At 43.0% G+C, this 71,582-nt stretch overlaps 3 protein-coding genes across 3 annotated transcripts in view; 1 reads left to right on the top strand and 2 right to left on the bottom strand.

The window, feature by feature from the left end:
* Positions 1-751: 751 nt before the first annotated feature.
* Positions 752-14,536, bottom strand: LOC121149897 (myosin regulatory light chain 12B). Its single transcript, XM_040970564.1, has 4 exons — positions 14,446-14,536; positions 2,968-3,166; positions 1,767-1,928; positions 752-1,244 (listed from the first exon to the last, which is right to left on the bottom strand). Exons 2-4 carry the CDS (start codon positions 3,149-3,151, stop codon positions 1,072-1,074), a joined length of 519 nt encoding a protein of 172 aa, XP_040826498.1. The 5' UTR covers positions 3,152-3,166; positions 14,446-14,536; the 3' UTR covers positions 752-1,071.
* A 5,456-nt stretch (positions 14,537-19,992) lies between these two features.
* LOC121149882 (myosin regulatory light polypeptide 9) lies at positions 19,993-29,639 on the bottom strand. Its single transcript, XM_040970539.1, has 4 exons — positions 29,481-29,639; positions 24,883-25,081; positions 24,330-24,491; positions 19,993-20,483 (listed from the first exon to the last, which is right to left on the bottom strand). The coding sequence occupies exons 2-4, from the start codon at positions 25,064-25,066 to the stop codon at positions 20,311-20,313; spliced, it is 519 nt and encodes a 172-aa protein (XP_040826473.1). The 5' UTR covers positions 25,067-25,081; positions 29,481-29,639; the 3' UTR covers positions 19,993-20,310.
* Positions 29,640-42,311: 12,672 nt separating this feature from the next.
* Positions 42,312-71,582, top strand: part of MYOM1 (myomesin 1) — a 123,737-nt gene continuing 94,466 nt past the window's right edge. The window contains exons 1-6 of the mRNA XM_040970565.1: positions 42,312-42,657; positions 46,751-47,095; positions 59,458-59,595; positions 63,356-63,605; positions 64,708-64,865; positions 69,762-69,854. Coding sequence (XP_040826499.1) covers positions 46,779-47,095; positions 59,458-59,595; positions 63,356-63,605; positions 64,708-64,865; positions 69,762-69,854 — 956 coding nt within the window. The 5' untranslated portion in view covers positions 42,312-42,657; positions 46,751-46,778. The remainder of the gene's footprint in view (positions 42,658-46,750; positions 47,096-59,457; positions 59,596-63,355; positions 63,606-64,707; positions 64,866-69,761; positions 69,855-71,582) is intronic.

Consider the following 71,582-nt stretch of genomic DNA (forward strand, 5'->3'; position numbering starts at 1 on the left):
TCCTTCTCTTTCAGATAAAAATAAAATTAAAAAAAAAAAAAAAAGGAAGTCCAAGTTGACAGCAAGTGAACACAGGTTTGCTTACTATACCAAGCTATAAAGAACAAAGATTAAACATAAAAACACCAAGAACATTTTTAGAATGGGCAATAGGTTTTGAATAGTATTTGGAATTTTTGTAAATAAAATTTTTTCAGATTTTTCTGCTCCTACTGCTCACTCGTGGAGCTACTGAATACACTCGTGGCAGCCTTGTCTGCTGGCCCATCCTCTGCAGGCCACACCCCCTACAACAGTCTTGTTTCTCAGATTTTTTCTTCTGTTTTTCAACCTGCCATTGTGATTGGCTCTAACGGTCATTATCAATCTCATTCCTCAGACCTCACGGGGGCTCGCAACCACCTGCCCGCTGAGGCTGCTGGGAGGAGCCTGTTGAAATGACACTCTTGACAAGCTCTGCCAGTCCACATTCAACAGCCATCCTTCAGAATTCTGTTCAAACCGATACAATCTTTAATGTTGTCCCAGATGCATTCTATGGTTTAAGAATTTAAACATCCGAGTTCTGTAAGTACGGACACCAAAGACAGAGCTAGCCCGCAGCGAGGGATGCTAACATGTTACTCAAGGTTCTGAGGCAAACTGTGCCTTACATGACAAACTGACTTCACCACGACATCCCAACTCCGTGAAGCTGGGAGCCCGGGAGAGCGACTTCCCCCTACTACCGCGTAGTTCACTTGCCGTTATATTTCATTTGAGTCAGCATCGTCTTTATTTCAAAATAGCATTTTTATTATGTAAAAAGGTAAAAATCCAGCAAAACCAGAAATACGGATATATTTCCTGGGCTTTCACATTTGCCGATTTTTATTCGCAATCTCTTTTTTGATACAATTTACAGCCTTGTCCCCATTTCCAGTCTGATTATACATGTGCTAATAAGTGGCAGAAAGGTCTGGAATAAATACATCAAAAAGGGGGCAAAGCTGTGAAACTAAGTTGCATGCAACAGGCTCTATGAGGGTGAGGGGAGTATCAGAGTGGAAGAGAAGATGTGGACTGAAGCTCTCAGTCGTCCTTGTCCTTGGCCCCGTGTTTCAGGATGCGCGTGAACTCGATGTAATTGAAATTGCCCTTCTTGTCGATAGGAGCTTCTCTGTAGAGCTCGTCCACTTCCTCGTCTGTAAACCGGTCTCCCATGGTTGTCAGCAGCTCTCGCAGGTAATCCTCCTGAATGGTGCCTGAAGCACAGGAAGAAGGGAGTCATGCACACTTCCTGGTGCTCAAATGATCCAGTCTGAACTCAGATGAGCAAATAAAAATAGGAATAACACAGAATGGAGCTGCAGGACGTCCCTATTGTGTCCTAGCCATTCTTGCTCACAGCCTGTCTCACTTTGCACTATTTCACTATTTTCTTTTGAATTACCTATGGGGCTGGCACTGTGGCCTGGTGGGTAAAGCCATCCCTGCAATGGTAACCTCCCATTCACATGACAGTTCACATCCTAGCTCCACTTCCAGTCCAGGTCCCCAAAGTCAGCTCACATCAGGCCTTGCTACCCACGTGGGAGACCTGGAAGAAGCTCCTGGCTTGGGCCTGTCTCAGCCCTGGCTGTTGAGGCCATCTGGGAAGACGCAGGGGTTAGAAGGTCTCTGTCTCCCTCTCTACATAACTCTGCCTTTCAAACGCATTTAAAAAACCCCCAAATTTCCTATAAAGTTCTCTGTAACGAAGCTGGGCCAAACCCAGCGGCACTGACCTGTGGCTTCTTCATCGAAGCAGGCGAAGGCGTTGCGGATGACGTCCTCGGGGTCTGTGCCGTTCAGCTTCTCCCCAAACATGGTGAGGAACATGGTGAAGTTGATGGGGCCCGGCGCCTCGTTCATCATGGCATCCAGGTAGGCGTCGGTGGGGTTCTTCCCTAGAGGAGCGCAGAGTTTCACATTTAAGGAGAAAGAACTGACCTCAAGAAACAATTATTTTGCTATTGTCCTGCTCCCCAACATACATTTAGAAGCTCCATCACCATTTGAAATAAATTTTTCAATTAACTTTTACTAAGAGCATTTTAAAAACTTTTGCCAACTTAAAATTTTGATGATCACCGAAGATGCATGTCTAATTCCTCTTCACTATTTCTTTTTCTTTTCTTGTTTTTAAAGGATTTATTTATTTTTATTGGAAAGGCAGAAATAGAGAGAGAAGGAAAGATACAACAAGAGAGATCTTCTGCCCGTTGTTCATTCCCTAAGTGGCCACAATGGCCGGAGCTGAACTGATTTGAAGCCAGGAAACCGGAGCCCCCTCCAGATCTCCCACGCAGGTGCAGGGTCCCAAGGTCTTCGGTCATCCTCGACTGCTTTCTTCCAGGCCACAAGCAGGGAGCTGGATGGGAAGTGGAGCAGCTGGGACACAAACTGCTCCATATGGTTCCCAGGGTGTGCAAGGCGAGGATTTAGCCACTAGAATATCACGCCAGGCCCCAATTTATTATTTCATATTCAAAACAAAGCAAAACCAACACCTGGAGCTATGAGCTAAACAGTGTCACATTCCTAGATTCTTAATGTTAATATTTCCATCCGTCAGAGGAATCTTTTCAGTTGCCTAAAAATTGATTAATCTTCAAAATGTTGTTTAAGAATTGTCTCGGGGCCAGGGCTTATGGCATAGAGGATAAAACCACCCAATGAGGCATTGGCATCCAATACTTGCCAAGTCCCAGCTGCTCCGCTTCCAATCCAGCCCCCTCCTAATGGACTGTCAACACAGTGTATGCTGGCTTAAGTCCTTGGGCCGCTGCAAGCACATGGGAGAGCTGAAGATGTCCCTGTCTTCACCCCAGCCCAGCTCCAGCCACTGCAGCCATTTAGGGAGTGAACTAGCAGACAGAAGATCTCTTTCTCTAGTTCTGTGTTTCAATACAAACAGATAAACGCTTTTAAAGAGAGCAAGTCTACCCAGCGAGGCAAGCATATCGTGCAGGTCCTCCTTGTCGATGAAGCCATCTCGATTCTGGTCGATCATGTTGAAGGCCTCTTTGAACTCCTGGATCTGTGACTGGTCAAACATGGCGAACACATTGGACGTGGCGCGCTGAGGGCGCTTCTTGGTGGTCTTGGTCTTGGCCTTTTTGCTCGACATGGTGGCTGTTTATTTCTGTAGTTAAAAAAATACATAAAACAAAAATGCATAAAACATAAAGCAAGAAGAACACAGTATTTAAGGTTAGTGAATAAAAAATATCTTAACACAAAAATATTACTTCAATCGAGTAACGAGCAGTGCACACCTTAACTTTACTTTCAACGTGACAGCAGTGTACAGTTTTGAAGCATTAAGAAATAAGAAATTATTAATGACCCCCCCAATCTCTGCAGATTGATTGGAAATAGGTTGAAATACATTTTTTAAAAGACTAGTATTTACTACGTATTTCTGTGTCAAGAACTGCGATGAAGGCATGGGGTTCCCTCTAACGGAAAGACTCCCAACTGAGCTCTTGTCTTACAAGCATTGTTCATCAATACAGTGGTCTCCAGCAGATTATGTATTAATGTGTGTGTGGGGGGGGAATAAAAGTAAATACAGGATCAAATTGTAACTAACATTTTATGGACACTTAGAAAACCACCCTGGCCCCTCCCTGGCCATGCTCTGACTTTCCAGTTAAGTGTGCCGCGTGCCACAAGCCAGCCAGGCAGCAGACCCAGAGCGCAGAGCCCCACACTGCCATGCCCGACCCACTCCCCACCACGCTTTCCCTTTCAGGGACTCTGTACTTGCTGGCACTCTGCTGCCAATCCACCGTGACCTCTCCCAGCCTGGTTCTCACTGGTAAGTCACAATTCCTACACTTCAATGCAAAGTGGAAACCCAGTATTACAGGCAAGCCAGTGTAGTCAGTAGGTGACAACCCACTCTCTCACCTTGCATTTCTACCCCCACTGACCTTCCCCCAAACTTCCAGAACAGCAGTCTAGTACACAACTTGCTCCCACCTTCCCACGTGCCCAAACACTCCTGGGATTCACCATAATGTGGCTTTGGTGGCAGTCTCTACTGCAATCTCTATTGAAAACCATCAATTACTTCAAGATCTAATCTGTACGCAATTTTAACCCTATTTCTTTGCTGCAGTTTTGAAATCTTAAAAAAAAAAAAAAAAAAAAAAAGCCAGGGCCTGGGAACTCCATCCCAGGCTGCCCTGTACAGTCCTGAGTAAGGATGGGCAGGAACTCCCATCACTTGAGCCACCAGCAGGAAACTGGGATCAGGAGTCAGGACTGAACTCAGACACTGACGTGGGCTGTGAGCATCCTAACCACCAGGCCCAGTGCCTGTCCTCCACCAGGGCCTGTGTTCATCTGTGCCCTTTGCCTCTACAAACTAGAGCTGAGTGTGACAGTTCTCCATCAGTCCTGTGAGTCCGGGAGAATGACCAGACCTCAGCGGGTCGTGGGTACAAGCAAACCTGCAGTTAGTGGTGCTTTTAGGAGTGACGCGCCAGCTGCAGTGCCACCGTGTGTAGCAACCACAGCTGCCTGGGCGCTGCGTGCGGGACCTCACGCCGGCCCCTCTCCTTCCGTGAGGCACGCTGTGGGGATGCCTTCACGTCCCTGCTCTCCACATGCCAGCTCCTGCCCTGACCTCCCTCACTTTTTTCTGAATAAATGTTCATTTTCTTCTCCTTCTTGTAACTTAGCCTGATATTGTGCCTTAGTTGGACTGAAAATTAAATTGCAGAAAGAATGTGATCCACGAGCAAGGCACATGACTATGGTTTCATTCTTCTGACATTGCTGATTCTCACTCGGTGCTGGCATTGCATCTTAAGCCTCTGTCTGCAGGCCCCCAGCATCCCAAATGAGCACCAGCCGGAGTTCCAACTGCTCCATTTCCAATCCAGCTCTCTGCCAATGTGACAGTAAAAGCACCCGAAGACAACCCAAGTGCTTGGTCCCCTGATCCATGTGAGGGTCCCGGATGGGGTTCCAGCCTCCTCCTGCCTTAAGACCACATGGGGGAATGAACCAGCAGATGGTTCCATCTCTGGTCACTCTGCCTTTCAAATAAATGCACAAATCTTTGTCAAGGTAGGCTTCGTCATATCAGTGTTCTATTACGGGAAAAGCCTGTGAGAAAGAACAGGGCAGTCACTGACGTGGCTAGGGGAACATGACAGGGTGACGCCAGTCTGACCTGCACGTGAAGGAGACCGAGGAAGAGCAAGTCACTAACTGGCCCTCAGCAAAACGTGAGACAGAGCAGACACGACCCCGGGGACTGCGCCGTCATTTCTTTATTCTCACACTTCATTTAAAAACACTGCTATGGGGTTCGCCCCGTAGTATGGGCTGCCGCAGTGTGCATGCCTGGGCATGAATCCCGGCTCTGCTCTGGGCACAGCTTCCTAGTGAGCACCCTGGCAGGCAGCAGGCTCAAGCAGTTGGCTCTCTGCCACCCAAAGGCGTTGCTGGCACCTGGCTCCAAGCCTGGCCCAGCCTCAGCTGCTGTGGGCACCTAGGGAGCGAGCCATGGGCGGGAGGTCCTTCCCTCTCTTCTCTTCAAATAAATACGTATATATTTGGGGGGGAAAAAAACCCCTATGTACACACAGCTAAAATAAGAGACAAAGCTTTGAAACAATCCATCTGAAGGGAATTTTGTGACAGTTTCAAAAGAAACAATTTTCTTCTCTTTCCTTACCTTCTTGGTTTTCTTATTCTCACTCCCCACTCATCTTTCAACCCACCACAATCTGGTTTCCTCTTCTCCACTGCAACTGCTTTTGATTTGCCAAATACAGTCCAAATCCTTTTGGGCCACTTTATTGTATATGATACTATTTTATCTCTCTTCTCTTTGGAAACTCGTTGGCCCCGGTTCCCAGAAACCGTCAGGCTGGCACAGTGGCACTGCAAGCCAATCCTCCACCCTGTGGTGCCAGCACTGTACTTGGCACTATTTTGTGTCCTGGCTGTTCCACTTCCCATCCAGCTCTCTGCTTGTGGCCTGGGGAAGCACTGGAGGATGGCCCAGTTCCTGGACCCTGCACCCAGATGGGAGACCCTTTTGAAGAAGTTCCTGGCTCCCAGCTTCAGATCAGATCGGCCCCGGTTGTTGCAGCCATTTGGGGAGGGAAAAGCAGATGAAACACCTTTATCTCTCCTTGTTTCTCTGTAAAACCTGCCTTTCACCTTTCAAGTTTTTTTTTTTCCTCAAAAGAAGAAATCAATTGTCCTAGGTGGAAAAAAGAGTGCAAGGGTCTGAACATCAAAGATCTGGTGCAGCACCTGCTCACCATGACCCTGGGACTTACTGATGCTATCTCAGCCTTCTCATTCCTAGGACGAAGGTTGGGGGGGGGGGCGGGCCTGCATTTTCTTCTTGGACTTTTATTTCTGCTGAACAGGCATGCTTCCCAGCGTCCTGGCAGGACACAGCTTAAAGCTTTATTCCTGTGCCCTGGAGCTTTGAACTCACAGATCCCTGTTTATCCCTCAAACACTGCATATTCAGCACACTGAACTTTCCCTTCCTGTTCTCTGTTTACCAACCTATCTACTCACACACCTAGCCAGAGACCTAGGAAACCCCTCCACAAATCCCTTGCTCACACATCAAGTGCTACTTTTTGAATGTATTTCAGATGTGCTCATCTTCCTCACCTCTGCTACCACTCCATCCTGGACTCGCATCATCTCCTCGCCTATCCAACATCTGCTGTTTGGTCTGCTCACGGTACCCTGCCTCCTGCTGACCCCTTCAGATTCAGCTGCAGGGGTCCAACAACGACCTGAGCTCTCACACCCCTCGCTCCAAGGCCTCCTTCGGTCCCTACACCCTGGAGACGCAGTACCAGTGCTGCACTGTGGCACACGGTCTTCCTTTTCCTACCCTAGAACTCATGGCTTCATCTCCAACCATTCTCCATTTTGAGCTTTTCCTCCAGCAACACCAAAATTCTGGTCCGCCTTCAATGCACTCCGCGCTTTCATACTGTGTTTTTGTTCTTGCTGTTTTTCTAGTCCCAGGTGTCCTGCTTTACAAGCAAGGACAGAATTAAGGGTCTTTGCTCACCATTTAATGTGTGTTTCGTGTGCTAGGCCACATCACATTGCATGGGATGAAAGACATCCACTTACAGAACAATAACAGGACCAAAGACATTAATAATGATTTGCCCAAAATTACCCAGTGGTAGAGCTAAGATTCAAGCCTCATCTTTTATATATTATGTCCATCTATATCTAGCTATAAATTTTCTATTTTATTCAAAACAGTTTGGTTATTCTGAGTTTGCCACAATTGTTTTTATTTCAATGTTCAACATTGCAGATATAATACAAAAATGATTACTATCTGCTTTCTTCTAAATTCAAATTGAGTTCCCAAACAAATTCAAGCTATTCCAGAGGAACCAACATACAGAAAAAACTGAGCCATGATTGGCACCCCCTGGATCATACAACCAAGAGCAGCCCTAGGGCCTGGTGTGGTGGCCTAGCAGCTGAAGTCCTAGCCTTGAACATGCTGCGATCGCATATTGGCGCAGGTTCTAATCCTGGCAGCCCCACTTCCCATCCAGCTCCCTGCTTGTGGCCTGAGAAAGCATTCCAGGACGGGCCAAAGCCTTGGGATCCTGTACCCACATGGGAGACCTAGAAGAGGCTCCTGGCTCCTAGCTTTAGATTAGCACAGCACTGGCCGTTGCAGGCATTTGGGGAGTGAATCATCAGATGAAAGATCTTTCTGTCTCTCCTCCTTTCTGTATATCTGACTTTGCAATAAAAATAAAATAAATCTTTAAAAAACAAAAGCAAAAACAAAAAAGAACAGCCCTAGATGGGTTTGGTCAGGTGGAAGTATTTCCTAGCAGCTATGGTTTTAGTCTGATACCTTTGCCTGAAATTGTCAAATTATTTATCTTTAACCCATAAGCGTTCAAACAGACACACACACACACACACACACACAAGTTACCACCTAACGTTATCCTTACAAGTAGACAGAAAAAGACCCATCCATATAAGATAGGGATAGGCAACATCTGTCCAGACAGCCTTATGAGGCCTCTGGAGTAACTCTGTAAGGTCCATTAACGATGGTATATATAAATGCATCCAAATGGCCCTTGGCAGAAAAAACCTTCTCTGTCCCTGATATACAGCCTGGCAGGTAACATTAACAAACAACACTCAACTGCTTCTTCCGCCTCCAAATTTGCTCCATTATGATTATAAACGTCCAACGTAAAGTCAACAACAGGCTTCACTCAGAGCTCACAGATGCTACATCAAGGACAGGGATGAGGGCTACTGTTCTTATAGCTTGCTGTGTATCAACATACTTGGTTGACAATCTGTTTCCAGTTACCTGTAGCACTGATATGCAACTCAAAACACAGACATCACAACCAGCTGTGAGCACAAGGCGTGAAGTTCATCCTAGGACGGACGCTCACCAGCCACACCGTGTCAGCCACTGGGACTCCCTCCACATTCCTTTGGGACACCTTCTTTAAATATCTGAGTCAGCCAGCTGTTGTCATCATACGGCAATGTAGGGGTACATATGGCTCTCACAGCAGCTAGCCTCCTGGTTTCAATCTTGACTGCACATTAGAATCAACTCAGGAGTTTAAATAACCGATGTCTGGGCCTCAAGCTACCCTAATTAAAGAATTCCTGAGAGCAGGGCCAGGCATCTGTATATTTTTAAATGCATCAAGGTTTACAAGACACTTAAGGTTGAACACCACTTAGATGTCAGTGGCTGTGCATGTGTCTAGTTCCTGGCTTTTTATTACCGGTCATTACAGTTTAATGGTAACACTGGATGCCTGTATTTCTCTTTTGTTTCGTTGTTGTTTCTGAAGATTTTAAAGTTGGAGACGGATGCAGGAGAGAGAGACAGATACCTTCCACCCAACGGCTCACTCCTCAGATGGCTGTAACGGTAACAGCCGAGCCAGGCTGAAGCCAGAAGCTTCACCCGCGTCTCCCACGCAGGCGGCAGGAGCCCAAACACTTGGACCATCTTCCACTACCTTTCCCAGGCCATTAACAGGGAGCTGGATCAGAAGTGGAACAGCTAAGGACACAACTCAGTGCCCTAAGCGATGCCAGCTTTGTGCACAGTGCCAGCACAAAGACCTGGATTTTAATTCCAGTTCTGCCAAGTGCAAATTGTATGTCGATTAGTCATTTAAGTTTTCCCAGGCCCACTGTGTTCATCCATGAACAGGTTAGGCTGGTTGGCAGCTATGAAACCACACACAACCTGCAGCAATGTTCACTCAGTCACTCCAGGAATGACCTTCAAAATCCCTTAAAAAGAGAATTAGTTTACCAACATTTGGTAAAACTGAAAATTTCACCCAAAAATCTGTTTCAAACATCACAAATAACTGCATAAAGAAATCACTTGGCCGGCATTCCCATACTCCCCCTCATAATAAGTATTCAACGAGCAATCCCCCACATCTTCTGTCGCAGTTGGAGCGAGGTGTGTCACCTGCCTAGCTCCTGATGGCCCCAGAGGCAGCCAGGTTTGAAGATGGCCCCTCAGCAACCCTCATGCCATTGTGCAGTCCCCTCGGACAGCAAAGGCAACTGCTCTGTGGAACTAACCACACACTGGGAAATGAGGGGTAGGACTCCGTCCTAACAGAGGCTGTAGCTTCTGTTCTTGCATGGATCACCCACTCTGCAGCAGCCAACAGCAGGTCAGGACACTTCCACGGTGGCAGAGGACTGAGGCTGTCTTGGGGCTGACCCCCCTCGGGACAGTGGTAGTCCCGGCTGACATGTGGGTGTCAGTTGAACCAGCCGGCTAAGTTGTACAGAATTCCTGATCCTCACAGCTGTTGATTGCTTTTGGTGCTAAGTCTTGGAGTTTTTTGTGATATACCAATAGAAAATGAGTGAGACCATAGTTTTATGGACCTCTTTCATGTTAAACTAGGACAAAGCCATTATTTCACAATGATAGCCACAGAATTTTGCAAAGGGGCCATACTCAGATTTACATCAGATTGGGAATGTTCTATTTTTGGTAAGGAAACTGTAACTCCTTGTATCCACCTTTTGCCCAGGTTCTGTGGCGTCCTCTTGTCACTGCCATCATGCGCCCCATTCCCCATCATTCTTATCTCCACTATCCCGTTCTTCTGGCTTTCTGCCTCTGCTGATTTATGACTTCCTGTTTTACAATCGGAGTTATCTTCAGAGCTCTGTCCTTGAATTTACTTTTTAAAAAATCTGGTTGAAAAACTGGCAGCACAAACGTGTCACTCACAAATGAGGTAAATGGAGAGGCCAGGGAGGTGGAGCTGATTTTGCCAGCAAGAGGACGGCAAGGAATTCAAGTGTCAGCCAAACTACAGCAGCGGGAGCGCTGGGACGCCCAGATGCGTGGGGGGCTTGTTTTCAGCAAGGCTGATTCCCGGAGGCCGTTAGAGTAGGTGAACTCAAACAGAGCAGACAGCCATTCTCGGACTAAAATCTAAGGACATTTAAAAAATCATTACTGGGGCCAGCATGTGGTGCAGCAAACTAATTATCCACCAGCAGCACCGGCACCCATATGGGCATGGGTTCACATCCCGGCTGTTCTGTTTATGGCCTAAGGAAATCAGCAGAGCATGGTCAAGTCCTTGGCCCTGGCCCCCTGCCCCTCTGTGGAGGACCCTGTGGAAGATGCTCCTGGCTCCCAGCTGTGGGTAACCTCAGCTCCGGCAATTGAGGCCACTTGGAGAACAAACCAACAAATGAAAGACTCTTCTCTGTCTCTTTCTCTGTGTAAAATCTGCCATTCAATCAAAAAATAAAATATTTAAAAAAAAAGCCAGTAAAATAGCATTTATTTATTTGAATGGCAGAAAGAGAAAGAAGAGAGGAAGGAGAGAGCTCTCCCTTGCTCACTCCTCAGAATGTCCACACAGCCAGAGCAGGCCGAACCAAAGCTGGGGACACTGAGCTGTCTCCGATGTGGTGATGGAACCCAATTATCTGCGCCATCACCACTGCCCCTGGGTCTGTCCTGGCTGGAAGCAGCAGTCAGGACCCACTTTCTGCACCCATCGCCGAGACCCAGAAGAAACTCTGGGCTCCTGGCGTCTGCATGGCCTAGCCTGGGCCTTCGTGGACATGTGGGGAGTGAACCAGGGGATGGAAGATTTCTCCCTTTGTCTCTCTCACTTCTGTAACATTTTCAAATTAATAAATCTTTTTTTTTATGATATTTGTTCTAACTGGGACAATCAAATGACTAGAAACATGAGTAACAGTCTGAGTATAGCAATCATAAAAAGAACTCAGTATATAATCAAGTTAAATATTTTGCAATAAACTTCATATACTTAATGACATATAATTGTTTCTAAACTGTATACTCAGGGAAAAATTATCAGTCAGTTCCATAAATTATACCTACTGTTTCCAGAGAGTCAAACTCAATTTTTACAACTTTTCTTAATGCAAGGTAAGCTTTTCCTTTAGTCCATGTATCTGAACACTACGTACATTATAATCCTGTCGCTTCTTTCTGAATTACAGGTTTTATGATTGTTCCAACTGGCAGTTGACTTTCCACCTCCTGACCTCCTATGTCATTTTGCTTTATTGCAGTGAAATTTATATGCAGCTGAAATGTACAAATCCTAACAGCCAGTTTCTCTAAGTGTGTACATTCACATAACCATCTTGGCAATCAAGTTAGAAATGTTATCCTTCCAGAAAGCTCCCTGCAACATCAATTTGCCTCTCCACGAGCAACCAGTGTTCAGATTTCTACAATCATAGATTACCTTTCTTTGCTTTTGAATTTCTCAAAAACGGAATTCAACATTTTTTCTATGACTTCATGCATTCTATACACTGGTTCTGAGCTTATGATGGCTCATGGTTTTTTTTTAACTGAGTACTATTATACTGCCATGTAACCTGTAAGAGAAATTTTATGGGCTTTGTCTTTCCCCTTGGATTACAGGGCCTAATAGAGTGCCTTCCTACGGCAGGTGCTCAGTAAGTAGTGAGAAACATTGCAAATGCTTCCTTCTGGTCACAAACAGAAACACACACATCTAAGACTCATTATTCTAAGGCAGCACCTGGGTCTGCATTCTAAAATAAGCTTTTTCTGAATGGTCTCCTAATTTGGTCTCCTGAATGGTTCAACACAAACTTCACAGGTCTTTCCGCCAAGAGGATGTTATCAAAACAGCTCTCTCTGCTCCACTCTGTGAGGAACACCACTAACAAGGCCAGTAACTGAGTGATAAGGCTGAGCCGTCACTGGTCAAAGAATCTCACACGTATGAACACATTTAATCCTGACCATTTATGATGGGAGTGACTCGCCCCACATAGGTAGAAAATGGGGAGCTTAGCCGGGATCCATCTTCAGGACTCTAGCTCCAGAGCTTGGGCTCCAAGCCCCTGATTTCCTGCACCGTGGCAGCTCATAGTCTACCACAGAAATGTGGCTAGTGGTAGGGGGCAAAAAGCAACGCCACCACACAGCTAACACAATTGGGCTCAGAAATCACGACTCCCAAGGGTGGCACGGAATCTACACAGCACCAGGCTATCTCCACCCTCCTCCTCTCCCCAGCATGTGGAGGGTCTCCCCTCAAGTTCCCTTACCTAAGGAAAGCTCCCCCAGAGGAAACACGACTGCCTTGGGTTTCCCTCCCTATAATGACCTCACTAAACTGCGTAAATTAACTCTCAAGAAAGCAGACTGGAGACACCACACCCAAAATCCAGAACTTTGTCCCAGGCTGTTGTCTGCTTCTGGGGCTCATTCGTCACCTATAAAATTCATTTGCTATTTCCCTAAAACTGGATCCATCCCACACCAGCCCATCCCCTATGAAGGGGTATATAAGCTTCCACACCTCATGGATTACCGGGTACTCACTCGCTGGGGATGTCCCCCCCACATAATAAATTCACATCCCTTTCCTGCAGACCTGTCAGCTGTCAGTTTGCTTCCTTCAGAAGGGGGAGATGGTGAAGGGCAAGGAAGAAGCATTTAAGGCTTCTGGCAAATAGGATCTGAAGAGCTCACCTTTTTCATCTCAGGAGAGGCAAAACCAGTCCCCCCTCAACACCCCAAGGCTCTCCCATCCTCTGACCTTTTCCGACACTAGCTCCACTCCCCTGGGAGTTTGTCCTGGACCAACGCCGCACCTTGTGCAAACCCAGCCTCCTTAAAGCACAGGTGGACACCAGCCAGCTGTCAGAGAAGTGCCCGAGCAGGGTGCACCTGCAGCTGAGAGCCAACAGCACTGGACCCACTGAGTTCCTCAAGCCACCCTGCACAGGTTACCTCAACCCTCAGCTCCCAACTCCAACAGAAAGCCAAGAGGTTTCGTAAGATCTTCTGTAAGATCATAACGAATTCTGTAAGACCACTCCACATCCATCTGAAACAAAAGCTGCCAGATTAGACCTCTCAACAACCCCTCTTTCACAGAATTCCCTTGAAGAATCCAAAATGACTCCCTGAGGCCTCTTACATAACATTTACTTCTCCTCTAAAAGCTTTTCAAGACATAAAAGCCTCCCTTGCCTACCTACCCTTCCTTCTAGCTTGTATCCCAGGGCTCAGTTTCATTCGGGCTGCTGTCCCCCACCACCTCCTTTTCACACAATTCTAACCCTTTGAGTTTTTGTTCACCACCTCCCTCCACAGTTCGAGACAGAAACACTAAGTTCTCCTTCTTAGGGTGGAATCCAAGTTCCTCGATGAGGTCAGGAGTCTTTTCCAAGGACGCGTTTCCTGGTTCCTGGTATTTGTCTTTTTTCTTCAATCAAAGCAAATGAACTCAATCTTTCCAGGATGCAAGACACAGCGAGCGAGTGTTACAGCTCCTGGGACACCACCGCTTGCTAACCCTCGCCCTCCAATATCGGTCCTTGGACACTCCGCTTTAGGCAAAAAACCACGCACCAGCAGGCTCCGAGCAGCCCTCCGTAAATTCTCCAGCACGGTGTGGGCCCCTGGGCAGGTGCTCCCAGGAATATGCTCTCTCAGGGGCCCGCAGATGAGCCGCTAGCGAACCACGGCGCTGCCAGCGGGGTACCAGGTAAATGAGGTCATCCAGGTGGCGCAGGGCCGGCCCACGCGCTGCCCGGGCCCCCGGGCACCTCCTCCGGCAGGGCGTCTCCCCAGCCCAGCTTCAGCTGCTCTCGAGCTTCAGGGTCCCCCGACTTCTAGACCGAGGCGGCTGCCAGGACCCCAGAGCGGACCCTCCCACCTGCCTGCCCCTCTGACGCTGCGCTCACCCACCCTCCACCACCCTGACAGGTCCCGCGCCTCCCCGCAGCTCGCAGGCTGGGACCTGCCGTCTGCGCGCGCGGCCAGAAGGCGACGGGGGCGCGGACCAAGCCCGAAAGATGCCGTGCGCCGTGCCGAGCGGCACTCACCTGGTGCCAGACACTCAGAGCGGGGATGCCCAGGGCGAGACGGCGACCGAGTGCGGGGCTGTGGCCGGTCCGTGGCGGCGCCGGCACTTCCTGCCTGGAGAGGCGGAGCGCAGGGCGCACCGGAAGGCGCGGCCGATCCACTCGCAACGGGGGTGCGGCTGGCGTTCTGGCCCGCGACCGGGCGGATTCCGGGGGTCGGAGCAGCGGGGCTCCGTGGGCCTCCCGCGCACAGCCTAGACCCTGGTGGTCTCCTCCAGCCCCGTTCCGATCGAGGAGGCCTACGTGCCAGCGGCACGGCGTAGGGCCGCCGTCGGCCCCGTACCCCCCGAGTCCCGCGGAGGATGCGCAGCCCTTCCGCATTCCTGGGCCGCGGGGCGCGGGCCGGGCGGGGCCGCGCTGGAATTTGACCCGGGCGGGCCTGGTCGGGCCGGGCTTTAGGGGGATGTGCTAGGTGAGGGGGCGCTGAAGGGGTTCCCCCTGGAGCCTGAAGAGCCCCACCCAGGATTGACGGATTTAGCACATCTTTAAGTACTCTGGGCCTGGTTACATCTGAGTTTCGGGTAGACAAGTACCGTTTTCAGAAGTGTACCGCAGCTCCGGAAACCATCTCCCTCTTTTTTAAAAAAAGTCTTAAATAAATTATCAGTGCTGTAACTCACTTTCGCCTTTCAGGCACAGTTTTATTCAGACTCCCAGTTTTCCTCTAAGGTCCTATAGGGCTGACAGAGCGACCCGCATAGATCCCTGCGCACGCTGATACCGCGCTAGGGCACGGCCAAGTGGAACACACAGCTACATCCTGGGCAAGTTGTGCATGTTAGTAGCTATAATCTTCAGGATGATTCCCCCTCGCTTCACAACGGTCTAGGTGAATTAGCACTTCCCAAGCAGTGTTGGATAGCTGGCCTAATGGCGGATCCTCGTGGACACTTATTCCTGCAGGCATGCTGGCTGCTGGGACCCCAGTGAATAATTCAGTCTCTTCCCTTTGGTGGTGGTGGTTATGGTGGGGGGTGTTTAGATTCTACAAATCTTCAATCCGCAATTCCTAGAAAAGCAATTTTGTCTCAGCATTCCAGAGCAGTTCTGAAATACTAACAGATGTGAACAGCCGGGTAGATCTGCGGAAACATTCTTGACCCTCAAAACTCAGAAAGTAGAAAGGATGCAGAGGCTAGTTTTTCATTTCTAGTTGGCACGCCGGTGATGTGGATGCTGTCGCCCTCTTCAAACATCACACCTGCGTCTAATTACCTCCCCTTTAGCGGCGATGAAGGTAGGAGCTTCTTAATCACAGAGCTCTTCCAAGTATGGTCTAACCCACCGGCATTAATCCTAACCTTGGCCCCCTTAGGATCATGGCTGGAGTCACTCTCGACTGTAAAATACTCAAACTTCAGAGAAAAATAAAATGCTTATTTTGGTGCAAAATACTTTGGAAATCCCTGTTTTTTTTCATAATAAAAACTTTGGCAAACTTTCTAAAGACTATGTACATTATAGGTCTTCAAAAAACTCCTGAAAGTTTGTATTATGAAAAAAAAAAACGGGTTCCAAACATTTTTTTGCACCAAAATAAACTTTTAATTCCACTTTTCGTTAACTTTTTGAAGTACCCCAGTACCTTGACTCTGATCTCTGGGCTTCTAGAAATACAAAAGGCAGTGACCACTTTGTAGCTATTTAAAAAGTGCAGTTACAGGCCTGGTGCGCTGGCCTGGCAGCTAAAGTCCTCCTCTTGAACGCTCCAGGATCCCATATGGGCGCCGGTTCTAATCCCAGCAGCTCCACTTCCTATACAGCTCCCTGTTTGTAGCCTGGGAAAGCAGTCGAGGATGGCCCAGATCACCCATGCGTGAGAGCCCAGGAAAGAAGTTCCTGGCTCCTGGCTTCGGATCGTTGTGGCCACTTGGGAGTGAACCATCGGACGGAAGCTCTTCCTCTCTGTGTATCTGCCTTTCCAATAAAAATAAATAAATCTTTAAAAAGTAAACAACTCTTAAAAAAAAAGTGCAGTTCCTCAGCTGTGTCAGATTTTTTAAAAAGAACACTTATTTAGAAAGTCAGCATTAGAGAGAAGAGAGACATCCATCCACTGGTTCACTCTCCAAATGGACACATCCTGGTCGGCCATGTGGGCACAGGAGTCATTCTCTACTGCTTTCCCAGGGGAAAGGAGAAACAGAGAGCTGGATTAGAAATGGAGCAGCCAGGACTTGAACCAACGCCAGTGTGTAGGCAGAGACTTCCTCTATACCACCACGCAGCCCCACAGATACATCTGACAAGTGGCTTATCTCATTACTAGACACTACAAGAGCCTTCCATCATCACAAAAAAAGTCCTACTGCAGAGTGTGGTTCTAAAGAACTAATTTTAAGGTATACTGTTTTCTCTATACTCAAAAACTATGAAAAAATAGGTATCCTAAATGAAAATACTATGGCATATCCATATCAAAGATAATTGTCACTAAAAGGAATGGTTCAAAAACAAATACACTCAAACCAAAAGCAGCTATGCTTTGGCATAAGAGATATTTTAAAAAGTTATACATTCATTACAAGTATACAATGTAGGTGGATAAACACTGGGAGAAACGACAGGACTCCTATCATTCGAGCAGGCAGAGATATCTAAAAATAAAATGGTTCAGGTGCCAGCTGAAAAAGCAAATGAACATGGGACAAACAGAATTTTGTTCAACATGAGCTAAGCTTCAATAATCCCTTTAAGAGCAGGAGAGATAAAAACCAGGTTTTGGAATTATACACATAAGGGAGAACTAACAAGACACAAGTCTGGCACATTGGTATTATTTGCTCAGAAAATCAAAAATCAACTCTCTGAGCCTCTGTGTGATGCCAGGAAAACTGACAGGCATCTACCTAGATCCATTATAACATCTTGTTTTTGCAATTAAATTTTAGGTTGAGATAATTTACTACCCATCAACTACAAACCTTTCTCTCAACCTCAGCCTTTTATTTAATCACCTATTGCTGAACTCCTAGTTTCCACATGCCCTTCCAGAAGTATCCACCCATTTTTCTAAGGATCCCATCCCTTGGACATGACTCATTTTGTTTCATTATCCTCCAGTTATCTGTTCCCACTGTGTACACACAGGCTTTAGTCTCTACTTTGACCCTGCCCTCTCTTCAGGACTCTTTTCATTAGCCAACAGAACAGAACAGAACAGGAAGAACTACTATGTGCGCCACCGTTTAGCTATTGGCCCTACCTGCCCAAAGACAAAGTAAAGTTACAGGTGGAACTTCCTCCACCAAGTCTGGTTCCAAACCTATGCTTTTAATCACAAAGTCAGCTGGATGTATTAGTTTCTGGGGAGGTACAGCAACAGTTAGGATGCTGCCTGGACTGTGCATATCCCATACTGGAGTGTCTGGTTTTGAGTCTTAACTCTGCTCCCAATTCCAGCTTCCTACTTACATACATCCTGGGAGGTAGCAGCTGGTGGCTCAAGCAGTGAGATCAGTGCCACCCATCAGGCAGATGTGGCCTGAATTGGATCTCTGGCCCAGCCCAGGCCATGCACGATTCTGCAGGAGTGAACTGACTGACTGGAGCTTGTGTCTCTCCTCTCAAATGCAATACTCATTAAGAAATTATATTTCACCTTATAAACCAATAACATAATAATGAATAATGAGTGTGTCACGGGATAGTAAAGCAAACTCTGACAGTCCTCGTCTTCTGCCCTGGCAGCACCGAGCTGCTGCTGTGGGATTAGGTCCCTTGATCAAACAAGAGGCAGAGCCTGGAATCCAAGCAGAATGAGGCATTACACGGGGTTACCCTGCTGCTTCCAATAGCTCTGCCCAAGTGCTGAGGACCTGCCACATCTAGTGGCCTCGGACATTCTCCGATCTGTTGACAAACTCACTCTTAAAATTAACCTGATTTCACTAGGACTGTTCTTGAGGTTGTTTAACTTCCCACGCTGCTTTGTCTTCCTTCTGATCCTTGAACGTATTTAGGTTTCAGGCCCCATGCTGTCTTTCCCATTATCATTTTCCTGCTCAGGATCTGCTTTCACTCCTCTCTTACAGTCCGGTGGCGTGGAATTCCTTGATAAAAGCAGCACCCTGAGTCCAAAGCACTAAAATCCTGAGGTGGGCACACACACACTGCCACTCTGGGCTGCTTTTGCCAGAACTCTTCATCAGAACAGTTTGTTTCAAACAGGACTTTCATCACAGAAACTGGCTTTTCAATCAAGCCCACTGTTTGAGCAGATGACTTCAGCTGTGGTTGGTAATTAGCCTAGCTTAACAAAGCCTCGCTACTAAGCAGAGGATTCTATTACTGAATTAAGATTTATTTCATTTAGGGTAAACTATTCACTGTTCTTAATGAAGATGGTTCTCTGAGCAGTTACCCAAAAATAGGAGTAGAGCAGAGATAATTTCAGGAGTATGTATTTTTTTTTTCCTGAAGTAGAAACAATGTTGTTATTAATTCCTTTATACTTTTTTCATAAAGCAGAAGTATTTCAGCATGGTGGCCATAGCTTGGAAAAAATACTTAGCTTCAACACTGTGTGAAATTAAGGCCAGGAAAAAGGCAAAGAATTAAGGCAGAGTCTAATCCTGAAGGGGGCAAGGACTAGCCCCTTCATCCCTGCTCTATTTGGAGTTTCCAAATTCCAGGATGTGGCTGAGCCGTCCATCGGCCGTAGAGGCCTGCTTCCCCAAGGCACTCAGTATTTGTTGACTGAATGATGTAATGGTTTTCTCTGAGGATAATTTAGTAACTTGAAGATACTAAAATAATTGCCAATTGCTCATCTTAGTAAATTAGTTATCGCTCTTTGTGACCAACTTTTCTGTTTCATATCTTTTTGAACTCATGAGTCCTTGACAGTCCAATTGTTGAAGCCCAGAGGAAATATAACTATCTACCATTCCCAAATTAACTGCATTTCTGTAAACAGCAGAAGTTATTTTTAGGGCTGAAACAATGACCTCACTTTCCCTGGCATGTAGCTTCAGCTGTTTTGATTGTGGGTAGGTCAGGAATGTCCAAAATTCATAAATGACCTATAATGAATCTCTTTGTAAACAAGTATGATCTTTTAATAGGAAATGTTGTATTAAAAAAAAACTATTTACAATAAAAAAGAAACTGCATTATGCTTCCAACAGTTTGAATACAACACAAAAATCTATCTTTTGGTACAAGCACTACACAGAAACTTTGGGGTTAAAACAGTTTTTAAAAACAACTTAAGAGTAGATTATGAAGGCATTCCTGCTTTGGCAAACTCAGGAAGCAACTAATACTATCATGTATATGCAAATTCCACAGTAAATTCTTTTTAAAGCTGAAATGTAGTAAAGTGCTTAACACAGTTAAAACTGGATTTGCTTGGGACAGAGACAAAACAGGACTGTTAGGAAAACTGAAGGGCATATGGGAACATTTTATTTCCTAGGATTTACCTCATCTACCATTCCTTGGAAAGATGCACCAAAACTAACAAAAGCCAAAACAATTGTGACAAACAAATTTCAAACAAGTTGGTATTTTGTCATAAAGTTTAATGATAGTTCAGAAAAAATTCAATGGATAACTTTCTCTGAAAAAATATATTGACTCTGTATAGACTACAGTTATGGGGAAGAGGGCTGGTAAGTTAAATTACCCTCTCGTCTAATCTGAAAATGAAAAAAAGTCCTATTTCCAGTCTGATTATAAAGATAACATGTGCCCAAAAGGCTGAGAATAAATACAGCAAGAAAGGCAAAACTTTAAAGCTAAGGGCATGCAACAAGCTCTAAGCGAGAAGTCTCAGAAATACCCAGGTGGCAACAAGGAACGTTTGGCTGCAGTATGAAGCTCTCAGTCGTCCTTGTCCTTGGCCCCGTGTTTCAGGATGCGCGTGAACTCGATGTAATTGAAATTCCCCTTCTTGTCGATAGGAGCTTCTCTGTAGAGCTCGTCCACTTCCTCGTCCGTAAACCGGTCTCCCATGGTTGTCAGCAGCTCTCGCAGGTAATCCTCCTGAATGGTGCCTAGTGAATAAAAAAGAGATCAGAATGCATACCACCTCTGGATTAATCACAGCTATATTTCACTCAGCAAGTTCTATGTGTTAAAAAAAAAAAAACTATCAATGGGTCTGGTGCAGTAGTCCTTGCCTTGCACACAATGGGATCCCATGTGGGCGCCGGCTCTTGCCCTCCTGCACCCACACAGGAGACCTGGAGGGGAGATCCTGGCTCCTAGCTTTGGATTTGCTCAGCTCCTCTGTTGTGGCCTCTTGGGGAGTGAATCAATGGACGAAGATCTTCCTCTCTGTCTCTTCTCTTCTCTGGTATGTCTGGCTTTCCAGTAAAAATAAATAAATCCTTTAAAAAAAAACCCTATCAATACAAGTTTCTGCCATAGATGGTTATACATGCTTCAGACAGGCTCAGCAGAGGATACAAAATGTCCAGCTGGTGAGTGGCCTCACTCTGCTCCATGAGCCTAACCTGCCTTGACCTCCACCTTCTGATGACCAGGACTAAACCTACACCCAGGGATTTAGCTAGGAGCCCAAGTCTCAGGGTTCCTTAACATACAATCGATGGACATAACTATTTTACAGGCAAGCCTCAGTCACTGGCACACTACAGTCAACAGCACATCACCAGTATTAATAACTGCTCTCAAGGGGAAAACGTGCTATGTGATTTCAGCCTTTTCTGTTTACTTCCAACTTTGGCCATCTTAAGCATCCCACCAGACATCTATGTTGACAAATCTAACATGTATGACAAGCAGACCCAGGCCCAGCTCTACCACGGCTGCTGTGCCAGGCAGCAGGAACGTGGTGGTGAGCCATAAGGTGTGTGCTTTCCCTCGGAACTTTGGGACCATGGTCCTCATAAAATCTGCCAGTGTAAGAGCCACCTAAAAGCACAAAAACAATAAACCCTTGGGGAAGATACTGAGTCTGGCTCTACAGACACCTGTGTCACATGGAGAAGGGTCTCTCAGTTAGAAATTCCAGCATCCTGCTACTGCATACCCAGATGGCAGCACAGAAAAGCTGAAACAGTTGGATCACTGTCACCCATGTGGAAGACTTGGACTGAGTTTGCAGACCTCAGCTTCGGCTCTAGCCTCGGCTGGCCTGGTCTGTGGCTGGAATTTGAGAAGTGAGCCAGCAGGTGGATGTGCTATGTCTCTCAAACAAAGCCAAACTAGGCACAGAAGCCCTAAAGCCAGCCCAGACTTACTGTCAGGTATTAATATGAAAAACATCCCCAAGCAACTGGCAGGAACGAGCATGATGGAGAACCAGAGATAGTAAATGATACTTCAACCAGAGAAATTTCAAATTCATACAATGAAAAAATTAAATCTGATAATTTCTTGGTGAGATTAAACAAATATGCCAATGGGTTGGCACTGTGGCACAGCATGTTAAGCCAAGACGTGCATTCCATATCTGCGCTGCCTTGAGTCTCAGTTGCTCCACTTCCAATCTAGCTCCAGCTCCCTGCTGATGCAGCTGGGAGGGCAGTGAGGAGGCCCTAACTGCCTGGGCCCAGAGGAAGCACCTAGCTCTTGGCTTCAGCTTAGCCCAGACCCAGCCACTGTGACCATTTGGGATGTGAACCAGCAGATGGAGGCTCTTTCTCACTTTCTCCGCCACTCTTGTAACTTTGCCTTTCTAATAAAAAAATACTTAATACCTAGTACACCGATAATAAGTGAACATACTTCCCACTCACATAATGGGGTCCTATTTGGGCCTTTCGTGCTGCTTCCCAGGGCCTACAGTAGCAGGAAACTAAGTCAGGAACTGGAGCCAGGAGAACCCAGACATTCAATGTGGGACACAAGAGTCTTACCTGATGTTTCTATTCCTAGGCCAAATGCTTGTTCCCCCCAAATAAAATTTAAAGATGAGTTTAAGGAGCAGTGTTGTAGTGCAGTAGGCTAAGCCACTGTCTCTAATGCCAGCATCTTATGAGAGTCCCAGTCCAGTGCTTGCTACCCACTTGTGATGCAACTCTCTGCTCATGTGACGGTGAGAGCAGCAGCCAATGACCCACGTGCTTGGCCCAGCCACCCACCTGGGAGACGAGCATGAAGTTCCAGGCTCCTAGTTTCTGCTGGCCCAGCCAGTCATTGAAGCAAATGACAAGTGAAGCAGGGACTGGCATCCCACATGGGCCCTCGTTAGCGCCCTGCTGCTACACCTCCAATCCAGCTCCCTGCTTCAGCCTGAGGAAGTAGTAAAGGCTGGCCTGGAGCCCTGGGAGATCTGGAGGAAGCCCTGGCTCCTGGCCTTGGACTACACTGGCTCTGGCTACTATCACAACCAGCAAGGAGCAATCCAGTGGATGGAGGGTCTTTCTGTCTCTCCCTATCTCTGTAACTCTTTCAAGGAAAATAAATACATCTTAAAAATAAAAAAAAAAAAATGTAACCCAGAGGGTGAGAGATCACTCTTCCTAATTCTGCCTTTTAAATAGATATGATTTTCCCCTTAAGCTTTACTTATTTTTACTGGAAAGGCAGATGTTACAGAAAGCTCTTCCGTCTGTCCACTGGCTCATTCCCTATACCAGCCCTGACAGCCAGAGCTGAGCTGACCCAAACCTAGAAGCCAGGAGCTTCTCCCAGATCTGCCATGTGCCCATGGACTTGGGCCATTCTCCACTGCTCTTCCAGGTTATAAGTAGAGAGCTGCATCAGAAGTGCAGCACCTGGGACACAAACCAGCATCCAAATGGGATGCTGGCACTACAGGCAGAGGATAAGCTCTCCATGCCACCACACTTGGCCCCAATATATAAAAATTTTTAAAAAATCATAAACAAGGTTTACTAATAGGTATGACCACTGAGATAAGTTTATGGATACAACATTTTTCTTTTTTAGTTTTATATTCCTCCATTAAAAAATGTTCACAGTAGAACATTCAAGCAACATGAAAGTGTCTACAGGGAAAGTCAGTCAGTCTCCTCTGACTCCTCCATCCCATCCCTTACAGAGCTAACTGCTAGAGCTGTGACTGTAAAAGCTGAGCGGGAAGCGGTGCGACACCAAGGTGGGGAGGAAGCAACGGCGGAAGTTAGCAAGCTCATGCACGTGAGTCTAAGGGAGCTGAGATGACCCCAGAGACAGTGGTGGACTTCAGTCAGATGTAAAACAGTCCATGAGATGGATGTCCACATTATGTGAGCAGGGAATCGCAGAAAACATTCCCTTTTATATTAATCCATGAACTACACCAGGCACTTCGTCGTGGAGAACTGACTGTCAGGCAGTTTCCTATGCACTTCCTGGACTCCATTTCATTTCTCCCTTTAATCCATGAGGCAGGAAATGTTATTGCCAATCTTATGAATAACAAAGGCTTGGAGAAGCAGCCTGCCCCAAATTACATGATATAAAGCTGAAGAAAAAGTTTAAACCAGGTGGTCTCATTACAGAGCTCAAGGTCTGCTGGAATTATTTTAAAATAGAAATTAGAGAGCAGACTTCAATCATTTCACAGCTAAGAGATTCCTGGTAAGCACATGCATGTGCTGGTACTTGACCCAGAAGGCTCTGAGACAGGGTTTTCATGCAACACACATTGACTGACAGCCTAAGCCCTTGTGAAATGAACACTCTAAAGGAAGAGCAACTCCAATATCCCAAAAAGGCTCAAACGCAATCTATTAACTTGGAAACCACTAATATTTAAGGGCAGTGGCAAAAGTAAGTTATGAGCATAATCAAGGAGAGCCCTATCCAAAATAAATAAAAGATGTAGTATAAACCCTGCAGTAATATCATGTTTTAAGTTATTGTATATTTTAGTTACTATAACTAAAAGTTAAATCCTTTTGTAATGAAAGGCTACCCTGACTGACCTGTGGCTTCTTCATCGAAGCAGGCGAAGGCGTTGCGGATGACGTCCTCGGGGTCTGTGCCGTTCAGCTTCTCCCCAAACATGGTGAGGAACATGGTGAAGTTGATGGGGCCCGGCGCCTCGTTCATCATGGCATCCAGGTATTCATCCGTGGGGTTCTTCCCTGTAACAAGGCAGGAACAGGGCTAAGTACATGACAAAAGCACACCAACTATTAAGTATGGAAAACATTTTAGTAAAAGATTATCACACTTTGCTGTTTGTATTCAAGACAATGAATTGGGCTGATATTAAAAGTCTGGAGATTTGGGTATTTCTTTCAGAAGCTCAGTGGTTTCTCTCTCTCTCTCTCTCTCCCTCTCTCTCTGTCTCACACACACACACACACACACAGCACCTGCAGGTGGTCCCAGTGGGAAACAACATTCCAGACTTTGACTCTTGGTAAGCAGACTTATCAGGCCAGATTCACACAGCTGTAAGATTCATGACACAACCATGAAGAACATCATGGAAATCCTTCCTGATATGTTCCTACTAAAAGTAAGCATTACCCAGTGAGGCAAGCATATCGTGCAGGTCCTCCTTGTCGATGAAGCCATCTCGATTCTGGTCGATCATGTTGAAGGCCTCTTTGAACTCCTGGATCTGTGACTGGTCAAACATGGCGAACACATTGGACGTGGCGCGCTGAGGGCGCTTCTTGGTGGTCTTGGTCTTGGCCCTTTTGCTCGACATGGTGGTGGCTAAATCCTAAGGAGAAAATACAAGGAAAAAGGTCAACATCTAATAAAAATAACTACTGAAGCAAACAATCAATCCTCTAGAGAATGATGTCTCTTCCACAGAATAATGTCACTTGGTAAAAATCTTTCCACTGAACAAAACCACTATGCAAAGAAACAAGAGAGAAAAACAACTAGATTCCTGCTTTCAGTTCACTCATCTTCTATAAATAGCCCATCACTAACTTCACATTCCAAACCACAACCCTCATTAACACAAAGCACACAGACGATCGACAAGTTACATGTTCCCAGTACTGCTGTGCAGCCCGACACTGCATGACCAAGCGTACTGCTTCAGTAACAAAACACCAGAGTAAAGAACAGAAGCTGCCAGTTTTACACCTGAGCGTTACAGGCCTGCTGAGAAACACTAACTCATTTCCCACATGGCCATCCTTCCCTGATGCTCCAAACAGCCTGGCTTGTTCTGTGGCTAACACAGAGGCAACAATGCCAGAAAAAGGACGGCGTGATGCAACAACTGCTACTCCCAAACAGCCTTCTTTGACTTTCAACTAACTTTCTTAATACACTCTCTTCTGAGTCCAGGTCACTCAAGGTACATATTTGCTGAAAGACTAATGGCAAGGTATAGAAAATTGCGGTTAAATCTATAATTAAGTTTTACAGACACTGCACTCAATCCAAACACAAACCAGTTTCTTGCAAAAGAGCCACACTAAATCATTTGAAATAAGTAAAACCTCCAGACAGAAATCAAGGTACAAGTTTTAAAAGTGATCTAGTTTCTAAAACATTCTAGAAAGCTTCCAAGGTTATATAGAAATTGCCTTTGTTTAAGTATCTAAGATCATCCCTGTAAAACTTAGGTTGAAAATAAAGTGAATGAAAGGCAATCTTTTCTCTCTCCATCTTTAGGCTATAAAAATCTATTTGAAGCTTAAAATCCCCTAGTCACCGGATAATAAGATTCTACCGTACCATCCTTCAGAGCAGAGGTGGAGACGATGGTCTGTAAAAGCTCAGACCAGCCAGAGCACGCAGTTATAGCCTTCCAAGCTGGGCTAAAATGGGCTCCACTGATATCACTCCTTGACCAGGACAACAATTTTAAAGCTTACGTCCTGAAAACAACATCTAGCTATGATGTGGCCAAACACCATGCCCTTGCTCTAAAAATAAATCTATGGACTGCAAAGAATGAACTACCTAGATCTTTGCACTCCAAAGGGAACCACAGAATGTTTCCTATGAGTTTTAAAAAGTTAACTTTTTACATTCTTTCCTTGAGTATACTACATCACTTGGGCTCAATTCAATTATGATAATAACATGAAAAGCACTGCCTTAAATTTTTGGAAAGTTATCTGTCTTCAGATTTTAGCAGGAAATTCCAAAGGGTCGCCACGAATTCCAGTTCATCTAATATAGCACGCTGGAATGCTGCTGGGAAGATGCAGCCTCCACCACACAGCAGTTAGGCTGCGGCCTCCTCCTGGGACTTCTAGTTTCCTGTAAGTATTTTTAGGGGGCTGCCTTCCACAACTTACTTAAGCCATTCAAGAGCATGCATATTCACGCTAACGCTTGGGGGCGGGGGAGAAGGGGAAGTAACTCCCATTCTCATCCAAACTATGTAGAGTTGCAGCTATTCCTCTCAAAGCACTGTTGTGAAAAACCCTCTAAAGCACTCAAGGACTTGGGCTACATGCCTGAGACCCAACCAGGGGCACATACTTGCCAGTGCCTATCTCTTGAATATTTCAGACACCACAGGGCTTTGCAAGTGAAAACGCATCTTTAAAAACAGTCTGCTTTGAATGGCAACACTGCCTTCCCCTGATGATGGCAGACATTTTTACAAAGACACAGATAATGACAAGTGAACTGGATGACATGTCGACTCTTTAATCTACATAGTCCCAGGTTACTAGAGGTCCTTTGAATATCTTTTAAAAATGTATAGTTTGGGCTGTAAAGTTTAACACTAAAAAAAAAATTTCAACACACTAGAAGGTTTTCAAGGTTAAGGTTGTATTTTTTCCCAGAAGCAACAATGGTGTCACATACTACATTTCTTGAGCTCGTTTGATACTCAATCTTATAACTTTACATACACAGGGATTAAATGTCATTACTGTTGAATGCTAGTTAAAGTTAAGAAAAGTAAGGCATGTCTATTCTTCAAGAAGCTTAAAATATATGTGGGGAGGCAACAATAAAGAAATGTAGTCATTGGTTAAACTTAAGAAATGAGTCCATAGCTTTCATTCCAAAGGTATGACTCGACAGCTAAAACAATGTGTGGTGATGACAAATAACTCATAAAGTGGGATATGATTTTCAAACACTCAGCATGCAGAGATTTTCATGAGTTTAAGATTGAGAAAGGAGGAGACACTGAAATCCTGTGAGGCATCATTTGGAAAGTACATGTTGTCTTTAGAACTAAGAGATCCGGCTTACTGCTGACAAATTAAGGTAGTTAATTTCATCCAGAATTGGCACTGTGGTATTGGGAAGTTGGTCTCCAGAGCCATCCCGGAGCCGTTCCTCAGCGGGCACACAGCTTCACCGGCCCTGGAGTAAGTGTGCCACAATGTGGGCGGAAGGAACACCGGCAGGAGGATGCAGACCAGCATCACTGGGGACAGGCTGGTGTCTTCTTCACCACGCCTGGTTTGCTATTTTGCTTTTCCCCCAACTGTTCACACAGCACAACTTCAAGCCATGAACAGTTCTCACAGAAGTTTAACAAGGAGTAACACCAAATTGGAACTATTTCATTAATTGGGTAATCAGTTCACATTCTTGGTTTAGGATCTATAGGAAGGCAGTCAGGTAAGCGCCTAAGATTCCTGAATTCTGAGATCCTCAAAGTGGAGTCTTTAGTTTTGAAGGATCAGAGAAAAGCTCTCTGGTGTGAAGAGATACTTGTGTTAAACTCAGAGCAGAGAAGCTTGCAAAACAGGCTTCCACAAAATATCTGAGGACTTCCCAGGGAGTGAAGGAAAGGCAGTGAGGACTGGGAGGGCGGCCCAGTGCGCCCATGGAAACGAGCATAAACCGAGGAGGGCAGGGGAACACGGGGGGCAGCCGATCTGTGATTTTTTTTTTTCTTAATCTGATTCAATCACTAAGGGTAAAAACACAAGAGGGGAACGTAAGCCAAGGCAGATCTTTTCCCTCCAACACCATGGGTAGGCCAAGACTTCAGAGCCTCTAGGAATTCGCTGACTTTTTAAATCTACGAAGACCATAAAGATGCAAATAAGCCACACGAACATACACTTTAGATTGTTTTAGTGAAAAAATCCCAGAGTTTGACATTTGTAAAATGGTAATATTTAGGAAACAGCTTTGAGAAAACAAATTAATACTATTCTAAGATACATTCTTTAATCAAAAACTCCCATTTTTCAAGCATCGGCCTGAGACAGCACCTTGTATTTGGTCTGCTTTCCAAATGCAGAGCAATCTACCCTTTCCATCAATTCACTCCCCCCCCCCACTCCTTTTTTTTTTTTTCAAGCTAAGTAATTGTCCAGTGCTAACAACAACGTTTAAAAAGCCATTTCCAGGTGGCTGTTTCCGGTCCAACTAAACCAAGTTTTCACATCTTACTCAAACTTCCGGTTAGGGGTGGGAACAATTTTCTAAGACCGCCACACCCTAAAGTTCTACCACTCAACAAAGGCAGCGAGCAGCCCCTACTGAAGACCTGCCAGAACACCAAGTAAAGGCCGGAGGTTTTAAGAAACATTCGCCTCCCTCACGATTACCTATAAAACTTTCTAAGCACTCAAAAAGTTGACATCTCAGCTGAGCCACATATCCAGTTCTTCGAAGAACTGACTCGGGCTTTCCCACACAACACTGAGTTGCAAATCCACACCCAGTATCGCACACTAAGTCCCAAACCCTGTTCTAGGTCCCTGCATGTATCACTTAGCGACTGCAGCTTGAGTCGGCTATTCCAGCGAGGCGGTGGGCGCACAGCTGCACAAACTGCTGCCGCACAGGGGACATGAGGACACGCTTTTTTGCCTCCCCGCCCCAAGCAAACACTCTAGAATCGGGTAAGTTCACGTTCGGAACTAAACATAGTCCTGGAGTCAGCCCCGTGGCTCTCGGGTTTCGCGGGCTGGACAGCCGCCCAAGCTCGAGGCGCCGGCAGGAGCAGCCAGCCACACCGCCCGAGCAAGCCTCTGTGCGGGTACGTCCTCCGCAGCTGGCCCCTGCCTGGGCTCCGGCCGCTACACCTGCCCAGGAGCCCTTCTCGAACAGGAAGCAGCCGCGCCCGCTACACCTGTCCAGGTGCCCTTCTCGAACAGGACGCTGCCGCCCCGCGGAGATGCGTCCCCGGGCGGGGCCCCGCGCGCCCTCCAGCCGGCATCACTCACCCCGCACGGCCTCGAGAACCAGAAAGCCTCGGTGAACTCCTCGCCGCCGCTCCCGACACCTGTCCACCCACAGCGCGGCCAAACACCAACACTTCCGGCCTCCGCAGCACAGACCGGAAGGAAACCCAGTCACCATTCGCCGGCCACAGAGTGGGCTTGACTTCATGAGAGTGGGACAGAGAGGGGTGGCAGCCGGGAGGACGAGGGGGCCCAGGATCGGCCGAATGCGCGAGAGGGAAGTCGCAAGCTGGCTATGTAGAACGTAGAGGCTGTGCTACGGGCTCGTGAGGGTTTCATGACAGTTTCTTGGTGTTTTTATAGGAATCCGGCTTGTGATGGAACTCTCCGTGCCCCCCTTTTCCATGTCCGCACATGGTTGCGTCTGTCTCGGCACATTCCAGGGCCCGGCGCGGGGCGGGGCGCGCGAACCCAAGGCCTTGTAGGGAAGTCGCCGAGCGGCTGGCGGGCCCCACGTGACCCGGACGCGAGTGCGCCTGCGCGGGGCCGCCTCGCGCGGTGTTCGAGAACCGGCCTGAGGGTGTGGAGCTGTACGCTGTCATTTTAGCAACAATGGCACCCCTCCCACACAGGAGAAAACAGTATGAAGTCCCAGGGGCTGTCAGTCAGGCATCCACTCTCTTCCTAGGTCTCGAGTGAGTGACCCAAGACTTTTCCTCTTTTGCTGTTCCTTTTTTCCTTCCCGAACCGCTTGGAAGAAGGTGACTTGGACCCGAGTAGGAAGGCAGACAGGCGACTCTCGCCCCACCTCTCACAGGTGTGAGTGAAAGCAGGGAAAATTGTGCTCCGCTTGCCTACAAGAACTTTCTGCCTTCTAGAAAGCCCTTGCCGGTTCTGCCTCGCCTGTGGCGCTTTGGGCGAGGACCGGCGATGTCCGCCCTCAGCTGTGAACGGAGGGGCCTGGTTCGGTTCCTGTTGCCAGGCCTTTCTGAATCTCGGGGGTGGGGGGGCACCCGTAGCCTTGGCCGTGGAACCCGGCTCTCGCCTGAGTCATACTCCTGGAAAGGAAACGCCACTCTTAAAGTTGTGGACTGAGACACCCCGCATATCTGTCTAGTCCAGTTTCTGTCTTAAAGGAACGCGGGCGCATTCGGGGTGTTCACATTCCAAAGTTCCAGATAAAGCCAATGGGAAGGGGAAAAAAAAAATGTCCCAGTCCTGTAGGTGACGGAAACAAAGGTGGTCCGTTCCTCAAACCCCCGTGATGGTATCTAGGGGATACTAGTTAAAAACACGAATCATCCAGTTCTCCAGCCCGCAGGATCGGAGTCTTCACGGGCGGGTCCTGAAGTCATAGATGTAACAGGGTCCAGAGTGGTGGCCACTCGGGACACGGGTAGCCCGAGTGTGGCCGCCTGCAGTGCGTGGACACGTCCACAGGATGGTGCCCTGCCACCGGGGACAGGGCGAGCCTTCCTCTGCCAGGCAGCTAGCCTCCTCCGGGAAAGCAAAAAACAGAAACCTCCCAGGAGAGGTTTCCCCTTGGGCTTCCTCAGTGGCAGATAACTTCCTTGTTTTTCAAGAGCCTCCACTCTGTTACAAAACAGCAACTGCTTCCCCCTAGCTCGGTGACGGGCTGTGTGGTTTAATGCTTTTCGCAATGGGAACAGTGGTGGTGGCCACCTGGGTGGGGGGTGCCGCGGTGGAGGGGTGCGGGAGTGGAATAGACACAGTCACTGCGGGAGGGTGTTGGAACAATGGGTGCAACTAGGGAAGGCCTCGAGGAGGGAGCGATCTGGGCACTGGGCATGGAGAGCTGGCTGATGGGAGAATAACGAATTGTGCACTTTAAGATCATTTGTTTATTTCATTCCACGAGTTAACCATGGCCACGCATAGAGCAACAAGCCATTGTGGAAAAGAAAATCCTTTAACAGGCCATCTGTTTCCACACTAGCTCCTGACAATTAGACCCTCTGACTCTTCCTGGTATCTTGTCCTGTTGGACTCAAAGATCTTGGCTTTCTGATGAGAATCTCCTTTCTACCCTCTTACCCAAAGTTTGGAAACTTGGTTCCAACTTCAGATGCTGGCCAGTCAGGATGCTACCTGAGGCCCAATTTTCTGATGTGGAACATGAGGCTAACATCTCTCTTGCCTACTGTATAGGATTTCCTAATTAATGAGAATCTTCTATGAAAGTTTTTGCTTAAGTCATTGCTTACAGTAATGACTCCAACTTTTGACTAAGGTCCAGGCACAATAGCCTCGTGGCTAAAATCCTCATCTTGCATGTGCCAGGATGCCATCTGGGCACTGATTTGTGTCCCAGCTGCTCTGCTTCCCTTCCAGCTCCCTGCTTGTGGTCTGGGAAAGCAGTCAAGGACCGCCCAAAGCCTTGGGACCCTGCATCCACATGGGAGACCCAGAAGAGCTCCTGGCTCCTGGCTTGGGATCAGCTCAACTCCAGCCATTGTAGCCATTTGGGGAATGAAGATCTTTCTGTCCCTCTTTCTGTAAACCTACCTTTCCAATAAAAATAAATAAATCTTAAAAAAAAAAAAAAACTTTTGACTAAAACTCATGGTTAGAACTTTCTGTCCCTAAACAATACTTGACTCCCTATGATACTTTTAATGTTTTTTCATCTGAGATTAGACTGTAAAAGAAAGAAAAGAAACTGAATTACAATGTGTCTATCATGTACTACATATTTCACTTTAGAAACCTAGCAAATTTCTAACCACTTTTCTAACCTAGCAAATTTCGTGCCTTTTAACCAAGACTAACCTGGAGCTTATAATCCAAATGCAGTGGTTCCAGTGCTTGCAGTAGCTTATTTCACTGAGCATAATGGTCTCTAGCCGGGACTATTTGGTTGCAAATGGTAGAATTTTATTGTTTTTGGGTCCTGTGCGGTAACTTAGCAGCTGAAGTCTTCACCTTACAAGCACTGGGATCCCATATAGGTGCTGATTCTAATCCTGACAGCCCTGCTTCCCATCCAGCTCCCTGCTTGTGACCTGGGAAGGCAGTCAAGGACTGCCCAAAGCCTGGGAGCGACATGGGAGACCCAGAAGAGCTCCTGGCTCCAGGCTTCAAATCGGCTCAGCTCTGGCCATTGCAACCACTTGGGAAGTGAACCAGCAGACAGAAGATCTTCCTTTCTGTCTTTCCTCCTCTCTGTAAATCTGCCTTTCCAATAAAAATAAATACATCTTAAATTTTTCCTCATTCTTTTTAATGACTGAGTAGTATTCCATAGAGTAGATATACCACAGTTTCTTTATCCAGTCCTTTTTTGGTGGGCATCTGGGTTGTCTGCTATTGTAGATTGTTCTACTCTAAATATAGAATTACAGCTTCCTTTCTTATGTGCATATTTCATTTCTTTTGGATATACTCCCAGAAGTGGGGTAGCTGGGTCATTACAGCAGATCAATGTTCAGTTCTCTTAGCACTCTCAGACTGACTTCCAACTAATGGTGGTACTAGCCTACACTCCCACCAGCAGTGAAGAGGGGAACCTTTCTCCCTACATCCGCACCAGCAGATATTGTTAGTAAATTTCTGAATGTATGCAAATCTCACTGGAATTAGGTGAAACCTCAGTGTGGTTCTCATTTGCATTTACCTGACACCTACAGAGCCTGAACATTTTTTTCATATGTCTATTAGTCATTTGAATTTGTTCTTTTGAAAAGTGTGCATTTCCTATGTGCATTTCTTCTCGGGGTTGTTTTGCTCTCATTGGGTTTCTGAAGATCTTTGTAAATCCTTGGTATTAGTCCCTTAATGGTTGTGTGGTGAGCAAAGTCTCCCATTCCATTGGCTGCTTCTTCACTTTGTTGATGTTTTCTTTACAATACAGAAGCTTCTTAGTTTGATGTAATCTCATTTGTTTATTTTTACTTTGGCTGCCTGTGCTTTTGGTGACTTTTCTAAAAAAATCTTTACCAATGCCTGTATCTTATAAAGTGGTTCATATGTCTTCCTCTAATAGTTTCATGGTTTCTTGGTGTAGGTTTGGGTCCTTGATCTATTTAGAATTAATTTTTTTATAAGGTGAGAGTTAAGGGTCTTGATTCTTACTTCTACAGGCTGCTATCTAATTGTCCCCACAGCATTTGTTGAAGAGACCAACCCTTTTCCCCCTGGGTTATTTTCAGTTCTCTTGTCAAAGATTAGTTAGCTGTACTTGTTTGGGCTTCCTTCAAAAGGGTCTCCTTCAGGAATTGCTGGGGAATTTCTCCCATACAGAGGATGGGAGAAGGGTAAGCCTGGGAGAAGGAAGGATAGGATTTCTGACAGAAAGCAGGTGCCACTCACTGGGGTTAGGAAAACAGGAGCAGAAGAGGTTTGGAAGATAGAGTGTCAGGGGGCAGGAAATGCCAACATTTGGGATGTTTTAATGCAATAGATTAGACATCTGTACTGAATGAAGTCTTCACCAAACTATAGCATAGACAGACAAAAATAAAAACATATAAAATAGCTGTTAGATATTGTGGAGGATATACTGATGTGATCTATATATATTCAATAGGAAATCGAGGACAAAATATAGGTGAAAATGGGGAAAAAAGAGAAATAATGGCTGAAATTTCTGTAAAGCCAAAACTCCTCATTCAGGTGGAAAGTGCACTGTGAATATATAAAATCTGTGTTAAGTCACATCACAGCTTCAGACATGAAAGATAAAAGGAAAACAGTAGAAGCTGCGAGAGAGGAAAGGCATTGGCTGCAGTGGAGCAACAGTTAGCCTGACAGCACGCTTTTCTCCACAAACACTGCCTGCTGCAAGTAGGACAGCCATGTCTTCAGAGTGCTAAGGGAAGGATCTGCTACTCCTCACATAAGGTGTTTTGCAGGGAGGCGGGGAGGCGGGAAGGGCGGGCTGCTGGGTAGGAGCTTGGCAGTGCTCTCCAAAGAATTCTAGAAGCTGGCCATTGTAAAATTGCTCAGGTCTAGAGCTTGATCTCCTTGCCTCTTTGAAGAGCTGAGATAGATTTACTAGGGGTCACATTGTTGTCAAATTGGGGCAGGTTTATGGCATGGTGAGTAAAGCTATTTCCTGCCACACTGGCATCTCCTGTCTGCTGATCCAGCTCCTTGCTAATGGCCTGGAAAGAAAAAGGGTTCAAGAGTTTCAAAGACCCAGAGGAAGTTCTTGGCTCCTGGTTTTGGCCTGGCCCAGTGCTGGCCATTGTGGCCATCTGGAGAATGAACCAGTGGATAGAAGATCTCGCTCCTTATATCTCTCCTTCTCTATCTCCCAAATAAATCATCATTTAATAGATTCTTTGTCTTATAACATGTCCTCAATAGATGTATTGACAACTAATGCTCAGCTAATAATGAGCATCTGAGTCATCGGTCAACATTTTAAGATAATATCATATTCAGCATCTGGAAAAGTATAACTTCATATTGGCTTCACTATTCCATGTGCATTTAACTTGCTTCCCAACTAGCTTGTAAACATATTCTATTTTACTTTCACAATAGTTAAGTCAATTTTTTCATGGTACAGATTTATAAAAGATTCATTTTATAAAAGATTGATTTAAAATAAATTAAGAAGAGGCTGTAACAGCCAGGCCTGGGATCCACAGAAGCCAAGAGTCTGGAACTCTGTCTGGTCTTCCTCATGGATGGCAGGGGCCCACATACACGGAGCACCTGCTGCTGCCTTCGCAGGGAGCTTGGATAGAAGGGAAACAGCTGGGACTCAGCCTGTGCTCAGTCTGATATGGAAAGCTGACAGTGCAGGAGCGGCTGAACCCATTGTGCCACAATGCCAGCCCTCAAAAGTTATTATTTTTCTTCGCTGAGAATTTCTCCCAAACTAGACTTTGTGCCAAGTGTTTTATACACATTGCCTCTCATTAGCTGCAGGGTAGCTGATGTCATTTCCGTTTTGCAGCTGAGGAACCTGAAGCTTAGGGCAGTGACCTCCCCAAGGGCATACTGCGAGTAAAAGGAAAACTCCAGAATCTGACCCTAGGTTGTATGGCCTCGGAACCTGATCCTTTGGTCTCTGTGGAATGCTGACTGGTGAAACATGCAAAGTGTTAGCAAGAATGAGCACATTAATAATTTGGAGTAGGCATATCTACCTGAAAAGTCACTGACTTGCTTTTCACAGACCTGTCCTGCAGGCTTGGCTCCTGTGCAATCAGCACCTTGGGAAAATGCCTACCTTAGCAGCTCCCCATAAGTGTTACACCTTTTGATTCTGAATTCCTCTTAGAGTAATAATGGTAGATAAAAGTAATTCTTGTGCTGCTGTTTTCATTTCATGTAACTAGTCAACAATTTTTCTGGAGTGCTTCCTTTGAATTGCCCCAGGAGTGCCGATCCAAGAAGGCTTTGGCAGTGGTCCCAGTAATCCTTAAAGACCAAGGAGGTAGAAGTTAGGAGGCTTGCAGGGACCTTGTGAACGTCAGCATTCTTCAGTGTCTTACTGTAGGCTACACAATTCATTAATTGTTTCAGTAAGAATGAGCCAGGATATTAAGGTAGATTTACACTACTTTTGGAGAGTGTCTTATTCTGGGTTCCCAGAACCCTGCACAATGCCAGAAATGTCATGTGTGTTCAATAAAATCTGTTAAAATAGTAAACTCTTCATTAAGGATGCTGAGAGGAAAGGAAGAAATAAAATGGAGGACTTCTCCAGAGTGGCCAAGTAGTGAAAGCACTTGTGTGCAGCTCAGTCCATTGAATATTGCCCATCGCATGTGTGGACTGACAAGTCCAGAATGGAATTCTCTTGGTGCTTAGGGAGTGGAGGTCAGCAGGTTATCCATAGAGAAGTTGACTCACGTTTGGATATATAGATCCACTAGAAATGGTTGTCCAGGGCAGGGGAAAACAAGGAATAAAATCTTTAGTAGTATTATGTTCATTCTTTCTGTAATTCTGTTTTACACACTTTCATTTAAATACTTCGTTCGCATCTTTGACTAAGCGTAACTTTAAAACATTACAAAAGAACAAATTTGAATAAAGAGAAAATTGGCCAAGTAATGAAAACTATCAGTAGAAATAGATTAAAAACTACAGTACTTCGCACACAAATTCCCAAGTATAACAATGGTGAAAGAGATAACTTTTTACAAAACACAGTGAACAAGTATACTTTAAAACAACAAAAAAAAATTAATTCAGGTTAATCTCCTCACATACCACAGTTAATTGCAGCTGACAGAGTTAAGCATAAAAAATGAAGCATAGCAAATTTAATACAGTAGAATTATAAAAGTATCTTTGTTGAGGAATACAATAAAAAAGAATGAAAGTATTTTATAAGGCTTCAGTTAAGATATATCATTGGCATATAAAACACATGCTTAAGCTTTATGATGTAACATAAGTGTGCATTTGTGAAATTGCTACCACAATCAAGAAAATGAACTCACTTATCACCCCCAAAATTTCCTCATGGCCCTTAGTCTATCCTTCCCTCCAATGTCCCTCCACCTTCAGCCCCCAGGCAACCACCGATCTGCTCTCTCTTACTATTCTTCTTTGCGTGACTATTAGTTTTTGACTGGTGAAAGTGGCACTTATTATATAATTGATGGTTTTACTTTTATAAAAGCCAAAATGTATTGGGGGGAAAAAAAGGCCAGAAAGCAGTGAAAATTTTTTGATAAATATGACAATAAAAACTTAATATCAAACATATAAAACATTGAATAGAAACAGTATTTTACTTTGGCTTGATTGATAACAGGAAACAGACACACAGCTCAAATAATAGGAAATATATTTTAGGGATACCCATGAACAGATCTAAACTGGAAAATTGCTGAATACAGAGGTAGCTTGAAGGATTGGCTCTTTGGTTTGTCTCTCATAGGCAAAATGACTGTCCTGCAGTTGCATCTTTGCTTCTTTAAGCACCTCTGTTTTGGTTGCTCTCTACCAACTGTCTTTCTCTCTAAATTTGACATGTAATTTCATAGTTTGTTTGCCAGAGTTTATCTGATTCTAGATTATGCCTATGGCATCTTTTTGATGTAAATTGGTGACTAGGGATGTACATAGGATCTTGAAAAAGAATCCATGGAAGATGAATATTTTGAGAAACTATGCATGAATAAATATTTTAACATGTTTTCACAAAGATAAACTTACAGCTTAATTTTCTACTAACTCATTTGAGCTTCCTTGTATATGTCAATTACATTTTTTTGTTTAAAGATTTATTTTATTTTTATTGGAAAGGCGGATATACAGAGAGCAGAGAGAGAGGAAGATCTTCCATCCGATGATTCACTCCCCAGGTGGCCGCAAGGGCTGGAGCTGAGCCAATCCGAAGCCAGGAGCCTCTTCCGGGTCTCCCACACAGGTGCAGGGTCCCAAAGCTTTGGGCCGTCCTCGACTGCTTTCCCAGGCCACAAGCAGGGAGCTGGATGGGAAGCGGGGCTGCCAGGATTAGAACCAGCGCCCATATGGGATCCCAGGCGTGCAAGACAAGGACCTTAACCACTGCACCATTGCACTGGGCCCATGTCAATTACATTTTGATTTGTATCAATAAATTAGATCTGTTATGTTTTATAAGTGGTATTTTGCAATAGTTATCTACTTATGTTTGACTTATTCGGCGTAACATCTTTGAGCTTCTTCCATGTTGTTGATTTCCTTCCTTTTTAAGGCTGAACAATATTGTATTTTCTGTTTCACAATTCCTGATACTAATTATATTTTTAATCAAATGAAAGAGAAAAAAATACAGTCAATAAAGTGGGAAAAAAAAAAGGAGAAAGAAGATAAATATTAAGCAAGCAAGCAAGCAAATGGATGGGCATTTGACTTGGTGGTTAAGAAACTGGTTGGGATCCTGGATCCTGGATCAGAGTACCTGTGCTGGAGTCCAGCTCTGTTCAGTTATGGTCTCCTGATAAGTGCTCACCCTGGGAGGCAGCAGCGACAGCTTAAGTAGGGGGTCCCTGCTGCCCATATGGGAGACCTGGATTGAGTTTTCAGCTCCTATCTTTGGCCCTGGCCTACCTCAGGCCATTGAGGGCATTTGAGGATCTGTTGCTCACTCACTCACTCTTTTCCCCTGTCTCTCATTCTCTCTCAAATTGTGTTTCCTTCTTTCTTTCTTTTTTTCTTTCTTTCTTTCTTTCTTTTAATAAGGGATGTCACAATTTGGAAGGAATTTAAACATTGAGTGCATATCATTCTAGACATCTGTTTATGAATAAGCAGAAAAATAGAAATAATGCCCAGCAATGGGTGTCAGGGCCGTCTTGCTTTCCAAATACTAACAGCTCCCTTGACTGGACATAGATGCAGTAGGCTTCCGGAGGCTAGTGGCTTGGCCCTCTCTCAGAATCCATCCACTAATTCCTAAACCACACATGTAGGCAAGGAAGTTCTTACTGAATTTCTCCTTTTTAAAAAATTTATTTGAACATCAGAATTCTAGAGAGAGCAGGAAAGGCAGAGAGAAATCAAGATCTTTAATCCATTGATTTGCTGTTCAGATTGCGAAGGGGCTATGGCTAGACCTGGCCAAAGCTAGGAGCTCCGTCTGGGTCTCCCACATGGGTGACAGGGCCTAAACACTTGGACCACCTTGTACTGTTTTTCCCAGACCATTAACAGGAAGTTGAATCAGAAGTGAGCAGCTGGTTTGGCATGGTGTACACATCATGGGCCAACCCAGTTCTCTTATAAACTGAACAGTTGACCCCCACATAGAGTCTGAGCTCTTGTTTGTTTTATCTCTAAGCAATTCCTGAGCACAGCAGAACTATCCTATACACATATTTTCTAGTTTTCTTCATTCATTACTTTTTTTTTTATTAAATGTCCATTATGTGTCTTGTCAGGAGTTGTGCTAAATCCTGGAAGTACTTAGACTGGAAGATTCAACTCCTGCCCTTAGGTAACTCACAGTGTAGAAGGAGACCAAGAAGAAAACATAGTTTCAGTATTGCCTGATAAATTCCCATCCTGGTGAAATTGAGACAGACTTGCAGAAGGAGATGATCAGAGTCTTGAAAGAGTAGGAGTAAAGGAAGTGAAGAAATGTGCATGTTGGTCAGGGCCAGGTAAACAACAGGTGTGCAAGGACCAAGGCCTTAGGGTTTGGGGTCTGAGGACTTGTAGGGAGTTCACCGTGGTTGAAAGCAAGCAGGGATGAGTGGAGCTGGAGAAGCAAGCAGGGTGAGAGGGCGAGGATCCTCTTACAGAATGCTAAGGAGGACAACTGGGATGGAACTGGAGACGAAGGGTCATCTGAAGGGTTGAACAGGGAAGGGATGTAATGAGCTTTGCTTGAGTAGGTCTGTTGTTGCAGCCTGAGTTCTGCCCTCAGAACAGTGCTGAGGTTACGGTGGCACATGGTCTTCATCCAGGCTTTCTCAGACAGTGCATGCTCCCTTAGTGCTGATGAATGAATGAATCGATCACAACTGTCTATAGGTCTGGAAACGCCCCAACTCTCATATAATGTATCCATGAGGGTTAAAAATGAGCAGAATCAGGAATTGGAATTATTCCTCTAGTCATACCATCATGCAGCATTACTAATGGGGCCATCATCTCAAAACACCAAATTCTGAAGTATTGTCATGTTTCTGTAAAAATCAAATGTATCATTTACTGACAAGCATTAGTGAATAATGAAAGGACAATGGTTAAGTCCAAGACAAAGATTTTGACAGACCATAGGAAGATTAAAAAAACTGGCCAACTTTGGCTGCCTGGGCTGTTCTGTTTTTGTTCTTAGCCATAATGTAGAATGCAGGCAGCTTTTTATTACCAGGGTAGTGGGCAGGAAGGTAGGGTGAGGGAACAAAAGATACCAATGTTGAAAGAGAACCACAGTCAAGCTTTTCTGTTATTTAAGCTATACTAAATGTGGCTAAGGCTCAGCTGGTGACATGAGCATGTTTGATATTTCTGATATTGCTTATTCACATTGAATTTTGCCCTCCTTCACCCTCCTGAAGGTATTTTCTAGGAAGAGGAATGCCAAGCCTTAGTTCTAGAATGGAGGCCAAGCTCATTCCCCCACCTCTGGACCAAAAAGAACTTCAACGTTCTCCCAACTCTTCCCTCCCTTGGGAAGTACCTTAGCAGTTTTTCCTAGTTGTCCTATAACTGGTTACATCTAAACGACTGCAGCTTCCTCCCCTGCCCCTCTGAATTGGAGAAGTGGGGTTGGGTACACATGACAGTTTGTGATGGAGGAAGGAACGGGAGAAGTAGGATGGGCTACTAGAAAGGAACAGAAGGTGACACCTTTTTTATAACTTAGTGCAGGATTCCACAGAAAACCAAGGCCACCCTAAATTAGGTTTTGTGTTTGGGGGGAATCTAAAGGCTAATCTAGGGAGTGGGACAGTGAGCAAGTATCTGAGCAGGGGCCAGTAACCTCTCCAGCCACTGACCTGCCAGTGCTGCCCCATTGCAAGCTCGCCCTTCCCCGGAGCCAGGCCGACAGCAGTTATTCCTCATGCCTAGCAGAGGAGGAAGCTGACCTGGGCTCCTCCCAGGCTGCAGAGCCTGATGCAAGACATTGACTACATTGGTTTAATTTTGCTATTTCTCAAATACAGGCAGCATTAGCATTATATCTAATTTTAGGTCTAGATCTAGTTCATGTTTTTAGATCTAGTTCATTTGGTAACTAGGTACAATGTAGCTTCTAATGGGAGACCTTGATTGCACCCTGTAGGCCTATGTCGGCCTCCTCCTAGCCCCTCCTTTCTTCCTGGCCCCTCAACTTCTGGTAATACTTTAAGATTTAATGATACGACAACATGCTGAAACATCGTTATGGATTATGTTCAGTACAGTGAAAAGGATCAAAGCCCTTTCTTCTTTGGAAAAAACATTTCAGAAGTGAGCTGTCAAGCAGAGATAGACTTTTGGTGGCTCCATGTAGAGTGCTACTGATGAGTTTATGGGTAAGACAAGAATAGGTACTCTGGGGACTAACAGCACAAGTTATTAAAGCTGGAAATCACCTTAGACATAATCTATCCCCAAGATTTTATAGTTGAGAAAATGGAACTTCAAACAAGTGGAATGATTTTCTAACGTCACTCAGTGGACAGCAGGATTGGGTGTCAAATGATCCCTTCTCACCACCCCCTTCCAAATGTTTATTTTAAATCTGGCAGCTCTGAGTTAACGTTCATAGCTTTCAAACTCTGCCTATTACATCTAGTCTGAACAAAGAGCCTTTCCAGAACTACTATTAGAGATGATGTGTGACATTTACTAAGTCTTTATGTGGCAGTCACTGGGTAAAATATTTACCCATAGTATCACATTTACAATAATTTGAATATTATTATCTCTATTGTATAGTGAAAAATTAAGGCTTAAGAGGGAGAAATAAGTTGCTTGGAGTTACATAGCTATGAAGTGCTAGCAACAGACTAGAGTCCAGGTCTGGGGTGAGGCCATAGTGAAAGCTGGGTAAGCAAAGTCAGAACATAGAACTGTCCCTAAAGCTTTAGTTCATGAGCAGGGAATAAGAGTCAATGTTGAAGCAGTGACTTTTTAAATCTTCCTGAAATGAGGAAAAACAATTACTTTTTCAGGATTTTTTTCTTGTTTTTTTTGGGGGGGGTTTTCTTTTGGTTCAAAACCGTGACTACATGTTGCTTTTTTTTTTTTTTAATTACTTGTTTTGCCTCTAGAGTTATTTTGGTGTTTTTTTCTTTTTCTTTATATCTGTCCATGTGTTACTAGCGACATGCCCAGAACCATATCATGGCATTAAAATTCCATGAAGTCCATTTTGAGAATCAAATTACTACATCTATTTTTAGCTTTCAACACAAGTTACTCTTTTCTCATTACACTTTTAACTACGTATTGATAAAGTCATATTGAATATAACTTGTAGTTCAATAAAAGCCCTATGTTGGGATAATCAGAGCAGACCCATAGGCTGGCATTCATATAGTTACACTGCCTAGCAGCTCCTCCTGATTTGGGACTACCCTCCCTGTTTGCTGCTATATTTATCTGCCTCCTTGGCCATAAAAGGCTAGCTGTGTGGCTCTGACATTCTGCTGCCTGACCACATGCATTATTTTTGAACTGGCTCCCGGGGTCCTGTCTTTAGCCCTGCCTCTCAACTTTTTCTTGGATTCAGCTTCAGCAGGGTTCCATTCTCTCTCCCAGCTCCTCTGCTGCATTGGAACTTTCCACCTCTATCGCACTTTGGAAACTGGTAAGTGGGGCCCCAGGGCTGAGGAGGCACTTGGTAGTTTACGCGTGTAACAGTGTGCATGTGTGGTTTCTTTCTGAGTCAGCAGTTTTCTCAGAGATGTCAGAATAACGGAGAAGCAGGAAAGGGAAGGCAGGGAGGGAAACCAGAACAGCACAGTGCCACTTGGGACTCGGGCAGCTCTGCTCTCAGATCACTGTATTCTTTTGAAATTAAGCTGCTGTTCCTGGAACTGTAAGATCATATTTGTCTCACATTGAAATATGGTCTAGTTGAAATCTGGATGGATAAGGGACAGGAAATACTGTGTTTTCAATCCTCCATGTACTGACACTAGTCCCTAACTACAAATCAGTCCAAAAGCAGCAAATTAACTTAGAAGTCACTGCTTAAGTGACTTGTGCTGCAAGAATGCTGTATAGATAACCATTAAGGGTTCATTAGCACACTCCCAGTCTAAAAATGTTTAAGCAATTCATCAGAGGTGACACAGCTCCTTTCCTAACAATTCTAAAGTTGACACCTTCTGCAGATAATTTTCATCGGCTGTTGGCCTGAAATGACCATATAAAAAATACCATGTTGAATTATGACTGTAGAGTTTCTATTTCTTTCTCAAAGAAATATTTTCAGAAAGTATTTTCAGAAAGGAAATTTAAGTCTTAAAGGAACGGAAGACAACAAGGCCATCTTTCCTTCCAACACACTCTCCCTAGACTGTGTTGTGAATTACTTGTTTGCCTGACAAAGAGGAGACCGAATTTTTTTTGTAGGAAAAATGGACTTAAAAGATAAATTTATTTTTATGCAGAAGTTGTTTTGAATCTGTGCATTGTTTTATTTATGATATGCATTTTCCATGAACTTTCTTATGTGAGTGGCATATTAAGTATTATTGAGATAAGAATATATGAGAAAAATAAAACTAAAGAGAGTAGAAAATAGAATTGAGGCAGGAGATTTAGATGTTATTTTGTAAAAAAACAGCATTTCAAGTGATTTGGATGTAACTTGATCTTATAGTATACAGGATGGTCCTATGGATTTATCTGGAAATTGTTTAAATAACATTTACCAGATTATAATACAGTATACATCATTACTGACATTTATTCAATATCCTTATAACTTTCTAGTATATAATTCTGTATTCATATAGTTAATTACTCATTGCACATGGTAATTATTCTGTATATTTATTTATATTATTCTATATATAAGGGTTGAAACTAAGTGGCTGGCTAGTAGCTATTCTTTTCCTCTTAGGAAATGCCGATAGACTGATACCTCTCATAAGTCCTAAAATAAATATTTCTTGAGTGAAGTTTTCTGGATTTTCCCCTCTAAAGGATACATGCTGACTCCTGAAATAGTCTGGATAAAAATAATTTTTCAACTTAACAATAGATATTTTAGAATAAAGTTCAGCATAGATTTAGCTCTCATTTGGAATTTTCAAAAACTAAAGTTTGGAAACATAATTACTTTGAAGCTAACTTATAAAATTTAAAAATAACATTTCAGAACATGTGCAAAGCATTGGGGAGGGAAACCTTCAGAAAACTTACTTTCACCAAGATTGCTTATACACCTGTTATGCTTCCTGTCAGTATACAATTTATTCAAGAAAGCTGATGCAATTTAACATCTCCCCTCCCTATAATAAGTAAACTTACCTCTGACTTTCAGTAGAGCTGTTGACTGCAGGTCACCATGCCAACCATCATATTGGAGACGGTGCTCTTCTTCACGTAGGAAGACTGTAAACCTTCATATTTCTAGTGGAACAAGTTTTTTTTCCCTCTTCTTTTGAGACTATGCCTTTTTGAAGTATTTGTGAGATTTCAGAAAACTTTTGTATAACATTTAGTCCAAGGATTTTCTTTTCCATTGCTACTCATTCCCACTGTAGGTGACTCTTATTGTCACCTACCTGCTGTTGATGTCCACATGTAGGTCTTCTGGAACATGCTGGACCTTGCCCCTATATTCCAGAGTCTCATATTCAGCCTGCCTCTTAGCACCTGCACATGAAGGTCTGTTTGGCTTCTCAAGCCATTCGGGACCTCTGCAGTGTCTGACCACTTCTCATCTTCCACTGCTGTCCAATCTACCCTGGACTGTGGCTGTGGCCTTGCATGAGTCTGATAGGGCCACCAGAACAAAGGGTCACAAACTGGGTAGCTAAGGTGAAAGCAATGCATTTCTTATATTCTCTTAAATTCTGAAGAATAGAAATTTGAGATCCAGGTGTCAATCAAGTTGATGTTTCTGAGGCCTGTGCTTGACTTGTAGATGGCCATCTCATTGCTATGTCTTCTCAGTGAGAACTGTGTCCTGCTTTCCTCACAGGGCACCAGTTGGATTGGACAGAGCCCATCTCAATAACTTTGCATTCACTTAATTTGCCTTTTAAGGACACTCTCCACATACCTGACACTTGCAGTCTGAGGTTCTGGAGTTTTAGGCTTCAGCCTGTGATTTTTACAATCCATCATGTAATAGTCTTTAACTTGAGCTCCTGCTTCTCCCTTTTGCCCCTCAGTAATCTGCTCCTCAGACATCAATGGGAGTGATTCTTAGCTCAGAGCCTTCCAATGGCTACTCCTCCCTTTCAGAATAAAAGCCTGAGTGTCATCTGCAAGACTCTAGTCTGCATTGTCTCCATCCCCTCTCTGTGATTCTTGCCTCTGTGACATCATCTCCTCCCCTCTCACGGGCCTGTTGACTAATCCTGGAACAGGGTAGCCATGTTCATTCTCCCAGTGCCTTTGCACTGGTTTTCCAACTAGAGCACTCTCTCACAAAATATTCTCAGGTTCAGATGTTTTTTTGTAGTGAAGCCAGTCCTGATAAGGCCATTTAAAATTAGAAACATCTCTCTTTCCTTCCTGCTTTATTTATTTTACAGTAACATTTAGTTCTGCCTTCCTCCCCTGACATAACCTCCTTGGAATTTTCTTTTTTCATTTTTATATTACTTTCCATTATATGATTCCATCAGACAGGGGTTCCAGCTCCCCCAACCCATCCTCCCACCCCCACTGTTTTCTCCCATATTATTACAATAGTATAAAGTCCTTCAGCAGCAGTCACAAGTCCAACATTCTGCTATTTAAGTGTATTATGAAATAATAGGTATAGACAATGGTAGAAAAATCTAGTATCATATTGTCAAGATATTTTTAACTGTTTCATCAGGAGTTCTTCTTTTATTTGAGAGTAGAGATGCATACTGCAATGCATCTTTACTTCCTGGCATGCTAGCTTCCATTATGTAGTTCATCTATAAGAATGTACATATATACATGTTTACCTACATATCTGTTCATCTTGTCTTTTGCATGAAGGTTGGATTATATCAGAGAGAACATATGATATTTGTCCTTTTGGGATTGGGCTTTTTCACTGAGAATAATGGCCTTTAGTTGAGGCTATTTTGTTGTAAATGGTAGGGTTTCATTCTTTTTAATGACTGAGTAATATTCCATGGGGTAGATATACCATGGTTTCTTTATCTATTTCTCTTTCAATTTGGGTTGTTTTCACATCTTCAATGTAGTGGGTTGTGCTTCTATAAATATAGGGTTGCAGGGCACTTTCTCATATGCAGATTTCACTTCTTCATGATATGCCTGTTACTTTATTTGTTTTCTCTGTTGCCTATCTCTTGCAATATAATATAAAGTTCTATATAGTTATTGCATTTCTTGTGCTGGAATAGTTACAGGTTCATGATAGGTGCTCACTAATTACTTGTTGAATAAGCAACATATTAATCTATTTTATTATATATTCTCCAAGAGGAAGAATGAAACACCATATTACAAAGGGCCTGAGGACAAAAGCTCAATATCAGGGTAAGGAAACTTTGTCAGTGCCTTCTAGAAAAGAACAGTCACGGTGACAAGAGGAGGCACACATTTGAACTGTGAGGCAGAGCTGATTGAATAACTAGTTAAACCAAACTTTGGAACTTTTCCATTTACTCTTTGGAAAAAATAGGACTATGACTTTTTTACTCATTGGTTCAGGTGATGATTTCTATAGAATTTGTTCCTTGATGATTCACTCAAAAACTCTTGCCTTTTTGTAGATTGCCTGCTTCCCTCCAGGGACACACAATGTCTTTGCCGTTCTACCAGAGTTCCCACACACACTATGATCACAGCTACCGCCACAAGGACTTGCGTAGCACCACGAGCCAGTACCACCAGCAAGAGAAGAAGCGTTCTGCCATCTATACCCACGGCTCCACGGCCTACAGCAGCCGCTCCTCTGCGGCACACCGCCAGGAAGCAGCGGCCTTCAGTGAGGCCTCGGCCGCCTCTTCCCAGCAGCTGGCTTCTCAGTCCTACAGTCTTGGAACAGAACAGTACTCTCTTGCATCTGCAGTCAGTCGCAAGGCAGCCTCAGCCTCTGACTACGGCTACTCCCATGGGTATGTGACAAGTAACTTTCCACCCTTGAATAACCCTCCCAAGCATCTTTCTCATTCCTTAAAAATAGCAGTCCTTTTAAAACTAGAGATGTAGAGAGACCATGATGCAGAGTCTGAGAGTTTTGCCTTAACTGAGTCCCTTTCTTGTCTTTCTGAGATTCTCACAGAGCTTCTTGGACACCCTGAGTCTCTGATGGCAATATTTCTAGAAGCAGAGAAACTCTGCCACAGGGTACTGTAGCAACAGTTGAGCCAGATAATATAATTTCAGCACTCACAGCAGGTTTCCTGGCTTCCAGAACATTTCTGCTTAGACAGGAAGCCAGCACAGAATTTAAAATTCACAGGTCACAGGGAACTAAAGTGGAACAGAATTATATTCTATTTTTTTCAATATCTGAAAACCAGTACATCAAATTTTAAGCTATAATTCAAGTAACAGCAGCTCCTTGTGCTGAATATTTTATAAAATCGTGGCTCTGTCTCAGTCAACTCAAAATAATAGGAACAAGCCTGTACTGCGGCAAAGTTAGATTTCTCAACACAGGGCAGCAAAGGAACCAATGTATTAGACAATGGGAAAGTTATTTTAGCATTCTAGGAAGAATGGAGTTTACATGCAAATCTGATCTGTGAAGTAAACCCAGGGTTCCATTTCTTTGGGAATAATACAGCTAGGATAAATGTAAGCTGTTGTATCTAGAAGCTCCTGGAGCTCTTCAGCCACAGTGGGTATTGGGCTGCTTCTCGTGTCAGCAAGTGACTAAATCTTTCCAGGCAAGACTGAGACGTTTCCTTCTTACCACTGTCACTTCAGACTGACTGACAGTCTTTGATACTAAAGAGAACAGCTTCTCAGTGAGTCTGTGACCTCCCAAACAGGATTACCATGACCTTTCCCAGCAGCAGTGTCTGCGAGAACTCTTTCCCCATCAATGTGGCAGTTGGCCTGTCTGTATCTGTTGTTCCACTCTGATACACGTTGGGCAGGTATTTACTTCCTCAGACCAAGGCAATTTGTATTTTTCTTAATGTTCAGAATGAAATCTTTTCTGTGGATTTAAGGACTACTTGTGATTTTTATTACAAATCTATCTATGATCCACAGAGAGAATTGGTCATCTTCAAAATGTAGGTATTTCTGGGTGATATGGTAAATAACCACCTGCTACCTCTAATCTTCTTGCTATAGGTTGCATTGTTATAAATGCAATATAATCTTAAACCTTACATAATTTAAGTTCACAAACCATCTGGAGGGATAATTATAGAATGGGTTTGAGAATCTAAAAAGTTGTTGAGAACGTAAAGTGGTAGTTTGTGTGAGTAAAAGTGAAAAAGATTTTGGAGGCTAGAGATTTCTCCACCCCTGTTGGGTCTGCCCAGCACCAGATGTATGGCTGTCATTTCATCAGTGACCAACACCTCCTAGGAGCTTCTACTAAGTTCAGTAACAGAGCTGGTATCTGCTGGGGTTTACCTGGAATGCATGGTGGCGACGTTCTGAAATTCCACTTAATGGGATGGGATCATTTTTCAATCTCCCTTTCATAGGTCAGCTTCTGCCATGGGATATTTCATAAGTCTCTTGGTGTTGGCTGTAAGTATGGAAATATTGTCACTGGGGGTTTTATTTCTTTTAGCACTTGGTTCAAATGAAATGCCTCCGTGAGAAAAACTGGAAGGAATGAATACTATGTGAATGTGACAGCATCATTTTGTTCCCCTGAAAAATGTTCCACTGACATGCTTAAGAACCTCGTTTAGGAAAGCAGCTGTCGTGTAATAGAGGGGGATTACAGTTGAAATTTCCATTTTCCTGGACTCTGTGCTATGTCTACATAAGATGGGTAGTTTCATTACCATATATTTGTTAGCATAGCTCTTTATGTAGTTATTTTATTTCCCCAATGCTTTGGAATCTTTGCAGAGTTTAATGTGCATATATATTTTACAAGATTTATTTTATTTTTATTGCAAAGTCAGATATACAGAGAGGAGGACAGACAGAGGAAGATCTTCCATCCATTGATTCACTCCTCAAGTGACCACAACAGCTGGAGCTGAGTCGCTCCAAAGCCAGGAGCCAGGAGCCTCTTCTGGGTCTCCCACATGGGTGCAAGATCCCAAGGCTTTGGGCTGTCCTCTATTGCTTTCCCAGGCCACAAGCAGGGAGCTGGATGGGAAGCAGGGCCGCGGGGATTAGAACCTATACCCGTATGGGATCCCAGCACATGCAAAGCAAGGACTTTAACCACTAAGCTACCGTGCCTGGCTCGTGAGCTTCTATTTTTAAGTGGGCTTTATTTCTTCAGTTCTGTTATTAAAATTTATGTTTAAATTAATTAAATTTTTTAAAATTTATGTTAAAAATTAATTTATGTTTAAATTATTCTAATATTATATAAATCTTTTAACCACAAGTGTAATGATACTTACTCATAATCTATATATCAAGCATTCATAATTGCACCCTTGAGTATATTCAAACCTTTGAATTTTTTTTATTCAGAAAGCATTTGTTGTATATAATCTTTAGAAGACTTAACTACTTTCTCTACAGTCTTCAATAATAAACTTTATATTGGGAATAGTACTTTAATTATGTTTCTATGTTCAGCCTCACATCTTGTTGCTTCCTACCATGTATATACTTATAAAGTTGCTGTGGTAGTTAATTGCTTGTTATGTCTGAACAACTCTAACTTCTTGGTGGGAATGGGTTTACCTGGAAACAAGAGGAGAAAGAAAATGCCAATATTATCTTTTCCTTTGAAAAATGCAATGTGAAAGACAAAGAAAGCCAACTTAATCTCAAAGGTGTTTTAGTCTTTCATTTTTTTAGCCTAAGAACTAACAGGTGCAGATAATATGCTTTGAACAGTTCAAAGGCTTACTAATTCCTTTAGATTGTATTTTAGCTTTTTCAGAATGACATGACGTTCTCCGCCTAAATGAGATATCTCTCTTGGGGGTGTGAGCAGTGTTGTTGATTAACACTCCTCGAGTTGAAATGAACCTCTGTGAAGTGTCTGCAAACACTACACTTGGTCTATTTTTAGTCTCTGCTTTGTAGTTAGGTGTCCAGTGTTAAAGTGCAACAGTGATTTACACTCCTGTGTACTCAGGGGCTGGCTGACCTTAGCAAGGCTTAGGAACAATGGCTTGTTCAGTACTGACGTGATTCTAGCACAAATTGGTTACCAATGGTATTCTGAACCATGGGTTAGAAAATAAATTCTGGAAGGCTTATCCTAAATATCCTTATTCTTTGTCACAGTAAAAAAAAAAAAAAAAGAAAAAAAGAAAAAAATCTAAAAACATACAAAACCTCTCAGAATGAGATAAATATTTAATACTAATTGTCAACAAATACTATCACAAATTAAAGGGAGTAATAGCATTTGTTGTCAGTTTTTTCTTTTTGCCATTTAATTTAAAAAGCGGAGCATCAGAAAGAAAGAGAGATCTTCCATCTGTTGATTTATTCCCCAATTGCCCACAACACCCAGGAGTAGACTGAAGGCCAGACCAAAGCCAGGAATCCAGAAGTCCATCAAGGTCCCCTTCGTGGATGACAGAGACACAAGTGCCTGGGCAGCTAATGCTGCCCCCAGGATGCATTGTCAGGAAGCTGGAGTGGAAGTGGTATAGTTGGAACTACTGGCACTCTCCTATGGAATGCAGCACCACAAGCAGTGCTTTAATGTGCATGCCACAGCACCCACACCAGGGAAGGGTTTTTAATCTCAGTTCATTAATGATTTTGAATTTTAACCTCCTTTTTACTCAAGTCCCTGCCTGTCCCCTGGGTACCTGATGCCAACTGAAGGCAGTAACTTCTCTTTACTGCAACTGAATTTTCCTTTTTTTTTTTTTTAAAGATTTATTTATTCATTTTATTTGAAAGGCATAATTGCACAGAGGGAGAGACAGAGATCTTCCACTTGTTTCTAGTGTGATCATCTTTAAAAAAAGAGATTTATTTATTTTTATTAGAAAGGTAAATTTTACAGAGAGAGAGAAGGAAAGACAGAGGTCGAGAGAGAGAGGTCTTCCATCTACTAGTTTATTCTCCAGTGGCTGCAATGGCTGGAATTGAGATGATCTGACATCAGGAGCCAGAGCCTCCAACGTGGGTGCAGGGACCCAAAGAAGGGCCATCCTCTGCTGCCTAACAGGCCGTTAACAGACAGCTGGATTAGAATAGAGCCTCTGGAGCTCAAAATGGCACCCATATGGGATGCTGGCACCTTAGGTGAAAGCCCAGCCTACAACACCATAGTGCCAGCACCCACTTTGGAATTGTGTTTCCTTTTATTTACCCTTCTTGTGGGAAGCTGTTGCGCATGAAAATAACCAGATTTTCAAACAGGGAACGATAGATGGAAATGATAAATTCTAAGAGAGGAAATCTGAGGGTGTTCATGAATATGTAATGTGGGTCTGTATACACTCTAATTTGCCATAAAGAATTAAATGTAGAGCTGCTGTTGTAGCACAGAGGCTTAATGACTGTTTATAATGCCAGTATCCCATGTCAGAATGCTTGTCAGGAACTGGCTGCTCCACTTCTATCGAGCTACCTGCTAATTAGCCTGGGAATTAGCAGATGATGGGCCAAGTACATGGGCCACCACTATCTATAAAGGAGTTCCAAGTGGAGTTTCAGGCTCCTGGTTTCAGCCTAGACCAACTTGGCTGTTTCTGCCACTTGGGGAGCGAACCAGTGGATAGAAGCTGTTTCTCTCTGTTACTCTGCCTGTCAAATAAATCTTAAACAATTAAAGAAAAGAATCAAGCGGAAATTTATAAGGGGCTGTAGGTGACACCTGGAGTGGGGACTATGGCAGACCTGAAAATTTATTCCATCTCGCACCCTGATATGGGTTCAAAAGGAACTATGCAAGAAACCTACTGTCTTGTGTCTCAACCTCAGTTTTTGGTGTCAAGTTCATGTTGACCAACATTTCGGTTTTTGTTTGTTTTAATATAATGGGATGCATGTGATTTGGTTGTCAGTCTTTGCTTCCTTGAGATTAGGCTTGTGATTTCAAATAAGCTAGTTAGTCTCTCATATTTTTTTTAACCTGTAAATTGAGAAAAGTGATGGTTTGTTGGTCTATAATGTTGAAAAGATATAATCACATAAAATGTTTATTAATGATTGTCTTATGAGAAACAATCAAAGTAATTATACAATATTCTCCTGGATATTAAGTCCTGATCTAGTTGCTTGTGATAAATTACTGATCATATTGTTTTGAATTAAATTGAGTTGTGTATTATGTTTAAAGAGTTATGAAAGTCATAAAAGACCACGGCAGGGGGCCAGCATTGTGGTATAGCAGTTGAAGCTGCTATCTGAAATGCCAGCACCCCATATGATCCCTGGTTCAAGTCCCAGCTGTTCCACCTCCAATCCAGCTTTTTGCTTATGTGCCTGGGAAAGCATCAGAAGATGACCAAAATACTTGGTCACCCACCTGGAAGATATTGCTTCCGCCTGGCCCACCCCTTGTCTGTTGTGGCCATTCGAGGAGGAAATTTAGCAGATGGAATATTTCTTTCTCTTTTCTTCTCTATGTCTTTCAAATAAATAAATATTTAAAATAAGAAAAGAGTAGGGTAAGAGAGATAAGTAAGCAGGTCAGGGGTGCACACTGGGATTTTAAATAAGGTATCAGGCTTTATTGAGAAGGTGATACTTAAGCCAAGCTCTGCAGCAGCTGAAGGAGTTAGCTTTGAAGTAGGCATAAGTATCAGCTACTGCAAGGTCTTATAGCAAAGAACAGCACTGAGACCAGTATGAGAGAACAGGGCACAACAAAAAGAGTGAATGGGGCCCGGTGCGATGGCGCAGTGGTTAAGGTCCTCACCTTGCACGCCTGGGATCCCATATGGGTGCCGGTTCTAATCCCGGCAGCCCCGCTTCCCATCCAGCTCCCTGCCTGTGGCCTGGGAAAGCAGTAGAGGATGGCCCAAGGCTTTGGGACCCTGCACCCGCGTGGGAGACCCGGAAGAGGCTCCTGGCTTTGGATTGGCTCAGCTCCAGCCGTTGTGGCCACCTGGGGAGTGAATCATCGGATGGAAGATCTTCCTCTCTGTGTCTCTCCTCTCTGTATATCCGCCTTTCCAATAAAAAAATTTTAAAATAATAAAAATAAATCTTAAAAAAAAGAGTGAATGAAGAAGATGTCAGAGAGATAGTGCTCAAGGCAGACCCCATCACGAGGGGCCTTGTGGAAAGAGGTCTACTCAAGAGTTAAATGGTAGACCTGTGATAGTGCTTTGAGGAGGGAATTGACATGATCTGACCCAGCTGGTGGATCATGATGGCCATTGCGTGGGGAATAGATGAATCCAGGTCTCCTACTTGACCACTGCCACTTAGGGTCTACATTGGCAGAAAGCCTGAATTAGGAGCTTGAGCTGAGAGTCAAGGGCATGTAATCTGATGTGGGTTGTGGGTATCCCAACTGCTGTTTTAGACAGCTGGGACAAAACCCTATCCCTGAAATTTAATTTCATTGAATTTTTCACAGATCTCTTCAGTATTGTTAGCCATGAAGTTTTGAGATTGTGAAAAAAAAATCCATATAGATTTTTTTGTATATAATGAATCCTCTGAGACTCCCTTGGTAGTTTTATGGAGGTAAAACAGTTGTTTATTCTCCGTTCTCAGAGATTTCACATCATGCTTAAGATTCCTTGTTAGAGTGTGTGTGTTTCTCTGAGATTTAGTGAGAAAAGCACCTTAATATAACCACTGTTTGATGGAGATTCAAGTCCACCTGTAGATTCAAATGGTTGAATCCAAATTATGGAAAATTTTAAGCCAGTAGACTGGTCTGTTGGTATTTTTCTCACTAAATGTTATTTTTGCCCCTCTACAGCATCCACCAAGTCAGCACCTTCCTGCTGGCTAAGCCAGGGTTATAATTGAGCTTCCTCACAGAGACCTTTGGACTCTGGGGCTCAAAGGAGCCATTGCAATAGGCTTTCTCCTTCCCCACAGAGCTGTTTCTGCATGAAGAAAGCAGCTGCAAGTCAAATGAATCAAGTCAAGTTCATGCTGTGTCTAGTCAAGCCCAGTGACTCCAAAGTACACTGGCATGTAGGTGTCTGTGCTGCTTTGGAATGAGTTAATAAGATTGACTTTCACAAATGCTTGGTAATTCAATTCGAAAAGAAACAGATTTAGACTTGGAAATATGTCACCGGATATTATTGTCAAGTATCTGCTATTTCATAAGGTCTAGAAAATGTGAAGTAAACTGAGCCATGCTTTAAAATGGGTGTTGGGGTGGGCATCTGGCACAGCTGTAAAGTTGCCACTTGGAACACCTGCATCCCATAGCAGTCCCTGGATTTCCATCGCAGCTCAGTTTCTTATCCACCTTCCTTCTAAGATGCATCCTGCAACGCAGCAGGTGTGGCTCAATTGTATGGGTCTCTCCACCTGGGAGACCTGGATTGAGTCACAGCCTCCTGGATATGGCCTGGCCTCAGCCTTGCCTGTTGAGAGCATTTGAGAAATGAACCAGCAAAGAGAAGACATCAATTGCTTGAGCCAATTACATACAAGCACTCTGATATGTAAGGCAGGCATCCTACTTAGCAGTTTAGCTGCTATGCCAAATTCCATCAGTAATTTAAATAAATAAATCTTCTTTTTAAAGATTTATTTATTTATTTATGTATTTAAAGATTTATTTATTTTTATTGCAAAGTCAGATATACAGAGCGGAGGAGAGACAGAGAGGAAGATTTTCCATCCAATGATTCACTCCCCAATGACCGCAACAGCCGATGCTGTGATGATCTGAAGCCAGGAGCCTAGAACTTCCTCCAGGTCTCCTAATCGGGTGCAGGGTCCCAAAGCAAATGGGCCATCTTTGACTGCTTTACCAGGCCACAGACAGGGGCTGGATGGGAAGTGGAGCTGCCGGAAGTAGAACCGGTGCCATATGGGGTCCTTGCACGTTCAGGGCGAGGATTTTAGCTGCTAGGCCATGCCGCCGGGCCCAAGATTTATTTATTTTTATTGGAAAGGCAGATGTACAGAGAAGAGGAGATACAGAGAGGAAGATTCACTTCCGTCCGATGATTCACTCCCCAAGCGGCCACAATGGCCAGAGCTGAGCCAGTATGAAGCCAGGGGCCAGGAGCTTCTTCTGAGTCTCCCACACAGGTGCAGGGTCCCAAAGCCTTGGGCCGTCCTCGTCTGCTTTCCCAGGCCACAGGCAGGGAGCTGGATGGGAAGCGGGGCTGCCAGGATTGTAAATGGCACCCATATGGCATCCCAGCGTGCTCAAGGGAAGGACCTTAACCACTGCACTATCGTGCTGGGTCCAAAAATGAAATATTCTTATGGCTGAGAGAGTGAAAGAGTAAAGGGAAAAAAAAAGTGTCAAAAACAACCATTAAAAATTAAAAGCCAAGGCACTGTTTTTGTTATGAATCAGTAAATTTCAAGGCTGCTGTTCATTCAACTAATTTTATATTTGTATCTATTTTATTTATTTGTTCATTTATTTTGGAAAGGCTGATTTATAGAGAGAAGGAAAGATAGATCTTTAGTCCACTAGTTCACTCCCCAGATGGCTGCAATGGTTGGAGCTGAGCCAATCCAAAGCCAGGAGCTTCTTCCAGGTCTCAGGGCCATCCTTTACTGTTTTCCCAGGCCACAAGCAGGGAGTTGCATGGGAAGTGGAGCAGCCAGGATACAAACCATCACCCACATGGATCCCGGTGTTTGCAAGGCAAGAATTTAGGCAGGTCCTCTTCAGCAACTTTTGAAGCCAACTTTCTCCTACACATAAAAAGTATTTAAAAGTTTTTGGGTGAAGTTCAATTCTTCATTTTGAATCATGGTTTTAGTCTTATATCTAAAAAGTGACTAAGTCAGAATCATACAATATTTTTCTTCTAAGAGTATTTCTGTTTTAGCTATAAATATCTAAAGCTATAAAATTCCCTCCAAGTACTGTTTTATCTGTATCTAAGAAGTCAATTGATTGTTTAGAAGTATACTGTTGTTTGAAGATTCCCTTCTGTTACAGATTCTTTCATCATCAAGCATTATATTTTCTATGATTTAATTCCTTTTAAATCAGTAGAGATTTTTAAGGATAGCATGTGAACTCTCCTTGCAAATGTTAAATAAAGAATATGAACTCTGATAATTGGGTAAAGCGTTCTATCAAAACCAGTTGGATCAAGTTTATTGTTATTGAAACCTGTTATACCATTTGTTTTTTATATATAGTTGTTTCATCAATTGTATAAGTGAAATGTTGAAGTCTCCAACTATTATTTTTACTTTTTAAAAAGACTTATTTGAAAGGCAGACTTACAGAAAGGGAGGGACACAGAGAGAAATGTTTCATCCACTAGTTTATTCCTCAAATGGCTGTAAAGCTAGAAGTCAGAAGCCTCATCTGGGTCTCCCACATGTGTGCTTTCCCAGGCAGAATATCTGGAACCTGGATTGGAAGTTGAGCAGCAGGGACTTGAACCAGTGCCCATATTGGACACCAGCATTACAAACAGCTGTTTATCTTACTATGCCACAGTGCTGGCCTTTACTTTTTCACTTCTCTCTTCTTTGAATTTTGTCATTTTGTTCATGTATTTTGGGGGCTCTGTTAGGTATGTGTACAGATATAATTATTACGTTTTTTGAGAAATGAACCCTGTTATCATTATCATCTCTTTGTCACCAATATTTCTCAATTCAATTGATGTTAATAAATTGATGTTAATAAAGTGACTCCAGCTCCTTAGGGTTACCATGGACATTCTTCTTTCTGCTTCTTACTATAACATAGTGTGTCTTTACATTTAGAGTGAGTTCATCCCTCTCAACTTTGTAAACAATATTGAAAAGAAAAGAAAAAATTTAAAAAATAGAGTGGGTGAGTGGGCTCTTCATCCAGTCTGACATCTTCTGCCTGTTCCTTGGAGATTAATGATATGGTTGGGTTTGTGTCTGCCACTTTGAGATTACTCAGTCATAAAAACTGGAAAGCTCCAGTGTAGCAGGAAGAAGGCATACCATCAAGAAGAGATTTGGCGTTGGGTGCTAGTTCCAGTTCAGCCAACGCAAGATTAAGAAACCATTATTTAGCTCTTTATTTTAAATTCAAATTTAAAACCCACATAGTATATTTAATCTTTTAAAACATTATTCAGCTTTAAAAGAGTAAGAGGTTGGATTTAAGTAAGCATGGGTCATGTCAAAATAATGGATTATTGATTATTGTTCTTCGACTCATCATACTGATCATCATATAGCTGGTTCCTTAAAACTCTCTGATCTACATTTGTTTACTGGTTTCAATAAAGGGCTCAGTGTTACTAAATCATCTGTTTGCACGGCAAACAATCAAAAGTTTGAATATTTATGCACTTGTGTAGGTATCTTACCCACCTGTATCCCCCAAAAAGGCTTGAAAAAACTTTAGAGGGCATAACAAAGAGGGAAACCTTGCATTTTTTAAAATAACACAAAATACTACATGCCAAAATTGTTTTTGTTGAGTCTTTTCTTCCAGATGAGGTGTGAAATGGAAGCTGGTGCTTTTATTATGATTCTTTAGCATCAATTTCACCTGTTAAAAATGAGCTTCTGAAAAAAAAGCGAGCTTCTGTGATTTACATATAAGAATAAAATACTCACATTTTGGCACATTCTTTTTTAGTAAATGCTTCCTATTAATGGTTTGTCTTAAAGGGAAGAATGCCAGAAAAAGAAGCAGCACAACCAATAAAATGACAAATCATAATGATTTGAATTAATATACAAAATATGAGCTAATGAGAATATGACCATCAACACTAGAATGGGTATAAAGAGAAAAGTGTAAAACAGAAAAGCAGAGAAATTGCCAAGTATGTTGTAAAAAGAGAAAGGAAGGAAAATCCTTAAGCCTTATATTTAATTTGATTTTATAAAGTAATGAAGAGGAAGGAAAATACTACTGTAAGCTTAGGCCTGTGGAAGCACAGCCTGTACTTGGTGAGCTGCTGGGGATACAGAACGTAGTCAGTTAGCTGCCTGGAGCAGCCAGCCAGGAACAAATTTCACTTCAGCTTCCAATTGGTAACCAATCCACAAGCTCGAATTCAAGTCGCCAACCTTTAGTTTTAGCTGATTATATAATAAAAGCTAGATATTCCCTCTGGGGAAAGGATTAGGGTGGTGGTGGTGAGGAACAAATTTGGCTTTTCCATGTGACAACTCTAGAGAATTAAAGGCACTGGTCCATGCTGTACCCCCAGACATGGAGTGACTGCTCTTGCACTTTCTGAATCCCTTACAGTTCTGTGCTACTTGTTTTCTTACATTATTATATATCCATTTTGTACTGTGCACATGTTTTCATCTCTTTCTTGCTCTGTGTGTGTGTGTGTGTGCACACGCGTGCGCGCGTGTGCGTGTGTGTGTTTAAAGACAGAGCTCCCACCTCTTGGCTCACTCCCAGCTACCTGGAGTTGGGCCAGTCTGAAGCCAAGAGCCAAGAACTCAATCCAGATATCACTTGTGGGTGTTACAACCCAATTACTTAATTAGTTGCATCATCACCACTGTCTCTCAGGGCCTGTGTTAGCAGGAAGCTGGAGGCAGGTGTTGAACCTAGGCACCATGGAAGAGAATACAGGAATCTGAATGGCTAGGTAAAATACATACTCCCTGTATTCTGCTTTTGACTTGGGCAGTCCCCTCTGCTTTTTTTTTTTTTTCCTCAAAGATGAAGAAATAGTGTGCATATATTTGAAGTTTTTCAATTTCAACAGTGCAGCTTACTTTCACTCTGTTCTCATGTTTTCCACGCCTACAGTAAATTTCTTGGTTGATTTGACTACTAACGGCCTTCGAGTACCTGTTTGCATAAGTGTGCAGAGGCAGGTAGAAAACTGACCAAAGTGTACTCTATCAAACTCTAATTCCTGAGTCGCTTGAAGCTGCATGTCCACGTAACGTGTTAACAGTATTGTTAGACCAGACCAGTATTCCTCCAAATGCAGGCTCTGCTCGTGGTACTTGATCTCAAAATATAAAGAGTGTATTTTTAATAATTCCTTCTCAACTGCAGTTGGATATGCAATGTATGAATTTCATACAGATTACCTACATTTTCATTTTTACTTTAACAGCCAACATTTGGAATGGCTATAAAAGCATTGTTCTTTCCCCCTGACACTTTAAGGGTAGAAATCCATGAAATTACTGTTACCACATCATCTTTGCTATCTGTATTTTCCAGCTCCCTGCCAAAATGCCTGGGGAAGCAGCTCAAGATGGCCTAAGTACTTTTTAATATCTTGGTTGTCTAACGTTAGGCATTTTATTTCAGTCTTACAGATTCTAGTCTGCTGTTGGAAGATTATTCATCTAAATTCAGCCCTAAGACGAAGAGAGCCAGGCACAGCCTTCTGTCAGAAGAGAAGGAGAACCTGCCGAGCGACTATATGGTGCCCATTTTCTCAGGACGGTGAGTGTGCCTCCTCTTCTGGCCTTGATTGTTAGAAAGTGAGGGCAGATGTTTTCAGATAGCAATGATAATAATAGTAATAATAATTTAACATCTAAAATGTGTCAAACACCTACTACATGCACATTCTCTCTCCATAGTTGAGAAAGTTCTGAAGAAGCTTTTAACCTTGCTCTGAGAGATGTAAGAAGACTTTTAAAAGTTTATTGAAAATTCATATGAGGAAAAAATGCACGTGGGTTTAATATTTTTTGCCAAAATAAACTTACCCTTCCATTCATTTTTGCACAGACTTTTACAAGTACCCCCAGATGTATTAATTGTAAAAAAGGATTTCCTTTTCAGATATCTTTGCCATTACATAGGATGATAGGACTGATAAAAGGAATGATTAGAATTTAGAACTGCAGATGTAACTAATTGAAAAGGGCAGTAGGTTGGAAAGCTAATGATTGAACACTATATGCAATCACTAGAGAGAAATCACTTTATATGCTATATATACTTACTAGAGATAAATCACTATAAAAAGATATTCAGAACTGTAAGATATTATGTTTAGGTAGTAATGTTTGTCAATATGGTTTCAATCATTAATAGGGAAAATCTAATCAGAATTTGAATATCTAGCTTATATTTGTTCCATGGAGAATGGACTACTATTTAAAGGTACATTTCAAGCTAAATAGTCACTAAATTACAAATCTATGTAACACCAGTTTCCTAACATATTTACATAAACATTTTTGAGTGATAATAATAAAGAATCTTGACTACAAGCTTATCTGAGATGCCTGCATCATAGTTCCACAGACACTGTGTGTATCTTCTTTTTCTTTGCATAAATTTTTCCCATTGCTAAGGAGATGCTCAAATTGAGGTCATTTGCTCAGGGCAAATGCCATGGTAAATTAGATCCTCATTGAAGATCAGGAAATAATTTGTGATTTTTGGTAACTTAATTCTGTTGCTTGAGTTTTTCTTTCCATTGCTAAAGGCATAATTGTCCTGAATGCAAATAGGAAAGGAAGGCGATAAGTATCTTGTTTTTGGGCTTTTTCTCTGATGTCTTTATATACCTGATTTAAAGTGAATTTTCCAGGAATACATGTAAGTATTGTTAAGTATGCTTGTGCAAACTTAGCCTTTTTGCAGCTGTTTAATATACATTCATATTCATTTATAGGAGATAGCTAAGGTAGAGAGGTAAAATACTTGGTCTTTTGCTTTAATTCTCCACTCTGTTTAGAAAAATCATTTTAAAAACATACCAGTTTAGCATCAGCTTGCTCAACATCTATCTTTTCCTGTGTGGGCACAAAAGAAAGCTTCAAGGTCTAAATGTCTTCTACCTACTCTTTCCACACCAATCTTGTCTTTCCCTGACTGGTCTCAAGAAACGATACTTTACAAAATAGACTGTGATAAAAAAGAAAAACATGCAAATTAAACTGGGAGTAGAAATTTATCCTTGAGGTTTTATCAGATTTCCTTTGGTTTTAATCTCCTATATTCTACTATTATGTTGCAATTAATATTTCACAATGATGTTGGCACTGTTCAAAATCTAAAAAGATGGGAAGGAAGTGAGTATTTGTTGAATACCTGTTGTTTTTTTGAGACTCTATCTAGATGTTTTATCTAAATAGTCTTGCTGAATCTTTCTTGCAACCCTGGTGAGGTATTAGTCTATCAAGTTTTTGTTAAGGAAACCAAAGTTCTGTGAATTGAGAGAGTCACCTGGCTCTCTGTGAAAAAGCTGGAAGTCCTATCTACAACTGACCAAGGCAATACAATGTCCATGTCCTCTGAAATTATTTTATGTTTAAAAGAATCCCATTTCTTTCACATGAAACCTGAAAATCTTACTCGGTGGCAACAACAGATTTAGAGTTGAGACTGTCAGAGACAGGCGGAGTTTGAAATTGTGTCTACTTGATACAATGCACTTTTTTCAACATGTTAGCATTGTATTCTTGCCCTTGTATCAAGATTTTAGAAGTAGGTTTGTTCCGTAACAAATAGCATTAATAATGATCATAGCAAGACTTAAGAATATATGTGCTTTTCACATACATTCATTTCATCCCCACAAAAATAATGCTTATCTTTACATAAAGGAAAATATCCTTGTTGTCCTTGGTTCAAAGTATTTTAAAGTGTGTTTCTGTTCTCATGTGAAATAACGACTTCTTTTTTTTTTTTTACAAGATTTAGTTTTTCTGTAACTTTATTCTGCCCTCTTAGCTGTGTCAGCATGTCTACTGTAAGAAAATGAGAGTTGGAAGTTTTCTCACATAGGATTTTTGTCCCAGCTTGGTCTAAAACATCTTTTATTATACAAACTAAATCACGTCACAAGACTCCTTTCAAATCTTCTATATTCATTTCTGTGGAGAGTTCTAAATAGTTTTCTAATAGTTTGTGTTGTATTAATCCACTTCTTGTCTCATTTGTAAAAGATGAGAGGTATTTATGTCAGGACACTAATCTAAAAATATTCCATGTCTTCCTGTGCCCCCACGAAATTATAGTGTATATATTAGCATCACTAACTTACATTGTATGTAATGCATTATAAATATTTGGGGATACAGAGAAAAAGAGTTATAAATCATTGAGTTTAGTCAGGTTTAGTCAGAAGCAAAACCTTGTCTAGTGATGTTTTAGTATTCCATGAGAAATTTCAAACCTAGACAAATGTTGAGTTCTATTCCTTAACAAACTGTGGAGAATCAGGTGCTAGTTAAACAAAATGACAGTATTTGCTTAAATTTTGAAAAATCAGATGTACAATTCTGACTTCGATCTAAGGAGATTCATTTAAAGGGAATCTTCAGTAGTGTTAATATACTCTCTCAATGAAGCTTCGTGTGATTGCTAACAAAGACATTGAAGGAAATTAAATAAGCCAAATATTTTACCAACTAATAACAAATCACTGCACAGATTCTGTCATAAGTTATTATACTCAGCATAGCACTCTTTAAAGAGTTACTATTCACTTGTCAACTTCATCAGTTTTAAATAGAAGCAAGTCAGTTCTACAAATATCACCACTTTACTTGTAAGTTTGATCATTTCTTCCCATCAGAGCAATATGGAAGCATAAATGAAGAGTGTATATTGGATGTACTCACTCCTAATATGTATAAATATATAACCCTTACTGTGTTGGAAAGGAACCCAGCAGGCATAAAGATTTTGTGTAAATTTAGAACATAGTTATACATGAAGAGCTGTGCAATGCATTCTATCAGCTGTGCTGTAGAATCCAGAACAAACACATGGTTGCATCAGTATCACAGCATACAAACTGTATTTCATCTTATAATGTCATCTTTTTTGAAAAGGATGGCACAGTTTCATCCTTTATTGTAAACTAAACCACATGTAAACTTACAAAGGCAACCAGAGTAACAACACCGGGCAAGTTGTCTGACTTCTCTGGGTCACATTTGTCCTCTATCTAAAATACAAACATCTTGTTTACCTCATAAGGTTTGTGTGGGGATAAGATGAATGTTTATGAAAAGTGACTGAGGCCTTACTAGAGATTGTTATGTCATTATTATCATTTTTTGTTAAGGGACTGGTCACTTCAGTGTGTGGAAAGTCGTCTCCTGACTTACCAGGATTTTGTATGTCAGATTTTCTCGGTACAGGACAATATCTGAGGACTGGTACTTTGAATTTAGCAAAGGTAGGCATGTTAGCCCAGCACATGCAAGTCTCCACATGTTATGTTATTGTGTTTTAGTCAGATGCATGTCAGTGGAATCACAGATACAGAAGAAGAAAGAATTAAAGAAGCTGCAGCTTACATAGCCCAGCAGAATCTTCTCGCTGCTGAGGAAAGACTCACGACCTCCAAACAGCTGGCGACTTCCAAGCAGTCTGCAATATCCAAACAGTCCACCTCCATCCTCCATGAGGAAGAAACACTGGAGAAAAAGTCAAGGAAAGTTGCAATACGAGAAAAAGCAGAACGCCTGTCGCTGAAAAAAACAGTAAGAAAAGATGATCAAATGTAACTTATGAAAGTGGAAATGCATGGAACAAGCTGTGTGTATGCAGAAATGGATGAATTTGTTACGAATGAAGAAGTAGGTGGTCTTGTGGAGAAATGAAACTAAGTAAGAAGGAAAAAAAGGCAGGGGAGAATGCATGGGTCATTTATTTCACGGTAGTTAAGATGCCAATTCAGATGCCAGTGTACCACATCAGATTGCCTGCTGTGGCTTCTGACTCCACCTTTCTGTTAATTCAGCCTGAGGGAGGCATGCCGCCAGGATGCTCTGAGGAGCTGGGTCTCTGGAAGTTCTAGACTCTGGCTCCATCCTACTCCAACCCTGCCTGTTAGGAATGGTGGATGGTTTCTCTCTCTCCCCCATTACCACTTCCTCTCTCTCTCCTTTCTGCCTCTCTTTTTCAAATAAAACTAAGTAAATACACATTTTCAACACATTTATAAACTTTTATTTATTTATTTTTAAGATTTATTTCTTTTCACTGGAAAGGCAGATTTACAGTGAGGAGAGATAGTATACAATATAATCCATCTGCTGATTCACTCCCCAAGATGCCACAACAGCCAGAGCTGAACGGATCCGAAGCCAGGGCCAGGAGCTTCCTCTAGGTCTCCCATGTGGGTGCACAATTCCAAGGCTTTGGGCCATCCCCTACTGCTTTCCCAGGCCACGAGCAGGGAGCTTTATCAGAAGTGGAGCAGCTGGGCCATGAATCAGCTCCCATATGAGATGCAATGCATGGAGGCAGAAGATTAGACAGTTGAACCAACATGTCGGTCCACATATTAAAAAATTAGGAATACATAAATCAAAGAAAAGCAAACATATAGTTTTAAAATCCATGGAATTTTAAATTTTAAAGAAATCGAGATTCTAAAGAATTATAACAAATCTACTTTGGAGAATAAAATATGTGGTTCAGGTTTAGAATGTTAAATGTTATAAAGAGGGAAAGAAGACTGCATTTTATCCATAGGTGGAAGTTTCCAAATAGGAAATAAATACTTTGGCTTTTACTTGTTGTTTTAGCACAGAAGTTACTTTGATGTATAGTATTTTGATAATATGTTCATTTATTCAGTTGGAAGAAACTGAGGCCTATCATGGAAAGTTGAATGAAGACCATCTTCTCCATGCTCCGGAGTTTATCATCAAACCTCGTTCCCACACAGTTTGGGAGAATGAGAATGTAAAATTACACTGCTCTGTAGCTGGCTGGCCAGAACCTCGTCTCACATGGTACGGTATCTTTATGAAAATTACTCTCGGATATTAAATTCCATATGTTGCACTTTATTTCCTGGAAAAGGAGAAATCTCAAACAAAAAGATTAAAAACTTCTCCCCAAAAGTATATGACCAAACTGTAGCCCCTTAGAATTCCTGTTAACTTCAAAACCAGAAATAAATATTGTTTCAGTTGCGATTAGCCTGCACCTCTCTCCCAAGTGGTCCCGAAACTCTGGTTTCATTTGCATGTGACTTTTACGTCCTAGGGGTTAACTTCAAGCAGAAGTGAAGGCACGGAGACAAATTTAGTTCCCAGAAAGAATGGGAAAGCTCTTCTTTTACTGCAAGAGCCTCCTCTAATTCCTACAGCTTTACGGTGCACATAGAAGGTGACCTAGTCTAGTCTCATGCAAAGTACCAGTTGTGGTGGCTCCATTCCTTGTCATAAATTCTTCCAGGAGAAATGAGCCAGAAGATTTGTCGTTGCCTTGCAAGCTGAATAGAAAATAGACATTCAAGCAAAGGAACCGTAAGACAACTAAGTAGTTAGCTGTCCTGGGGAGAGCAAGATTTGCCTTTGGATAAAGTGAAACTATGGATAACCAGTCAGCAGATGACTGACAATTGGGTGTGGCAATAAATAGATCTTGTTTGTTTTTGTGGGACATTAATCTTTTAGGCTTTAAGCATCCCTCTGCCCGCCCCACCCCCCCCAAAAAACCATAATGTTAATAGTAAAAACTAGACCTGTTGGTGAGGGACACTGAAACTTCAGCTCATTGCTTCAAGGTCAAGCCACCTCTGGGTGTAGACTTCTACATGGAATTAGTATACCTTCCTGTGCTTCTTGCCTGAAAAGAAATAACTAACTGGAGCTCAACTTTACTTTTCAACGTCATACAAAGTATCCAGTTTCTAGTGTTCTTCCCCTAATAGAGCAGGGAGCACACAACCCAAGCAAAAACTAAGGTGATGACTGAGCTGGCCGTGGTGCCTCTGTGGTGCTCAGCTGCAGCTTCCCAGGTCTGACAGGAGGTGTTAGAGCCTAAGTACGGGGGAATGCTTCGTGCGCCTGTGCTGCCTCCACTCGTAGCAGTCTTAAGTGCTGAGCATGTCCTTCCAAGGCCTCGGTGCCAGGGGCCTGGCTTCCCAAAGAGGGTTTTGCTCCAAGTTTCCACTGGGTGCCTTTAGGTCATGGGAATCTCTGAGCTCTAACAAATAAAATGAACACGTAGCAGCTGCTCTTTGACCATTCCCAAGTTAACAACCAAATCTGTTTAAGTGGAACCTAGAGCTTACCAGAGAATGCTGGATGCAGGAACATGTGTCACTTGTCAAGGCCAAAGGCAGAGACAGCTGCGTAGCCCATCCTGGTCCCAAAGCATTCTGAAAACCAAAAGAAGCCTGTCAGTGCAGCATTTGGATGAGCAAACTTACTTAGTAGCAGAGGCTGCTGCTGGAATATCATGGTGCGTTGGTGAACTGCCCTTCCTGCTGGGGGCATTGCCAACATGCAAGGAACAATATGTATAATGTGGAAAAATCCATTTTTAAACTTAATTGATCATGTTTATATGATAACTTGTAGAGTAGCTGCCTAAAAGGGAAAGTAAAATGCATTTGTGTTTATATTTGTTTTATTTGTATAAAGAAATTCTAGCAGGGTATTTAAGAACTGAAGAACAGCATATCCTGATAGAGGAGCAGGTGCAATGGCACAAGAAGTTCTCCTAAACAGAGGAGAAAATTGGATTAATTTTGCCCTTTTTAAATCCTTTTTTAAAAGCTTTATTTATTTCTACTGAAAAGGCAGATTTGCATAGAGGAGAGACAGAGAAAAAGATCTTTCATCTGATGATTCACTCCCAAATGGCCACAACAGCTGGAGCTGAATTGATCCAAAGCTGGAAGCCAGGAGCTTCTTCCGGATCTCCCATGTGTGTGCAGCATCCCAAGGCTTTGGGCCATCCTGACTGCTTTCTCAGGCCACAGGCAGAGAGCGGGATGAGAAGTAGAGTAGTTGAGAGACAAACTGGCACCCATATGGGATCCTGGTGCATGCAAGGTGCGGATTTAGCTACTGAACCATTTTACCTGGCCTTTATGTTACACTTTTTAAAGTGGGTATATTCAACTGAATTCTCAGTCTGAAGGCCAAATTAAATTTGTCAAAGAAAATCATAACTGGCCTACAGGGAAACAATATTGGTGAGTGGCAGTTGTTCATTCTTTCAACTGACACGGTTGTTTCCAGAGATATATGTTGGATCCTGGCATAGATCTTCAAAGAAAGCATTTGAACAATACAGGTTTGAAATTCTTTACTTTGGCCCAAAAGTTACTGTCAAATATACAAATTAGTCATAAGCGTTACAGTCATTCAAAATGTAAGAACAAGATAATGACAAATATAAGTTAAGGAGAATCTGAAGATTTGGAAAATTGTGATTTTTCAAGTTACAAAATTTGTGAATTCCATTATTATAGAGTTTGTATGCAAGATATTACCTGCCATATATTTAAATGAGCTTTTACTATAACCTCTTTTCAAGTCAAAGTTAGAACATCTAAACTGAAATTTCTGTGAGAAATTCAGTGTGTGATTTATACACAGAAATGAAGTTACTGGGGTAGCAGAATGTTCTAGAAATATTATAGAATACTGCAGGTTCATGAACTAAGTTCATGGGTTTGTGGAAAATGCATATTAAGAAAAAACTGCTTTGCAACAAGGTAAGATCATCTTTTAATTCCATTTTTTTCCATGAACTTTTTCATGTATTGTCATACTTGGAAATGGTGAGGAGAATGATGGCCCTCTGAATATTTACAAGGGTTCAGCCTTTCTCAGATAATCCCAGGGTATACGTTACTCTCTGAAATTAGCCGATGACTGGCTAGTTTGGAATTTCACTTTCCAGAAATAAAAAGCTGTGAAGTGTCTACAGAGCAGACCCTAAACCCTTATTTCTCTTTCTTTGATTTGAAACTACTGAGAGCAGCCAATCTTGAGTGACTCCCACACCTGACTACCTGACTGGGTGAAATTCCTTGGAGAATAGAACTGAATCACTTGCTAACTTAATCCTTTCCACTGCTTCTCACAGGAGCTCCTGACACTGACATCTGAAGCTCCTCAGCCAAGGTGTTGTGCATTGTAAACCAATGTCCTTCGCCAGGTGGTCATATTCGAGAAGTTGTGCATGGTTAGCTGGGGGAAAGGCATCAAGGTGCTAAGTTGGTAGTATTGGAAGGCAAGCAGCACTAGGCAATTGTGGGAGCTATAGATAACGTTTTAACTCAAACTTTGTAGGAATACGAACAACATTTTTTATCACAAACCAAACGGAATTGTACTAAGTGATTTGGTTAAGTAGCACAAACCACATCCTGTAGTGTCATATGAGCCCTTCTTATGCTGAAACAACTGTCAAAAACCCTCCAGCACACGAAATGCCAAGCCAGAGGCAGCTTGTAAGTGTGAAATGACCTAAACCAATTACTAAAAAGAACTTGCAATGAACAAATGCTTTCCTATCAGTCAGCAAAATGGAGACTGTTCACACGTAGGAGGGGCCAGTAGATTTCTTTTCACAGGCAGTGTGAGATCAAATATCCCTGTGTGCATAGAGCCCTGGCCTGGGACAGCTGCTTGAGGCCACTTGTGGGTTAGCAACAGGCAGGATAATATCAGCTAGCAGTGCCTTCAGGGGGAGGGGTAAGTAATGCCACTGTGCCAACCACATAGCTGTGACTCGAGTTAATCTAACTCTTCATTTTTACATCTGAGGGAATCAAGAAACAAAACAGCTCAACACACTTTTATGGGTGAACCTAATTAAGATAATCTTTATTGTGAAGTATGTTTGATTGAATTCTCTTCCTTCAGTAATATATATATATATATATATAAACATATGTTTATATACTATATGGTAATATAGTGTAATACATAATAGCACATTAAATATTATACATCATTAGTATAGAAACAGAAAATGAATATAATTAACATAATTAATATGTTGTATTATATTACTGAAGGAATAGAGTAATACATATTACTGAAGTACATAGTATACATTACTGAAGCTATATAATTATATATATGAATATGAACCTACAGTTCATCTATTGTGACACAATAAAATTCTGTTCAAATGTGGTCAACACCAAGAGCTTCAGATTTGTTCATAACTCGTCCTTCTTCAGAAATGGAAGAAGTCAGTATGGATCCAGTACCATTCCCATCTTGAAGGAGCTGGAAATTAGTAAAAGAGAGTCCAGAAGATCCTCTAAGTCCCCTCAACTGGATCACCTATGTGTCTACAGGTGTAGTGGCCAGTCCCACCCAGCCTCTACTTTTGGGCTTTCACATTCATTGCTGAGTGCGAAGAACCTCACCAGTGGACAAGTACGGCGTCCAATCCCACTAACGCCTCTCAGTAGACTCACTTGCCTGCAGGTGCAGTGTCCTGGTCTGCAGAAGGCCTTAGCAGTCATTCTATGTATCTCTAATAAGTGACTCCTTTGGCTTGTCCCTAGTCTGTGGTATAGGGGTGCACATCCCTTCTGGCAGCCTGCCATCTCTGTGGCTGACATGATAGTGTGATGCAGTGAGCCCTGCCTCCTGACCCACAGCCCTACACAGATAATGAGCTTCTCCATGGAGAGTTTACAGTGGAGGGCAAAAGCACTTCCTCTGGAGGTTTTACATTGCTAGTTCATTTTATAACTTAAGCTTATCTCATTTGAATTTGCTAAATAGGTGCTTCTATATACCCTCAATGCCTGTATAGAGAAGATTATTCCTTATTCCTCCAAGGATAAGAGTTATGTTCGTATGTGTTTAACCATGAAGTTACTCACCTCCAACTATTTTCATCATGTTTTCATTGCCTTCTAGGTATAAAAACCAAGTGCCAATAAATGTCCATAACAACCCTGAGAAGTATATTATTGAAAGTCGATACGGAATGCACACTCTGGAGATTAACAAGTAAGAGAATGTGAATATACTTGTGATTTGCTTAGTCCCTCCCACCAGGATGGTGCTTCATCCCTCCAGTGAATGACCACCTTCTTGCTTGTTCTGAAGGCAGCATGATCATAATAAGTGGCATTATTTTAAGGTAACAAACCAACTTTTTTTTTTTGTACTCTTGAAATAAAAGCCAATCCCGTATAAATGCAACAAAACCCAACAAGTCAAAACACCCAATAACACCACTTAAGATGTCCACATTCCATGTATGAGAGTGCCTGGGTTGGCCCAGCTTCACTTCAGGTTCCAGCATCCTGTTAATTTATAGCCTGGAAAGCAACGGGTCACAATGGCTGAAGTATTTTGTTCTTTGCCGTCTTATGGGAGGCCTAGATTGAGTTCCAGGCTCCTGGCTTGTCCCAGCCTTTATTTTATTTTTGATGATGTTTACATAGTTTACATAGTTTCTTAGGGTGGGAAAGGTTGAGGATTAAGGGAAAGTAGGTAAGACCATTGTTTCCAAATTTTTCTTTCCTTCGTCCTGTGTCTGGGTGTCCCATCCAGCAGTACAGTCAATGGGGGTCACAACCAACATAGGAGAGAATGAAGAGACAAGAGACACAAAGAATGGACAGCAAGACAGTATGTCTGATCAAGCTGTCATTTTATTGATTTCAACTGAGGGTTTTTATATTCTTCAGTAACTAAGGCTCAGGGAGGAAAGGAGAAACTGGGACGCAAGCCATGGCCTCAACACCAATTGCTCCTGAGCAGCCACCATATCAACAATAGTAACCACCATATCAACAATAGTGTAGGTAACCAGTAACAGGATGTCGGCAGGTACAGCATAAATCACATTCTGAAACAATCGCTAGAAATAATTGAAACTAGGCGTGTGACCAGTTTCATAACCTCTTTCCCAAGCATCTAACCAACTGGGGGTTTTCCACTGGCCCATAGTTCTATATTCAAAATGGCTTCAGTGTGGCTATAGTACATGGCTCCTGACATCTGGGAGAAAAGGGGAAGCCACACCCAGCCTCCCAGCCACCTCAGTACCTGGGGATGGGGAATGGCCACCTGCTGTCATCCCAGGGTCCCCGATGTAGAACATCCTCCAAGAGTTCTGCTCAAGGGATTTCGATGACTGAAATGCTGTTGTCTCACTGATCCAAAGATGAGGAAATATTTCCAAGGTCCATTGGCTGAGTCTTCATTATCCCAGAAGTTTACTGTCAACACTTGTCTGGGGTAGTTGATCATTTTGTTCTGTCCTCCTTCCTCTGCTATAGTACCAAGATGACTTCTGCAGGCCCCAGTGGACTGCCATTTCCTCCATGTGATTTGGGTATCTGTCCACTGCTTCATCTAAGCCACAGAGGAGGTCAAGTTCTGACACATGCACTCCACAGTCAGACCACAGGTCCTGCCATTCTCCCCATGGCTGAGTTCTGAGTCCAGCAGTTTTAGTTGGGGGGAGGATCCCCAAAGAAACCTCATCTGATGTGATCCTAGATCTGACTCATGTGTACTTGTCAGTATGGGTTCCAACTCAGTCTGTCACCCAAAACAGCCTACACACATACTGGTAGTTGCAATTGCTAGATCAGATCTATCTCCAGTTCCATCTTTACGCAAACCAATGGGTACTATGGGCAAGCCCAACCCTGCCCACCACACACTCAGCTTTCACATACACCAGCAGGAGCTGCTGCCCAGTCAGAGCAATTCCCAGTAACC

Source organism: Ochotona curzoniae, unplaced genomic scaffold (assembly GCF_017591425.1).
Source record: "Ochotona curzoniae isolate NIBS_2020 unplaced genomic scaffold, NIBS_Ocur_1.0 scaffold_4812, whole genome shotgun sequence".
In the NCBI taxonomy this organism is placed as follows: Eukaryota; Metazoa; Chordata; class Mammalia; order Lagomorpha; family Ochotonidae; genus Ochotona; species Ochotona curzoniae.

Coding starts and splice junctions, on each gene's coding strand:
- LOC121149897 (XM_040970564.1), bottom strand. CDS start 3,151: ATGTCGAGCAAAAAGGCCAAGACCAAGACCACCAAGAAGCGCCCTCAG. Junction 1,929..2,967: donor CGATATGCTTGCCTCGCTGG/GTAGACTTGCTC, acceptor GCGCTCCTCTAG/GGAAGAACCCCACCGACGCC. Junction 1,245..1,766: donor CTTCGATGAAGAAGCCACAG/GTCAGTGCCGCT, acceptor CCTGTGCTTCAG/GCACCATTCAGGAGGATTAC.
- LOC121149882 (XM_040970539.1), bottom strand. CDS start 25,066: ATGTCGAGCAAAAGGGCCAAGACCAAGACCACCAAGAAGCGCCCTCAG. Junction 24,492..24,882: donor CGATATGCTTGCCTCACTGG/GTAATGCTTACT, acceptor GCCTTGTTACAG/GGAAGAACCCCACGGATGAA. Junction 20,484..24,329: donor CTTCGATGAAGAAGCCACAG/GTCAGTCAGGGT, acceptor TTTATTCACTAG/GCACCATTCAGGAGGATTAC.